Source organism: Nicotiana sylvestris, chromosome 5 (assembly GCF_000393655.2).
Source record: "Nicotiana sylvestris chromosome 5, ASM39365v2, whole genome shotgun sequence".
Lineage (NCBI taxonomy): Eukaryota > Viridiplantae > Streptophyta > Magnoliopsida > Solanales > Solanaceae > Nicotiana > Nicotiana sylvestris.
In genome coordinates this window covers 177039655-177111743 of record NC_091061.1, presented here as the reverse complement: position 1 = coordinate 177111743, position 72089 = coordinate 177039655, and the positions used below count along the sequence as shown (strand labels likewise).

The 72089-nt window shown below is 37.2% G+C and overlaps 3 protein-coding genes and 1 long non-coding RNA gene across 6 annotated transcripts; 2 read left to right on the top strand and 2 right to left on the bottom strand.

Annotated features, from left to right (window-relative positions):
- The first annotated feature begins 38593 nt into the window (after nt 1-38593).
- On the top strand, nt 38594-40201 carry LOC104248006 (protein RSI-1). Its single transcript, XM_009804177.2, has 3 exons — nt 38594-38757; nt 38938-38962; nt 39729-40201. The coding sequence occupies exons 1-3, from the start codon at nt 38674-38676 to the stop codon at nt 39908-39910; spliced, it is 291 nt and encodes a 96-aa protein (XP_009802479.1). The 5' UTR covers nt 38594-38673; the 3' UTR covers nt 39911-40201.
- Nucleotides 40202-43186: 2985 nt separating this feature from the next.
- Nucleotides 43187-48688, top strand: LOC104248007 (uncharacterized). The gene is made up of 6 exons (XM_009804178.2): nt 43187-43332; nt 43784-43878; nt 46502-46763; nt 46851-47047; nt 47231-47418; nt 47986-48688. Exons 2-6 carry the CDS (start codon nt 43784-43786, stop codon nt 48270-48272), a joined length of 1029 nt encoding a protein of 342 aa, XP_009802480.1. The 5' UTR covers nt 43187-43332; the 3' UTR covers nt 48273-48688.
- Nucleotides 48689-49780: 1092 nt separating this feature from the next.
- LOC104248009 (uncharacterized) lies at nt 49781-51316 on the bottom strand. The gene is made up of 3 exons (XR_716367.2): nt 51277-51316; nt 51009-51176; nt 49781-50076 (listed from the first exon to the last, which is right to left on the bottom strand). It is a non-coding gene; the product is annotated as an uncharacterized lncRNA (long non-coding RNA).
- Nucleotides 51317-52552: 1236 nt separating this feature from the next.
- Nucleotides 52553-55144, bottom strand: LOC104248010 (uncharacterized). 3 transcript variants are annotated; one of them, XM_009804180.2, is made up of 4 exons: nt 54407-55144; nt 54125-54298; nt 53768-53883; nt 52553-52783 (listed from the first exon to the last, which is right to left on the bottom strand). In XM_009804180.2, the coding sequence occupies exons 1-4, from the start codon at nt 54785-54787 to the stop codon at nt 52732-52734; spliced, it is 723 nt and encodes a 240-aa protein (XP_009802482.1). In that variant the 5' UTR covers nt 54788-55144; the 3' UTR covers nt 52553-52731. The 3 variants fall into 3 exon arrangements, with proteins under 3 accessions (XP_009802482.1, XP_009802483.1, XP_009802481.1); XM_009804181.2 differs by lacking the exon at nt 52553-52783 and adding an exon at nt 53995-54026 and having other exon boundaries at nt 53435-53883; XM_009804179.2 differs by lacking the exon at nt 52553-52783 and having other exon boundaries at nt 53435-53883.
- Between the last annotated feature and the right edge of the window lie 16945 nt (nt 55145-72089).

Here is a 72089-nt window from a genome sequence, read left to right as displayed (position 1 = left end):
GAACCTTCGTAGTTTGCTTTAGGCGCACTATAATAAAATTATCATAGCTACGAGTACGGTTCCCGTGACGTAGTTGTGATACATTAATTTCATTAAGCTCGGGTGCGCATTTATGTGACCCATATTCAAATCTCAACGATGCTAAAATGTGTTAAGGACCACGGGTGCATTTATGTGACGTGGTTCAAGACGTGTTTTAATAACGTTGCAATCTTCCTAAAAATGGCTAAAAGCGGTTATAAAGCTAAAATTGCATCATAGGTTAAAACGTGTATTAAAATCAGATAACATGCCAATTATAACAGTTGAGCGACCATGCTAAAACCACAAAATCCAGGAATGCCTAACACCTTCTCTCGGGTTAACATAATTCCTTATCCGAATTTTTGGATCGCGGACTGTAATACAGAGTCAATCTTTTCCTTGATTCGGGATTCAACCGGTGACTTGGGACACCATAAATCTCCCAAGTGGTGACTCTGAATTAAATAATAAATCCCGTTTCGATTATCCTTTAATTGGAAAAACTCCCATATGCCCCTGCGGGCGCAGGTAAAAGGAGGTGTGATAGCTCTGGCGATTCTGCTGGGGAACGGACCCAAAATCTCTGGTTCAGGGTTCCAGAATTCAAGCTTAGAATAATTGTTATAATTGGATTTATTTATTATATGATTTTATTACCTGTTTGGGCCTAATGTGCTAAATGTTGCTTTTACCGCTTTGATATTATTTGAACTGTATATATAAACTGCTACGTAACCCCTCTCTTCTCTCTCCTGAGGAGTGCACGCTGGTCGTGACTTCTTTCTGTTAGTGTCATATCCCAAAATAGAACGAGTATTCGGAGGAGTTGCAAAATCGGATGATCTTTTGGTTACCGGTACACAGCTCCCATCCTCGGCTCGAGTTGTCCGCTCGGGTAAGCCAGGTCTAGAACAATACACCCAGGCATTAAACTTAGTATAACAAAACCTCATCTCGGATCCCTAGTAGGAACGTTTGTGTGCATCATATGCATTTTTTGACTTAGGGGACTCAACACAAGGGTTGGGTCCGTCTAGGACAAGCAATCTGAAATGAAATGACCATCCTGCTGCATCCTATTTGTTTTACGCATTTATTTGCTTCAAATTTGCATGTTGATCGGCTTCTGAAAATACGGGAATATCGGAAATAGTGGGAAAAAGAGAAAAAGAAAAATAGCAGTGTAGAGAGATAATTACCTATTTTTAGAAAAAAACAGTGCCCAAATAGCGTCGAAACTCTGCCAAAATTTTGAGAAATTGAAAAAAAAATGTTTTTTAGTGTGATTTACTTGAAAAACAAACAAAAGAAAGAAGTCTTGTTTTCTAAATTAGTTTATTTTCTTTGCCCGAACTATGCCAGTTTGATTCTCACAGGGTGTGAGATACGTAGGCAACCTTCATCGGGTCCAACTTCCTTTTCACAAAAATAGCCAAAAGAACAAAATTTTACTTTTATTTGAAAAATAGTTAGAGTGATGCCATTCTTGTCAGAAATAGCCGAATGTCCTTAAAAGGGCGCCGGAAGGCCGTTTTTGCAAGAACAGCCACCTGTGGTCATTTTTTTGCAAGGCTTTCACCAGTGAGCCAACACGGCCTTAAAATTTTCGTTCTCGAAGTGCTGAAAGGCCGTATTTGGAAATCGGGTTTTTATTTTATTTTTGAAAAAATGTGTGTTAATTTTATTTTGAGTCAAATAAGTCTTAAATTTTAAACACCCCAATAAATATGCAGAATGAGCACGAGTCAGAATTTGCCGGTAACAGTTATGAACAAAATCCCTTTGGAGTTGCGTATGTGGTGGGAAGATCTGGGCAAGTCAGAGCAGGATAAGGTCAATCTACATTTGGGGGTCTCACCGGGTTATTAAAGATCAGACCTAGAAGAGACATCATAAAGGCTTTGGTTACGTTCTGGGACCCGGCCCATAACGTATTTCACTTCTCGGATTTTGAACTCACCCCGACCTTGGAAGAGATAGCAGGTTAAATGAAAAGTACTGCAGGTTTGAGGCATAAGTATCTGATCGCTCCAAGGGCCGTTAACTCTCACAAATTCATGGATTTGCTAAAGATAAGCAAGGGAATCCCATATTCCGAGTTGGAAGGGGGTTTTTCCACTCTACGTTTTATATACCAGAAGTATGGGCATGTAGGAGGGTTCAATGATCCAGAAAGCGGGGTTTGCAGTAAAGGGAACCGAACAAAATGGGACGAGCATAGGCGTTTCGCTTTCATGGTAGCATTCTTACGCCTTGTGGTGTTTCCCCGAAAAGACGGGAATATTGATTTGCGAGTGGCTGGAGTCGTCAAGGTCCTGGTTACCAACGCCAAGAGCACTCTCGCCCCTATGATAGTGGCTGAGATATACCGAGCTCTCACAGCTTGTAAAGCTGGGGCAGACTTCTTCGAGGGATGCAATTTGCTATTACAAATGTAGATGATCGAGCACTTGTGCCACCACCCTCAGTATATGAGTTATGGATCCGCAGAGAAAAGCTGCATTGAAGAATTCAACACAAGGGTTTCAGGGTTCAAGTTACCGGAGGGGTTTGGAGAATGGATAGCCCGCCTTCGCGCCATCACTACGGGATAAATAGAATGGACACTAGGTTGGCTTCCTGTTGAAGAAATTATGTATATACCCGCCACATGTCCTTACTTCCTCCTAATGGGTCTTCGAGGTATTCAGCCTTACACTCCCTACCGAGTGATGAGAGAATTAGGAAGGTGTCAGGTGATGCATCCAGATGAAGATCTCAGTATCCACGCGGTTGAGATTAGTTCCGACGGCCAATTTCACGAAGAAACAGTTCGTTCTGTTTGGAACGAGTGCCAGTATTTGACGGCTAGCACCCGAGTGCGGAACCTATCTAAAGGCGAGGTCTCACCCACCTACCTTGCCTGGTATAGAAAGAAGAATGCTGCAAGGGCCGAATCAGAAAGACCGGCCAAAAAACCACACATTCAGGAATTCGTCGAAGCATCGCAAGAACCGTGGGCTTGGTTGGCCAAAGAAAACGAGTACAGGGCCACAATAGGAAAGCTGGAAAAGCAAGTCAAAGACCTTCAATTCGAGAATGGCTTACAAGCAGCGGCGGATGAGGGTGAAAAGAAAAGGCTAGCCAAAGAAAATGAGGCCCTTCGAGCTCAAATTCAGAAACTGAAAGTAGCGGCAGAAAATCCAGTCCGAAGTAACAGAGATGAAAAGCTCGTAGCTAACCTAAGGCAGAAAGTGAGTAACTATAGTTTCTATTTGAACAAAGCAGAAAGTGAACTAGCCGGGGCTAAAAAACAATTGGCTAAAAATGTAGACAAACGGGTATGCCTGGTTAAGCAGTTGAGAGAAAGGTACGACAATGAGGTCGCGGGGTTGAAGAAAAGGGTTATCGCCACGAGAAACAAAATGATCAAGCAGGCAAAAGACTTCAAGGTTGAAAGGGAACACTGTTACACGATGTTGGCGCAATTAGAAATAGACTTGCAACAACTTCAGGAACAAAACTATGCAGCCAAGCAAACTTTGGAGGCCAGGGCCCAGCAGATTGGGCGTTTGTTACAAGAAAAGGGCGTCATAAGAGAGAGAATTAGAAACATCGCTGACTACATCGTTATGAAGTGCCACATTTGTGAGGATATAACTCGCACTACATTCTTTGCAGCGGTGATGACCTTTGTTAAACAAATAATGAACAACTTGGACCGACTTCAAAGGGATCTTGCACATAGGCCCGTGGCAAGACCGAATGATGTCCCACGGACACCAGGAGCATTGATGTACTCATGATTTTTCGTTTGAATTTGTATTTCCTTTTCTGTCAGAGTCTGTGAGTCATGTTAGGTTTGTATTTTCTTTCTGTTTTGAGTCTGTATTTCTTTAGAGTATGATAGCTTAATTTCGGAGTCTGTTTGTCGTCTTTGTGTCAGAGTCTGTTAGTCTTTTGAAATTTGTTGATATTGAGTCTTTGTAATCGAAACATCTGTTTTTATAAAAGCTAAAAACCCCAAAAATATTTTATTTACTTGCACGCTTATCTGACAGAACTACGCACGGTCTGATTCATGCGGGGACGTGATACGTAGGCAATATCTATAGGATTCGACCACCACTAAAAAAGAAAAAGGGGAAAATGAAAAATAAATAAAGAAGGATAGAATAAAGGAAGCTTAAAAGAAGGGGCACAATTATGAGAGGCCGGAATGACGCACGAAACCGAAGCAAATGCATGATAGAAATGGTTAATTGCCTAGGTGCATTGCATCCCAACGTGTAATTACATATGTGTTAAACTCTAAAAACTAACAAGTTTGTTGTTTTCCAGAGAATTCAAGCAATTAGTTTATTTAGAAGATACTGGCACATTATCATTACCAAACCAAATCGAAGGGACCAATACCGGGAATCATGTCTATCCCGGATGTCGACACTAGTGTTGAGGTAGAGGAGTTGGACGTCAATAAAATGAAAGAGGAGATGCTCAAGCTTAAGCAACAGATGGCCGAAATGTACCAGGCCTAGTCCAAAGGGAAATCACCGCCATCTTACCCAGCCAACCCGGCTTTTACCCAACCATTAGCTCAGTCTCAGGATCATCCCGCCACCGATCCAGGTTTTCCCATTTATCAACACTACCATGGCACTACTTCTCATATGCCACAAGCTCCACCACCAAAATCAATTCCATACCCTCCTCCGCCAATCACCCCTATCTTTGTGGCATCTCCACCAGCTGCACTTCATAAATCCCCGAGTGAACCTGTGTTCCAAGCGCAGGACAACCAGTATTATCCCCCAAAGCTTACCTTCAAAGCGCCTGAAGCCTATCCACATGATCCATATTCTGACCTACCGGGGAAAGCAGAAAAACCGGCCAGAAATCCTGAACAGGAAGAGATGTTCAGAAAAATGAAAAACATAGAACAATCCTTCAGGGATATGAGAGGGTTAGGAGGTCAGGTGAGTGTAACTTACAAAGACCTGTGTTTGTTCCCAAATGTACAACTACCGGCACGGTTCAAAATGCCCAAATTCGACTTGTACAACGGACACGGTGATCCGGTGGCTCATCTGAGAGGTTTTTGTAGCAAGATGAGGGGACAAGGTGGAAGAGATGAATTACTGATGGCGTATTTCAGCCAAAGTTTAAGTGGATTGGCGTTAGAATGGTATACTAGACAAGATCATAGCAGGTGGTACACATAGGACGATTTGGCCCAAGCATTCGCTTGTCACTTTCAATATAATCTTGAGATCATTCCGGACCGACTGTCCCTGACCAAACTGGAAAAGAAGCACAGTGAAAGCTTTAGAGAATATGGTTTCCGGTGGAGGGAGCAAGCAGCAAGGGTAGATCCCCCAATGAAAGAGAGCGAGATGGTTGATTACTTTTTTCAGGCTTTGGAGCCTACCTAATTTGGTCATCTAGTGTCCGCAATTGGCAAATCTTTTAATGAGGTTGTAAAAATGGGAGGCATGGTCGAGGAGGGGCTTAAGTCCAACAAGATCATGAGTTATTCAGTGATCAAGGCAACCACCCAGGCCATTCAAAGCGGCACTGGGGGTGTGCTTGGGAAAAAGAAGAAAGAAGATGTCACGACTATTGAGTTCGGAGCCTGGTTCGGATCTATAAGCCCGTCACCCTACTATAGCCACTCACGACCCTACCACCAAAATTACCCCCACACTTCATATAGCCCTCTACAGCACTACTACCCACCGCTAGATCCCCATTTTTCCGTCCATCATGCACAAGCCTATACCCAAACCCCGGCACACGCACAATGGCATGCACCGGCTCCACAAAATCCATACCCAGCTCCACAAAACACATACGTACCCCCAAGGGCCTACAAAAATTCCCCCGGGATAGGTTTCCGACCAAACCAAGCCCTCAAGAATGAGAGGTCACAGAAGCAAAAGACTTTCACTCCACTGGGGGAAACATATACCAGTCTTTTCCACAGGTTGAGGCAGTTGGGCATGTTGAATCCAATTGAGCCTAAAATGACAAATCCTCCCCCAGAAATCTTGACCACTCGGTGAGTTGTGAGTACTGTTCAGGGGCCCCTGGGCATGATACAGAGAAGTATTGGAAACTAAAAACAGCTATGCAAGAGCTTATTAATACTCATCGGATCGAGGTTCAAGCCCAAGAAGCACCAAATATCAATCAGAATCCACTGCCAGCTCACCATGAGACACACATGATTGAGTTGATACACAAAGAGGGGGAGCCCAGGAAGCCCTCATAGACGGTAATGATGATCCGTTCCAGTGAAACCAGCTCAAAGGAAAAAGTAACCAGTGGGAAATCAGTGGTCCAGTTGAGAGGGGTAGATGATAAGCCAGCTGTGGTAGCTGAGAGAGGGTCGTCAAGCATTGTTGCAGTGAAACCAGAGAAATTTAAAGTGGTAATACCAGGGGTCGCAAGTAAATCTGTTGTGGTCGTGAAGGATGCTCGCACAAAGCCTGTTATTATAAAACCAGTAACTCAGCTTCCAGTAATCAACAGCAAGGCTGTTCCTTGGAATTATGAATGGGTGACGATGATTTACAAGGGGAAAGAATTCAAAGAAGAAGTTTGTAAAGCGCACGGTTTGACTCGATCAGGAAGGTGTTTTACTCCCGAAGAGTTAAGAAGAGCTAAAGATAATTCAACGTCGGTAAAGAAAGCTGTAACTAAAGAAGAGGCAGAGGAATTTTTGAGGAAAATGAAAGTGCATGACTATTCTGTTGTAGAGCAGCTGAGGAAAACGCCCGCTCAGATCTCATTACTCTCGTTGCTAATCCATTCAGATGAGCACCGCCAATCCCTGATGAAAATCTTGAATGAGGCCCATGTTCCCGACAAGATCTCGGTAAACCATCTGGAAAAGATAGCCAACAAGATTTTTGAAGTAAACATAGTCACTTTTTCCAATGATGAATTGCCGGTAGAGGTTACTGAGCATAACAAAGCCCTTTACTTGACATTGAAATGCGAGGATGTCGTGGTTACCCGGGTATTGGTTGACAATAGTTCAAGTGTGAATATCTGTCCTTTCTCCACTCTAATCAAGCTGAAAGTAGAAGATGAGAGGATCCATAAGAACAGTATCTGTGTGGGGGGATTTGACGGCGGAGGCAAAGACTCAGTCGGGGACATAATATTGGAGCTGACCATAGGTCTAGTAGAATTCACAATGGAATTCCAAGTGCTGGATATAGCTGTTTCCTACAATTTGCTATTAGGGCAACCGTGGATTCACGCCGCTAAAGCAGTACCATCAACACTCCATCAGATGGTCAAGTTTGAATGGGACAGACAGGAAATAGTGGTGCACGGCGAAGATAATTTGTGCACTCACAACAACACCATTGTGCCATTCATTGAAGTGGAAGATGACAAGGGACCATGGGTCTACCAAGTTTCTGACGCAATGTCAATCGAGAAAGTTCCATAAGGGAAGTGTATCCCGAATCCGAAGATAAACGCCGCATCAGTCATAGTAGCATATGAAATGTTGAAGAATGGTTTTGTACCAGGAAAGGGTTTGGGATCAGCGTTGCAAGGCATCATACAGCCCGTGTCTCTTCCTGAAAACTTAGGAACATTTGGTCTGGGATTCAAGCCCACAGTCGCAGACATAAAAAGAGCCAGGAAATTGAAACAGAGGACATGGGTCCTTCCAAAGTCGGTCCCACGTCTTCCCAGATCATTTTTCAAGTTCGGTACAAGGAGTCGCCCAGTGACAACAATTCCCAGTTCTGTGATTAATACTGACAAGGAGTTGATTGAAAGATTTGAGAAGTTGTTCGAAAGTGTGAACATGGTGGAGATTGGAGAAGGTTCTAACAACGCAGAAGTGCAATTTGTTGGGCCAAAAACAAAGCTTAATAATTGGAAGGCTACTCCTCTCCCTACTCGGAAGGAGTCTTGGTAGTTTGCTTTGATTTTCCTTTAAGTTTGTACGGATTATTCCAGGGTTGTAATCCAGATTTCATTTTTTCAGTCTGTTTGAGTGTGCAAACCTTGTTATCTTTTATCAATCAATGAAATACAATTTCCCTTTCTTCATCATTCCTGATGGTTTTCCTTTTGTTTTGTTTTCTTTTCTATACAGTTCTTTTTACGTTGGTTCTAATGACATTGTGTGCATAAGGAATACTCAGCCCAGTCTTAAAATTCAATCTGATTCCGAAATGTTAGTTCAAGGAGTAGATTGTGATTACGAATCAGAATATGATGATAAGGATGAAGCCTTCGAAGAGATTAGTAAGGAGTTAATTCACTTCGAAGAAAAACCCAAACACAATTTGAATGACACAAAAGCCATCAATTTAGGGGACATAGACAATATCCAAGAGACTAAAATAAGTGTCCACCTCGAGCCAAAAATCCGGGAGGAGTTAATCAATGCACTCATCGAGTACAAATATGTTTTTGCGTGGTCATATGATGACATGCCAGGTTTAAGCACTGATTTAGTGGTCCACAAACTGCCCACTGATCCGGTGTTCCCTCCTGTCAAGTAAAAGTTGAGGAAATTCAAAACTGATATGAGTGTGAAGATCAAAGAAGAAGTCACCAAACAGTTGGATGCAAAGGTTATTCGGGTCACCCGATATCCTGTTTGGTTGGCTAATGTCGTGCCCGTATCGAAGAAGGATGGCAAGATCAGAGTATGCGTCGATTACCGCAATCTCAACAAAGCAAGTCTGAAGGATAACTTCCCGTTACACAATATCCACATTTTGATCGATAATTGTGCCAAGCGTGAGATTGGATCTTTTGTGGATTGTTATGCCGGGTATCATCAGATTCTAATGGATGAAGAAGATGTAGAAAAGACGACGTTCATCACGCCATGGGGAACTTATTGCTACCGGGTAATGCCATTTGGTTTGAAGAATGCTGGGGCAACTTATATGGGGGCGATGACTACTGTATTTCATGATATGATACACAAGGAGATTGAGGTATACGTAGATGATGTGATCATAAAATCAAAGCATCAGGCCGACCACGTCGGGGATTTGAGGAAATTCTTCCAGAGTCTTCGCAGGTACAACCTCAAGCTTAACCCCGCCAAGTGTGCATTTGGTGTTCCATCCATAAAACTGTTGGGATTCATAGTCAGCCGGCGAGGCATCGAGTTGGACCCATCAAAGATTAAAGCCATACAAGAATTGCCACCTCCGAGGAATAAAACTGAAGTAATGAGTCTGTTAGGAAGGTTGAACTATATCAGCAGGTTTATCACTCAGCTCACGACGACTTGCGAGCCTATTTTCAAGTTGCTGAAGAAGGACGCTGCGGTCAACTGAACTAATGAGTGTCAGGAAGTATTCGATGAGATAAAGGGATACTTGTCTAAACCGCCTGTGCTGGTACCACCAGAACCAGGGAGACCTTTGATTCTTTACTTGACTGTCCTGGAAAATTCATTTGGCTGTGTACTGGGGCAGCATAATGCCACCGGTAGAAAAAAACATGCCATCTACTATCTTAGCAAGAAGTTCACAGCTTATGAGGTCAAGTACACTCACTTGGAAAAAACATGTTGCGCCCTAACTTGGGTGGCACAAAAGTTGAAACATTATTTGTCATCCTACACTACTTACCTCATTTCACGCTTGGATCCATTGAAGTATATCTTTCAAAAGCTTATGCCGACAAGAAGACTTGCAAAATGGCAGATTTTGCTCACAGAGTTTGACATAATCTATATGACTTGGACTGCGATGAAAGCCCAAGCATTAGCCGATCATTTGGCCGAGAACCCGGTCGATGAAGAGTATGAGCCACTGAGGACTCATTTTCCTAATGAGATAGGTGATGCATATTGATAAACTAGAACAGGCCGAAAAACCAGGTTGGAAACTTTTCTTTGATGGGGCTGCTAACATGAAAGGAGTGGGAATAGGAGCCGTGCTTATTTCTGAAACAGGATATCACTATCCTGTTACAACTCAACTTCATTTTTATTGTACCAACAATATGGCTGAATACGAAGCATGCATTTTGGGTTTAAGGCTAGCTGCAGACATGGATGTCCAGGAAGTCTTGGTCTTGGGAGACTCGGACCTTCTGGTACATCAAATTCAAGGAGAATGGGAAACGCGAGATATGAAGCTCATACCATACCGACAATGCTTGCATGATCTTTTTCAACGGTTTAGATCAGTGGAGTTCAGACATATTCCAAGGGTCCATAATGAGGTCGCCGATGCTCTGGCTACCCTAGCGTCAATGTTGCACCATCCGGACAAAGCCTATGTCGATCCTTTGCATATTCAAGTACGAGATCAGCATGCTTACTGCAACATGATTGAAGAAGAATTTGATGGCGAACCATAGTTCCATGATATCAAAGAATACATTAGAATAGGGATATACCCAGTGCAAGCCACGGGGGATCAAAAGAGAACAATTCGATGGTTGGCAAGCGGATTTTTCTTGAGTGGAGGAGTTTTGTATAAAAGAACACCAGACCTGGGATTGTTAAGATGCATAGATGCTAGACAAGCTACGTCTATCATGTCCGAAGTACATTCAGGAGTCTGCAGACCACATATGAGCGGATATGTGTTGGCAAAGAAAATTCTCCGAGCAGGTTATTATTGGCTCACCATGGAGCAAGATTGTATTAGTTTTGTGCACAAATGTCATCAGTGCCAGATACACGGAGATTTGATTCATTCTCCGCCATCGGAATTACACACAATGTCAGCGCCATGGCCCTTCGTCGCTTGGGGCATGGATATTATTGGGCCAATTGAGCCAGCAGCATCCAACGGGCATAGGTTCATTCTGGTAGTCATTGATTATTTCACCAAATGGGTTGAGGCCAAAACTTTCAAGTCTGTGACCAAGAAAGCAGTGGTTGATTTTGTTCACTCAAATATCATCTATCGATTTGGAATCCCAAAGGTGATCATCACGGATAATGGTGCTAATCTTAACAGCAATTTGATGAAAGAGGCATGTCAACAGTTTAAGATTACACACCGCAATTCTACCCCATATCGTCCCAAGGCGAATGGAGCAGTTGAGGCAGCCAACAAAAACATAAAGAAGATACTTCGGAAAATGGTAGAAGGTTCTAGGCAATGGCATGAAAAATTACCATTTGCATTGCTGAGTTATCGCACTACTATCCGTACTTCAGTAGGGGCAACTCCTTATTTGTTGGTATATGGAACTGAAGCCGTAATACCTGTGGAAGTTGAAATCTCATCCCTTCAGATTGTCGCTGAGGCTAAGATTGATGATGATGAGTGGGTCAAAACCCGTCTGGAGCAGTTGAACTTGATTGATGAAAAAAGATTGGCAGATGTGTGTCATGGCCAGTTATATCAAAAGAGAATGGCAAGAGCATACAACAAAAAGGTGCATACCCAGAAATTTGAAGTGGGTCAGCAAGTGCTGAAACGCATCCTTCCACATCAGGCTGAGGCAAAAGGCAAGTTCGCCCCAAATTGGCAAGGGCCATTCATTGTAACTAGAGTATTGTCCAATGGGGCTTTATGTTTAACAGATATCGAAGGAAAACGCATAGACATGACTATAAATTCTGATGCAGTAAAAAGATATTATGTATGATTTCTTCGGTATAATTGTTGATTGTTTGTATTTGGCATTATTTCTAAGATTGAAATGACGAAGGCAATTTGTTCTACTATCTAAACACTTTACCCTTTGTTCCCCTTTTTGAGCCTTATTTCTTTCTTTCATACCCCTCTTTTGGAATCAATAACGAAAAAGAGAGAAAAAGAAAGAAAAGAAAAAGAGAAAGGAAAAGAATTGAAAAATATAACAACAAGGAAAATTCAGGTGTGAACTATGTTTGACCTGATCCCTGTTAAGGGTACGTATGCAGCTTTACGGCTCGGTCATAGTAAAATAAAAGTCAGAAGATCCCCAAGCAAGAAACTGGGGCAGAGGTTGTTTTGTAATAAGAAATGTGATTCCAAAAGTTGTAATTTTAAACCCATGTCAAATTATTTTGAGCCTTTGATACCCTTTCTTTCTAATCCCATCCAAAAGCCCACATTACGGTCCAAACAAAGACCTTCTGATCAGTTTTCGAGAGATGCCAAGTCGAGCGAATAGAGTGATTCATATCAGGGTAATACTCCGGTCCAAGTAGGGAAAATAATGAAAATGAGAGAGTCTTATTGGTGAAAACCTTCACATGCACCATAAGGCGACGGAAGTTGAGAGAAATAAAATTAGAGAGTCTTATCGGTGAAAACCTTCACAGGCACCATAAGGCGACGGGAGTTGAGAGAAAACGAGAGAGTCTTATTAGTGAAAACCCCTCGAAGGGCACTATAAGGCAACAAGGAATTAAAAGGGGGCAAACGAGATAAGCTTGATGGAAAGGATCCGTCGAGACATCAAGCAGAATAAATGTTGTTTCGGCAAAAAGAAGATGAGTTGCGGGACCTTTGAAATGCAAAGTAGGGACATCAGAAAGATTGATTGATGTAAATAGACTGGGTTGATTAATCTAAAAATGCACGACATGACCATTGGGATCGGTTATACCATTAAGATAAGTTATTTTCTCTTCAAACAATTGTTCAGAAAGATTTTTGCTTGTCCTATCTTTCGAAGTCATCATTTTCCATTTCTTTTTGATCAATAGTAGTTTGTTTTTAAGAAGGATTTTCAAAGCTAACTACTAGCTGCCAACACGGTGCAAGGTAAATAGGGATAAGACAGGCGATGATAATGTAATAGGACGAGAAAGACGTCGTTGTAAGACTAGATGATGGATTGGTCTAAGATTTCGGGACAGTGTGGAGCAAAAGTGGAAAACAACGGTTGAGAGGTTGGTGAATACAGAATCATCAAGAAGGTCAGAAGTTATCAGCCAAGTTTCAAGATGGTCGAACAACACAGAGCATGGAAAAGAGCGAAAGGGAAAACCGTCCCCAGCAGGAGCATCCTCACGTTTTAAACTAACAAATTCTCTTTGATTTTAAGCAGAGACAGGAAATGTTATTGATGACAGAAAGACATGCCATAAGAAAGATTGTCAAACTGGGGCAGAAAATTTTCTTTCATTTTAAAAATTTTCTGGAAGTCAGGTACCCACTTGGGGAAGAAGGAAGATAACACAAGTTCGGTGAAAAGCGGTATCCCCAGCAGTTTTCGGAAGAAGGCTAAACAAGTTTTAAAGAAAGCAATTTCGGGAGGAAGATAACACAAGTCTCAAGGGAAGTAGTTCCAGAGGAAGGAAAACACCAGCTTTAAGGGAAGTAGTCTTTGAAGGAGGAAAATAATATATTTTTGAATGAAACACCGGTGTTATCCCCAACAGTTTTCAGAGGAATGAAACACCAGTTTTGAGGGAAGCAGTTCTGAAAGAAGATAATTCAAGTTAGAAAGAAAATGGTTCAGGAGGCAGGAAGGAACAACGGCAATAGAACGCATTCTAAGAAGTAGTTGAAGTCAGGAGCCCTCCTGGAGAATGGAGGTTGTTATATTTTTCAAGTTGTAGTCGAAGTCAGGAGCCCGCCTGGAGAATGGAGGTATTATCTTTAAGTTGTTTATTGAAGTCAGGAGCCCGCCTGGAGAATGGAGGTATTATATTTTAAGAAGTAGTCGAAGTCAGGAGCCCGCCTGGAGAATAGAGGTATTATCTTTAAATTGTTTATTGAAGTCAGGAGCCCGCCTAGAGAATGGAGGTATAATCTTTTTAAGTCGTAGTAGAAGTCGGGAGCCCGCCCGGAGAAGCAGAGGGTTGCAACAAAGATCCCCAGCATAAATTAAAGTTCAGAAGCCGGAAGGAAGGCAACACTAGTCAAAAGAAGGCGGTTCAAGCTTCGAAAGAAAATAATTCGAAGCTCACAAGAAGGAAATAAGCAGTTCAAATTCGACAATCAAGAGAAGACTACGAGTCAAGACAGAAAGAAAGAAACATCAGAGGAAACATCACCAAGACGTCAAAGCAACAAGAGACACAAGAGCACGACTGAAGATCTAGATAAGATTTTGTAATTCATAAACTATAGTTTAGTCTATCTTCTTGTTTTCTTTTAGCATGGTGTAATAAGGAGGTTAGTAAGTAGCGGCAGCAGCAGCAATAGCAATAACAGTAAAACCACAGCTCCGTGGTAGTCCCAGCTACCAAAACTTCCCGAACTACATTGACCTGATTCCCTTTTAGCCAGGGATATGTAGGAAACCTTTGAAGCAGAGGTTTGGTCAAATCTTTCAAAAATGCTTCACACGGAGTAGCCGAACGGGCAAAAATCGCTCGTATCCGCTCACTTTATCTTTGCACGAAAACGCTTCGGGTTTCCGGACAAAGAGGGACAGCTGTGAGCACGTGATTTTTTCCCTATGAGAATTGCTCCCAAAATTTCAAAATAAAATAATTTTTCCTTTGTTTGTAATTTTGTAGATTTTGTAGTATTTTTCTGTTATTGTTTACATTTGTCTGTGCATGTTTATTTTTTGTTTAAATAAAAAAACTATATACACAAAATATAGCCTCTGCATTTATTTGTTTAAATAAAGAAAAAATATATATACAAAAAATATAGCCTCTGCATTTAGGAATTAATCTTGCATTTTTAGAATTAATTAATCATTGGTTTATATAAAATGAAAAATACAAAAAAAAGAATACATCTAGGATTCAATTTTATAATTTTTAGGGTTAAATCATAAATTATTCGGCAATAATTGAAAAATCATAATATATATATATATATATATTTTTTATTTTTATGTTTAACTGTGTGATTTTGTACTTAATCTAATATTATTTAAGTTAATTTGGTTTTTAGAATTTAATTTAGGATTTTCAGGTTTTGGAAAAATTAGTCTAAAAAGGGAAAGAAACAAAAAAAAGATGAAAAGAAACTCGGACCAGGCCAAGTTCCACAGGCCCAATACCACACCCCCAACTAGGCCCAAATCGACGCCCTTTTACCCGGTCCAATTAGGCTGGCAATACGACCGTCCAAACGACGTCATTTTTGTCACGCTCAATCTGGACCGTTGATCTCAATCCATCAACGGCCAAGATCATCTCTCCCTTACCCGTTCCTATACCCTCCCCGACCCCGTTACTACTAAACGACCCTGTTTGGTTTAAGTGAATTAATCTGGACCGTTGGTTCCCATCATCCAACGGCCTAGATTAATCAACTAATTTTTGATATACCAAACACCCCCCCCCCACTCGTCTCTTCAGAGACCAAAAACACGCCACCCCTACCGCCGTGCTCCGCCCCACCGGAAATCACCTCACGGCGGTTCCGGTGGTCCAAACAGCCCCAAAATTACACCACAGCCTCCCCACGACGTCCTCTTTCCAAATCCCGAATTAGTTTTCTTCGAATCATTACCATACGCTTCGAATCTTCAATCGAAGATTAGTCCCAAAACCCTAGTTCGTCCGTTTGACCCCAAAGTTACACCATTGAACCACCTAGCTACCCACGTCCCAAATCCCACCCCAGTTCTGTCCGAATCTTGTTAGAGCCTTTTGAATTTCAAATCGAAGGCAAACCCTAAAAGAACCAAACTTCAGACTGTGTACGGAGTTAAAAATTTGAGGTTTTAACTGACTTTAGTCGAGTGTTCTCAGTCGAGAACACTCGATTAAGGTTCGTTTTGGCTTCAAAATTTCAAGACGAAGTGTCGACTGAAACGGATTGGGTTTGGTCTGAAATTTCGAGGTATTTCTTTTGTTTTCCTTTTTCTTTTGTTGTTGTCTTATTTTGACTGATTAATTCGTCATTTTTGTCAAGTAGTTCTTCCTCCTCTTTCGGACCTTTTTCTTGGTCCAGTTTTCTTCTTTTGATTAACATATGGTATAAATAGTTTCGTCGATTAATCCGTTCATGTTTATAGTTTAGTAGTCCTCGTCAAGATATTTGATGTCGATTGAATCATTTTGTGATCCGTATATTCTCAGCTTCAGGGGTTCATTGTTAGTTTTGAGTTTTGCTACCTGAATCAGTAGGTTTTTAATTCATATTCGTTTTTGAATTGAGTTACAATCAATCGAAACTTAAGGTAGAGATTTAAGGGAGCTTTAATTTGAAAAGTTGAACTGAGGGTAACATGACAGCATGGGCTGTCAGGGCACTTTTTAATTTAGAAAACCATGTTGCCCATAAGTAGGGGAATAAAATAATGAAATTGGGATGTAATAAGGTAACTGACACTTCTGTCTTGGTTTTTTGAGTGGGAAAATCAGAGGGGGTGATGGGAGGAAATATTTTCTTAATAGTTAAGTGCTTTTAGGAGTTGGAAATCAGAGACAACATGGGCTAATGATAAAAGTTTAAAGAGGTGCACATGGGAGGGAAAAAAAGAAAAAAGAGGCTAGAGAGGAGAAAAATTGGGGGGAGAGGGAAAGAGTCTTGAAGTTTAAAAGGGCAGGACAGGCATACGCAGAGGGGACAGATCCTAAGAGATAGCAAGAGAGAATACGGGGAGGAATAGGGAGGGAGATATAGAGACTGAATTCATAGACACAGAGATATTAGGCAAATAACAATCATTGCCTCCTTGATTTTGAGTCAATTTCATCGAAAGTCGATTAAATCTGGTTTGCTGTCCGATCGAAACTGATTTCTGGGCCACTATATGCTATTTCCTGAGTTTGAAATTTGTTTGTTGGTCACCTGTTGCTGCTGAATTCTACTTCACTACTGTCACTGCTGAAACCCTCACCTTTCTGTTTCATCTTTACTTCCACGTACATGTTCTTGAATCTCATCTATGTGAAGTTCGAATGAAAGAATGAAATGAAAGATAGTAGTTCGAAGAGTGGCCTCAAATGACTTGATCATAGTTTATCTTCTGTATTGTTTGTTATTCCCTGCCTTGAATCCCTTTTGTTCTAGTTCGTCCTTGATGCGTACTGTTTTGTTGGCTGTTGATAACTTCTTTCAAAGAGTTGCATTTAATTGGTACCTAATATAGAATGTAATGTCCTATTAAAGTTTTACGAATTATCGAGCTTTCACTTTTAATTTTATTTGAATGGGTAAGCAAGCTTGATGAATAATATATGTGGTCTGATCAATAGTAAGTCATGGATTTTATTTCTTCTGCTGTCACAATGTGCTTGTTGCCTTTGAATAATGCTATTGAGTAACCGAATGATTCTCGAGTTTAGTGTGTGCAAAGTTCATGTTAAGAGAAGAGGAATTGGTCTAGGCTGTTTTAAAAATAAAGACATGCACCTGAACTTGTTTCAAGTTAGAATTGGTTTGAATCTTAAAAATGGGTAAGTTCAAGTGCTAATGGAATCAAATTATCGGATTTTGATTGATGATGAGTCTGGATGAATTTGCTTTGCTACGCGCATCTGCTCTGTTTCGTTTTGTGTTCAGATATCGTATAATCTCGGACTTGATTTCAACATGCTTGACTGAAGTCGGATTTGGTTTACAATGGTATTGATTACTGAAGTGTCGCATTACTGTTAGTTTTAAGCCGTCTAGTTCCCCTGACGTTTGCAAAGTTTTCTGTTAGTGTTGGTTGGTCTGTTAACATAAAGCTTCTCCTGCTTGTTGAAACTTGGAGGTTGAGTTATAGAGTTTACCTGATTTTGAAGATGATAGTGTAAGCATAAAAAATTGCATTTGAGCTGGTATTAGTTTCTCTTTGAATAGGCTTTCATGAGAAGAATGTAGGAGTCCTCTATTCATTAGTTGATTAGCTTGAGGTATGCTGAAGTCTATTTCGTTGGCTTAAGACTGAAACCTGTTGGAGACTCTAATTGGCTTGTAACTGTTAATAAAGTGTGAGGCCATCATGTCGCTGGTTGCCATTGTCACGGATGTTTCTGCTTGTATGATTAAGTTACTTTCTACCCTTAACACAAAAGTGTCGATAAGGTTGAGTAGTACCCGGTGACTCATTGTTCTTATATCTAAGTATGAAAATTGGTATATTTGCTTGAATTAGCTTCCAGGCAGCTTGTGGTTGCGTTGTTAAATCGTGTCTTTGTTCTCTTTGCCTTCATGATTTTTAGGAAGCAATTTGTTTGAGAACTATAGTGCTTATTGCAGCATAGGAAAAAAAAATAAAAAAGGATTTTGTGTGTAATTGAGTTCCTGTTAAGGACATGATTCCATTTGTCAATTGATAATTGTTGAAGAATCTAAATATTCTGTATAGCAGCAATACACGAAATTGGTCCGTGAGGTTAAAAGCTTTAATGATTGAGCTGGTCATGTGTATAAATTGCTATTTTTCACTTGTTTGTGTGATAAATTGGTCTATCTCGTATTCCATCATGAGTTTGGGTCTCTCCCTGTTAGTTAACCAGGTAACTATGCATTGTGATTAGTTTAAATCTTCTTTGAAAGGTTCTGGTGCTATGAGTGTGTTTGATTAGCAGGGTGCACAGACGAGATTCCAATTAGTTTGAGGAAAAATTGAATGGATATGCTAAAGTTGCAATCGGGAAGGTGGAAGTTAATTATGAAAGTCGGCAGAATAGTTTCATCCTTCTTACATTCTTTTGTGTTCTTGATGCTTTTGTTTGACATTTTTGTCCGATTGTTGGGTCGTGGGAGTGGGGAGAAACCGAAGCCCATTAGCAATTGATTTGTCGACATGCTTTAGGTATCAGGCTCAGCCTAATAAAAGAAGAAGTTAAAAAGATATGAGCATGAAATCTCTTTTAGTAAAAGTGCTCCATAATCACAGGCCTTTCACGCGTAATCTCAAAGTAGTTTAAAAAAATAATTCATGAACCTTCATAGTTTTCTTTAGGCGCACTATAATAAAATTATCATAGCTACGAGTACGGTTCCCGTGATGTAGTTGTGATACATTAATTTTCTTAAGCTCGGGTGCACATTTATGTGACCCAAATTCAAATCTCAACGATGCTGAAATGTGTCAAGGACCGCGGGTGCATTTATATGACGTGGTTCAAGACGTGTTTTAATAACGTTGCAATCTTCCTAAAAATGGCTAAAAGCGGTTATAAAGCTAAAATTGCACCATAGGTTAAAACATGTATTAAAATCAGATAATAGGTCAATTATAACAGTTGAGCGACCGTGCTAAAACCACAGAATCCGGTAATGCCTAACACCTTCTCCCGGGTTAACAGAATTCCTTATCCGGATTTCTGGATCGCGGACTGTAATACAGAGTCAATCTTTTCCTCGATTCGGGATTCAACCGGTGACTTGGGACACCATAAATTTCCCAAGTGGCGACTCTGAATTAAATAATAAATCCCGTTTCGATTGTCCTTTAATTAGAAAAACTCCCATACGCCCCTGCGGGCGCAGGTAAAAGGAGGTGTGACAACAGACTCAGAACCCAGGGTTAAGATCAAGAAATGGGGTTTTCAACATAGACGAGTTGAAAAAGGAGAAAAAACACAGAGTCAGTCGAGATATGTAAAGGAAAGAGGTTTAAACATGAAGAATCAATTTAAACAGAGTGTAGAAAAAGTTCCGAAAACCCTAACTTTTAAAAGAAAATAAAATAACTCGCAATCGATGATTTTTGCAAAAGAGGTTTGAGAATAGTGTAAAATATAGAAAGAAATAGACTCGAATCATTAAAAATAGCACAGATCTAAGAGATACAAACGAAAGTTAGGGTTTCAAAGGAAACCCAAATAGAAACGGAAGAACCTGCTATAAACTTCGAAGATCGTAACAAATGTAGCGTGATATTGCGCAAAATCACACCGGAGAAGCCATGAATAGCCAAAATAGTAACCCTAGATACAAGTCGGCGTGGCCCAGGGGCCCTTGAAGGCTTTAGAGAGGATGAGCAAGGCGATAGAGGAACCATTGGAGGCTCGGAGTTGAAAGGTGGTCACCGGAGAAGACCGGAGAGGGAGGCGGCGGTTGAAGAGGGATTAGGGTTAGGTTGAGAGAAAAGAGGAGACGAGAGCATCTGAAGGCGGTGGGCTGTGAAGAATGACTAGGGTTAGGGTGGTCTTAGGAATTAAAAAAGGAAAGGGGTCGTGTGGACCGTTGATTTGGGAGATCAATGGTCAGGATTTGACCGGGTAGATGGGTTCCGGGTTTGGGTAGCTGTATATAGGGTCTGGGTCGGGTTAATTGGGTATGAAATTGGGCTGGGGAGTGGGTTCGATTTGGACTACAATTGAAAGCCAAATCTAACTATAATTTAAATAGCCATTTTCCCTACTTAATTTATAATAAATAATAAATAGTTTTCTGAAAATAATTTTTATATACCAAAATGATTTAAAATATATAATTACCATTTTAAAAATATAGGGACCAATTTTACGCATATAAAATGTAATTATACACTAAATGGGCTAACATTGCAATTATATGCAATTTAGCTTAAAAAATACCAAATGCAATTATAAAAATGCAAAAATTATATTGCCCATATTTTGGTATAAGTATAGAAATTAGATAAATAAATCATCATAACAATAATTTGGGGAATAATTATTGGGGATTTTATGAGTAAATGGGAAAAAAATAAATCAATTTAAACTCTTAAAATTATGGGAAAATTATAAAAACCTTGTACATGCTTATATATGCATATATATGCTATTTTGAAGGTATTTATGCATATTTAAAAAATATATAGGGAAAATTTGGGTATCAACAGTGCACCCAAGGTGACACACTAGGCCTAATAAACCCCTTCTCAAAGAGTTCCTGAAGTTGCTCCTTCAACTCTTTCAACTCAGCTGGTGCCATACGGTACGGAGGAATAGAAATGGGTTGAGTGACCAGCACCAAATCAATACCGAAGTCAATATCCCTGTCCACCGGCATGGCCGACAGGTCTACAGGAAATACATTCAGAAAGTCTCGCACCACCGGAACAGAATCAATAGTAGGGGTCTCAGCACTAACATCCCTCACAAAAGCCAGATATGATAAACAACCCATCCCAACCATCCGTCGGGCCTTCAAGTACGAAATCACCCTACTGGGGACATAATCTTAAAGAGCCTCGCCACTCAATCCGAGACAACCCCGGCATTGCCAACATTACAGTCTTAGCGTGGAAGTCTAAAATAGCATGATAGGGAGACAACCAATCCATACCCAATATCACATCAAAATAAATCATACTAAGAAGCAATAAATCAACCCTAGTCTCCAATCCTCCAACAGTCACCACACACGACCTATATATACGGTCCACAACAATAGTATCGCCCACCGGAGTAGATACATGAATAGATAAAATGAGAGACTCACGGGGCATATCCAAATAATAAGCAAAATACGGTGACACTTATGAATAAGTGATCAAGATCAAATAATACAGAGGCATCCCTATGACAAACTGAGACAATACTTGTGATCACTGTGTCTGAAGCAATAGCATTTGGCCTGGCTGGGAGTTCATAAAAATGGTCCTAACCTCCACCTGATTGGCCTCCCCCTCTAGGGCGGCCCATAGCTAATTGAACTCCACCCCGAGCTAGCTGGGCGAGCCGTGAAGTAACTGGTGCTAAAGATGCAGTCTGGCTCCTCTGCTGCGCTGAACCTCCATAACGACGAGGACACTGTCTCCACACATGCCCAAACTTCCCACACTCAAAACAACTCCCTGGTGCTGGTGACGAGGACTGAAGCAATCCCCGAGCACCGGGATAACTGGTAGAAGGACCTGGCATAGAGGAACCCTAATTCGATTGAGCACGGGACGAACTCTGAGCTAGAAGAGCACTGAGAAATGAGTGGCCTGATGAGAGTTGTGTGAACTATGGATAGATGTTGCACTACAGTGAACTGGACAAACCGTCCGAGCATGCTTGTAAGGACTACCCCTGTCGTGGTGAAACTGACCTCCAGAAGGAACACCACCAAAACTACCTGATCCACGAGGCCTCTTGGCCTCCCTCTCAACCCTCTCTTGGCAGCGAACAGACTCTATCTCCCGAGCAATGTCAACAACCTCATCAAAAGTAGCACCAGACACCCTTTCTCTAGTCATAAGTATTCGCAACTGATATGTGTGGCCATCAATGAACCTTTTGATCCTCTCTTTGTCTATGGGAACCAACCAAATAGCATGATGGGCTAACTCATAGAATCACATCTCATACTGCGTCACAGTCATATCCTCCTGATGCAATTGCTCGAAGTGTCTGCGCAGCTTCTCTCTGCGAGACTGCGGCACATACTTCTCCAAGAAGAGAACGAAGAACTCCTGCCATGAAAGTGGCATTGTACTAACCGGCCTACACCGCTCATAATCCTCCCACCAAGTGAAGGCAACTCCAGTAAACTGAAAAGTAGTGAATGAGACCCCACTGGTCTCCAAAATGCCTGTTGCACGGAGAATCCTCAGACATCTGTCCAAGAAACCCTGGGCATCCTCTCCCTATACACCCCTGAAAGACGGAGGCTGGAGTCTGCTAAACCTCTCCAATCTACGTTGCTCATCATCAAGCATGACAGGAACCACATAGTCCTGAGCAGCTGCAACCGGCTGGGTTGGTGGTGCCTCCGGTGTCTGGAGTCCCTTCACCACCTGCTCGGGTGTGCAGGCGGCGGGAGTCTGAGTGCCTCCCTCGGCCTGAGAAGTAATTGTTTTAGTAGGAACAGAAACCGCCTGAGCAAGACTGGTGCACACGATCAAAATCTAAGCTAAGGCCTCCTGAAAGCCTAGGATAACAATGGGCACAGTTGGTGCCTGAGCTGGTCTCGCTGGTGATCTATAACTGAGACCTGGTCCTGAACTGGGGCAATTGGTGGATCTGCAGGTGCTGCCCTAGCTGTTGTGCGAGGTGCACCTCTGCCCCTACCACAGCCTCTACCGCGAACTCGGCCTCTCGCGGCCCTAACTGGTTGTACTGGTGGTTGTCCGTCCTGCCTAGTAACACGTATCCTCACAATCTGTAAGAGTATAGAATAACATAATTTTAGTTACTAGAATCAACATATTCACACGACAAGAATTCAAGGATGTAAATTTTCCTAAGGGTTTTGTAGTCTCTCGAAAATAAGTACAGACGTTTTCGTACCGATCCGCAAGACTCTACTAAACCCCCTCATGACTCATGAGACCTATGTAACCTAGGCTTTGATACCAACTTGTCACGACCCAAAACTGAACCCGTCGTGATTATGCCTATCGAGGTACTAGGCCACCCGACATTACCAAACGCTTTCAAATATTTAACTAGAAGTGAATTAAGACATTTAAATAACTGAAGTTTTGCCATAAAACGGGATAAACCCAAAACAAAAGTGCGGAAAGATAGCCCGATATCAGGGTGCCACTAGTCATGAGCATCTAAACAACCAATCCAGAATAGTGTCTACAAAAGTCCATATCCCAAAATACCACTACATAGAAAGGAAAGACAACAAAAAAGGAGAGACAAGGACTGCGAACGCCAGTAGCTATCCGTAAGTCTCCAATAATCAGTCACGCACGAGATCAATGTCCACTATGTCCGGGAACACCTGGATCTGCACACGAGGCACAGGGAGTAACGTGAGTACACCAACTCAGTAACTAACATAAATAAATAAGGAACTGAGAAGCAGTGATGAGCTATACAAATGCAGTCCATCTTAGAAATTTCAGTAAAGAATATGCATGCTTTTAATCCGGAAGTTTAAGTCAAATCAGTTTGTTTAAGTCAAGTTTAAGTAAAAATCAGATAAGATATCTTTCAGCAATTTTCAAAATAAGGATATAAGTCAATTGTGTGCATCAATAATGAAATCATATACTGCCTCTCAAGCAATTATCACTCAGTCATCCCAATCACTCCAACCTCACAATTACTCATTCCTCACGATCTCTTAGCACCCGGCACTCGATACTCGCACGCAGTAGATACCTGCGCTCACTGGGGGTGAGTACAGATTTCGGAGGGGCTCCTACATCCCAAGCGCTATATCAGGCCAATCATGGCAAAAATCAATGAAATATATTGCGTGCGTACAACCCGATCCCATAAATATCCTCATAATCAGGCCCTCGGCCTCACTCAGTCATCAATCTCTCCAGTCTCTCGGGCTCTTAGAAATCATGGAAATAATCACAAATAGAAATAACATGATGCATCAAATAGAATAATAGAGACTAAGATATGATATGCGAGTAAAAACTGCGATTGAGTACAAATAGCATTTAACATACAATTCAACATATAACAGGCCTCTATGGGACCCAACTGTACCAACACATAGCCTAAACATGGTTTCTAACATGGTTTACAATCAATTTCTATAACACATAAAGGGCATATAGCTAACAGTAAATTGTTCAACTTTACAGTATCCACGGGACGGACCAAGTCACAATCCCCTCGGTGCACGCCTACACGTCTGTCACCTAGCTTGTGCGTCACCTCCAAAATAATCACATGACACCAAATCCGGGATTTTATACCCTCAGGACCAGATTTATAACTGTAACTTATCTCAATCCGAGCAAATCTCTACTCCGCAATATCCGAAAACTACTAAATAGATTCCAATATCCGAAATTGGCTCAACCTGGCCCCCAGGCCCAAGTCTCAAAATCCGACAAAAGTCTCAAAACCTGAAACCCCATTCACTCACGAGTCTAACCATATCAAATTTACTCAAATCCGATAACAAAATCCTATTCAAAACCTCAAAATTCCATCTCAAGAACACTTCCTCCTTTTTCCCAATTTCCCACCCAAATCACAAATTAAATGGTGGAATTAAAGACATAATCATGGGATTTGACCAAAATTAGATAGGAATCACTTACCCCAAACACCCACGCAAGAGTCTCTCCAAAAATCGCCTTCTACTGAACTCCCAATTCAATTTTGTGATATGAACTCAAAACCCTCGTTTTTAAATCTTTTATTCTGCCCAGGTACGGCTCCTCTGCGAACTCGGAAGCACGCTCGCGTTCGCGAAGCATAAATTGCCTCTAACCAGAAATCTCTTCTATGCAAACGTGATCAACCACTCGTGAACGCGAACCTTTACTGACCCCTCTCATCGCGAATGCGATCTCACCTCTGCGAACGCGTAGACCAAATGAATGGGGTCCCCACTTGCCTCTTCTCTTCTTCGCGAACGCGTTCCCCATCTCGCATCCGCGATGCACTCTACTCCCAGACCTTCGAGAACACGTCCTCTCCTTCGCGAACGCGAAGAACAAATCTTCCTCAACCTCCAGGTACGCTTCGCGAACGCGAGACCTGCCTTGGGAACGCGTAAGAAGAAACAAACAACAGCAAAAACCAGCAGATCACCTATCTCTCAAAGGCCAAAAATAATTCGTTAACCACCCGAAACTCACACGAGGCCCTCGGGACCTCAACCAAACATACCAACATGTCCCATAACATCATACGAACTTAGTCGAATCTTCAAATCACCTCCAACAACATCAAAAACATGAATTATACAAGGATTCAAGCCTAATGAACTTTGAAATTTTCGAATTCTACAAACAACGTCAAAACCTATTAAATCAAGTCTGATTGACCTCAAATTTTGCACACAAGTCATAAATGATACCACGGACCTAGTCCACTTCCGAAAATCCAATCCGACCTAGATATCAAAAAGTTCACTTCCGGTCAAACTTTTCAATTTTCCAACTTTCGGTATTTCAAGCCAAATTCTACTACAGACCTCCAAAACACAATTCGGGCACGCTCCTAAGTCCAAAACCACGTAACGGAGCTATCGAAATTCAAATTCGTGGTCGTTTACACATAAATCAACATCCGGTCAACTTTTCCAACTTAAGCTTTCAAATAAGAGACTAAGTGTCTCAATTCATTTTGAAATCACTCCGGACCTGAGCCAACTAACCCGATAAGTCATAATACAGCTGTAGAACACAAAAGAAGCAGAAAATGGGGGAACGGGGCTACAACTTTCGAAACGACCGGCCGGATCGTTACAAGAATGAATACACAATTTTATTTTATGCGTATATATATTTTAAAACCTTTTTGTTGCATGTATACATATACACAAAACTCGAGAAAAGGATAATAACTAACCATAGGAACGTAATCGATATGCAAATATAATGAGTTTAGTTGAATCTGTAAAACCCGTTAATAGATGTGATACATTTCCAATATATATAGATATAGATTTGCAATAAATACATCAACATGGGTTTTCCTTTAGTGCAGGATGTACCAAATGTCACAAGGCATGACGTCCGTACGGTGCATGTAGTTATAAGGTACCATTGCACGTTAACGACTTTTACTCGTAATTTTCAGTCGGTGATATGCAGAATTTAGTAAATTATTATATTATTAGAAGAGAAAAAGAAAAACATATGCATATGGGCCATGTTACCTCATGTGCCCACTAGTATTCTTCTTTCATCGTCTATATAAACGTGGCACGTGATAAATAATTAAAGTCGATAAATTTAAAACTGATTTTTTTCAGACCCTTAACTCAAGGTTTAGCTTCGAGTTCTTGATCTTTGAATGTGAAGCGCTTTATCCAGTAAAAATAGCACGGTATAACCAGTTTTTGGACTGGTCATTCAAAAATAGTCAGCGTTTACGAAGTCAATGAAAAATAACCACTATTTTACTGCAACAGAGACTGGTCCAGCATAATATATTGGAGTTCGGTGCACATGTGTATGAACTCCAGCATATTATGCTGGACCGGTATACTTTGCTGAATCCAATATAATATACTGGAGAACTGTGCTCCGAACTCCAGTATATTATACTGGACAATTATACTTGCTGGAACTCCAGTATATTATGCTGGAGTTCTAGTGTACTTATGCTGGAACTCCATCATATTATGCTGGAGTTCCAGCATACTTATCCTGGAACTCCAGTATAATATGCTGGAGTTCAAGCATACTTATGCTGGAACTCCAGTATAATATACTGGCGTATTTTTCGGGTTTTGAACAGTGTTTTCGCTCAGATTTATCTTTACATGAAAAGTGGCTAAATTTCGATTACTTTTGAAACTGGGCTATTTTTGAATAATCAGTTGTAAATCTGGCTATTTTTGAATTTCTCCCCTTTATCTGACATGAATTCGACTTGGGTCCTTTCGGTGGGCTTCAGATACCGAACAAGGTTAACCGATAAATAAGATAGGGATTTTTTCATACCTATATAAAATTAGAAATTTTATTATCAAAAATGTCCATATTTACATAATTACCCGATTTACCCATGTTTAGTCTACAAAATATATACATTCCACCTTAGAAGACTCTCAATCCATTATTAATGCTTTCAATTAAGGATTTAGTTACACCATTTTCCTTTTTTATCTCTTTTCTCCCTTCTTCTCTTCAGATTGAACTTATATTTAGGGATTTAGAGAATCTAAACCCCCAAATATCAACTGATGTGTATAGCTTGAGTTGGAAATTCGAATTCAATTGTGCCTAATCTGCATTTCATCTTCCAAGAACACCGATCCGGGCTTTACTGGCCAAAGATAGCCAAAGTGATTTCACCATTAGCAAAGATATGATACAAGTGATTGTTTTGTACATATTAAAAACTTACTTGTTGTGTGGTTCTGCTACTTTCTTCAACTGTTAACCTTTAAAGAAACTAGCCTAAAGTTCATCTTTTAAAATGCAGCTGATTATCTTCTATCTATCCTTGGGACTAATTTCACCATTTGTCTAGTTTGGTATTGAAGGTCACGTCTAAATTTTCTAGCACCCCATGATATTGTTTCTTGCCTCTTATTTTCCTAAAACATACCCTCAACAACGATTGAATTGGGTCAATCTGTATGCAACAGTCGTTTTTTCTGATGAAAATCATGGCTCTCAGAAGCGTTATAACATATATCTATAGCATCACGAAGGTGTATAAAAAACCATCAATGACCAAGTATAATTATATACATAATAATTGTATTATACAACTTATCTACAATTTTTCTACAACTTTCATATATTATTTCTACCCAGTTATATACAAATGCAATATCATACTACTTAAAAATAATTTTTATACAATATGTCTTTTGTATATTTTGTATCTGATGTATACATAGTAAAAATAAATTTCATACAACTAATTATATATAATACAACTTATCTACAACTTTCATATATTATTTCTACCCAGTTATATACAACTACAATATCATACAACTTAAATACAATTTTAATACAATATTGTTCAACTTTCATACAAATATTTAAATAAAAAAAATATATATAAATAACATAATACAATTTTTCTACAATTTTACTACAACTGTACTACAATTTCTGCAGTATAATGTATGTCATGTCTTCTTCTTCTTCGAGTTTCAACCTGAAATTCAGCCAAAAACAGGTCTAACCTTCACCAAAACTCCCTCAAAATTGATATATAAACTCCAAATCGTATCCCCAATTGTTTGCAACAACACCCAATCCAAACAAATAATGATTTTTGAAAACCCAAATTCGAATTCAAAGCTTTTTATGGCTATCAATGGTGGAATTGTTGTTTTCTTTTACTTTGCTTTACATTACTGAAATTAGAGATTGAGAGATAGAGAGAGATGTAGAGAGAATTCCCAATTCTTTGCAATAACACCCAATTCAAACAAATAATATTTTTTAAAAATCCAAATTCGAATTCAAAGCTTTTTAATGGTTGTCAACTGTGGAATTGTTGTTCTCTTGTGCAAGATACGTGAGGGAGAGGGTGGGATGTAGAGAGAGAAACGTGAGGGAGTGAGATTTGTATGTTACTTTAATATAGGAATTGATTAATTATCCTTTAATCCTAAAAATGCACATAATTGGTAATTTTGTATATATGAGGTAATTAAAGTAAAATTTAAGTAGGGAAAGTAATAAAATTTCTAATAATGTATAGATATGTAAAAATACTTTTTGTATATATATGTGCATGTATATATATTTACATTCTGTATGTTATACAGAATGTGAAAAAAGTTTGTAAGGGTAAATATCATCAATGGTCAGTCAAATTAAGCTTTGTAACATAAAAATCAATTATTTTGGTAACATAAAAATCATTTTAGTGTAGCCTAATTAACACATATATAAAACAACAACAACAACAACAACAACGACCCAGTATAATCCCACAAGTGGGGTCTGGGGAGGGTAATATGTACGCAGACCTTACCTCTACCCCGAAGGGCAGAGAGGCTGTTTCCAGGAGAAAACACATATATAAAAGTAAACGAAAAATATAAATTTTAGTTGGAAATTGACGTGGCTATCCTAATCCTCTAATTAATTTATTAAAATTTTACACATAGTTATTTTCTAATTTGAAATGACAACTTGGTCGTTGCAGTTATTAAGCTGTGATCATGACAAAAACTAATGCTCATATTTGAATTTACAAACTATATGCAAAAACTACTGCTCATATTTGAATTCACTTTAAAAATTACCAATTGTTCGTAAGCAACATCAATGGTTTGCAATAACATCCAATCCTGTCACGATCCGGGTTTTTTCACCCTCGGGAATCGTAATGACACCTAATATGAGTTAGGCAAGCCAACCTTTAACTACTTACCTCATTACCCAATTATTTTTGTTTAACAATCATAAGGCGATAACGTGATAACAGCGGAATTTCAAATTTAAACGGAAGACAACAATAAAATATATGAAAAAAATGTATCTATTACAAATACTTAAGCCTTAACCACCCAAAACCTGGTGTCACAGTGTCACAGACTGTCTAAGATTGCTACATACAAAGTCTGAAGAAATAACAATACACTGTTTCTGAATAGAAGGAAAATGAAACAGGAAATAGGGATAGAGGGAGACGCCAGGGCCTGCGGACGCCTGCAGGTCTACCTTGGATCTCCGTGTGGACTGAAGGTAGCCTCCACATTACGGTCCAAAAGCTGCTCCGGGATCTGCACATAGTGCAGAGTGTAGTATCAGCATAACTGACCCCATGTGCTGGAAGTGTCTAGCATAACCTCGGCGAAGTAGTGACGAGGTTAGGACTAGACTACCAAATAACCTGTGCAGTCCAAATACATATACAGCGAAACGAAATACAGAAATAACTAGTCAATATGGGAGGGGGAGCATGCTGTGGGGGAGATAACAATTCCGAATAGAAAGACATCAAGTAATGAAAGAAACAATATAACTCGGATATCAACAAAGAATCAGAATCAATAAATGCATGGCATCACCCTTCGTGCTTTTACTCTCGTCCTTACCAAAGCAGTCATATAATAAAAATGTGCACGGCATCACCCTTCGTGCTTTTACTTTCTTTCTTCACCATAAAATCAATAAAATCGGCACGGAATGGTACATCGTGCGGCACGGCATCACCCTTCGTGCTTTACACTCTTTCCTCACAATAATACACTGCATCACTCTTCGTGTTTTACACTCCTTCCTCACAAAACAAATAATGCACGACATCACCCTTTGTACTTTAACTCTCTTCCTCACCCAAACAACAATAAAAAACAATAGGGCAAGGGAATAAATGAAATTGCAATAAATATCCCGGCAAGGGAACAACATCAATAACCTCAACATCCCGGCAAGGGAGATAGCGAATAAATCAACAGTAGCCCGGCAAGGGCGATAACATAATGATCTCTTCTCTTTCTCACCTTTACTTCACAATTCACTTCACAACTCGAGCCAATGCTCTATAGGTTCAATTATCACTTATACTTTCACAATTCGTTATACAACTTGAGCCAACGCTCTTCAATGTTCATAGGTCACAATTCCTTCCACAAACTTTACACAACAAGTAGAAACCATTACCAGGGCATGAAAGATACAACGAAGCCATGATAATCATAATATAAGACTCACGGGCATGCTAGACATCAACGTATAGATACTTGTCACCATGACTATACGTCGTACTCAACAATTACCACATAGAAAATAGGACTCGACTCCTAATCCTTCAAGCTAAGGTTAGACCAAATACTTACCTTGATGCCACAAACACAATTCACGATTCAATTATAGTTTTACCCCTTGATTCAACCACCCATTCGCTCGTATCTAGTCACAAGTTACTTAATTACATCAATAAACACTAAATGAATCAATTCGAATGCATAAAAATGAGTTTTCTAAAATTTTACCCAAAAAGTCAAAAATTGCCCCCGGGCCCACATGGTCAAAACTCGAGGTTCGAACCAAAACCCGATTACCCATTCCCCCACGAACTCAAATATATAATTTGTTTTGAAATCGGACCTCAAATCGAGGTCCAAATCCCCAATTTTTGAAAAACCTAGGTTCTACCCAAAACATCCAATTTCCCCCATGAAAATCATTGACTTTGAGTTGAAATCATGTTAAAAGATGTTAAGGAGTGAAGAAAATGAGTTAGAAATCACTTACCAACGTTTTGGAGAAGAAAGATTGTTTGAAAAATCGCCTCTTATGTTTTTGGGGTTTTGAAAAATAAAAAATAACTGAAAATCCCGTCTAAATATATCCCTCTCAGACCCCCTGTGTGGACCGCACAAAATCGACTGCGATCGCACAGCCCTTTCTGTGGACTGCAGTGACACGCTTTAGTATTTTGGCCATAACTTTCTCTACAAATGTCCAAATTATAATTTATTTACCTTTCTGGAAACTTGACACAAAAGGCTACAACTTTCATTTTTGAATCATCTCAAAATTCCTTGTAGATCAAAAGATATAGGCTTCCGAATTCGGACCAGTGAACCTGTGCGGAACGCATAAAATCAACTGCGGCCGCACAGTCACCAGTGCGGACATCACAAAAACCAGTGCGGACCGCAGTAGCAGGTTCAGAGATTTGCAATTCTCTGAACCTCCAATAGCCATGTTTTAAGCCTAAGACACCCCGGAACCTACCCGAAACTCACCGGAGCCCTCGGGACTCTAAACCAAATGTGCATACTAACTCAAAAATATCATATGGACCTACTCGTGCGATCACATCATCAAAATAACATGTAAAATCATGAATTAAACCTCAAAGCTCAACATTTTCATCAAGAACTCTCAAAGTTCATAACTTTTCAACCGAAAGTCCAACTCACGTCAAATAAACTCCGTTTTCCCCAAATTTCACGGTTATATTTCAAATACTATAACAAGTGTGAGCACATGATTTTTGCCCTATATGAGAATTACTTCCAAAAATTCAAAATAAAATGATTTTCTTTTGTATGCAATTTTTGAATTTCTTAGCATTTTTCGGATAACTATTTGTATTTTTGTCTACGCATGTTTATTTATTAGATTAATAAAAAATATAAAAATATGTCGCATTTGAGTTTAATATTTAATTAAGTTTGTTTTACAAAATGAGAAAATCATAAAAAATAATGTACGTTGCATTTTTAGCATTTAACGTCTAAATTGTGTGATTTATCTTTAATTGCTATTTAAATGTGCGATAATTGTTATTTGGAGTTAATTAGTATTTTTGATAAGTTAATTTAGTTTATAACTTAATTTAGAATTTTATTTTTATTAATTAGAAAGTAAAAGAAAAGAGAGCAAAAAATACAAAGAAAATCGGAATTGGGCCTCTTCTTCAATTTTGAACCACACGCCTAAATATATCCAACCTTCCCCTACGACCCGGTCCATTTAAAACTGGGTCTACCTAGTCCATAACCCCAAAGACCCAACCCCTTTCTTCATTTTCATTTTTTATTTTCCTAACAAAAAAAAAACTCAAACCCTAAAAGACTAAACCACCCCCCCTCTCTTTCCCTCTTCTTCTCCATCACCTTCCCCAAGCAGCCATGGTTGCTGTCCTTCTCCCTCACACGACCTCCCCCTCCCCATCGACAACACACACACACACTCATGCATACACTCACGCAGACACACACACATACACAACAAAACACACATACGCACACGCAGCAGCCCATCCATGGCTGCTTCTTCTTCTTCTTCATTGTCCTCACGACATCCCAACGACCCCGCCCTCCGTCGCGAGCTCCTCCAGTCGCCGGAAAACCAGCGACGCAGCCAAGCAACCACCAGCAGTCCACCATGGCTGTTGCGTCTTTTTTCGTCAACCACTCGTCCATCGCCATCGAACTTGAGCTCTACACCCATGGCTGCTGCTGCGTCTTGTTCTCCACCCCGTCGCCTGCTGCTGTTTCTTCTTCGTCGCGGCCAAACGACCCTCGTCGTTGCTGCTGCCCGTCGCTGCTGCTGCTCCGTCACTGCTGTTGTCCGCTGCTTCCTTCTTCAGTTCTTCGATCGTCCGTTCGTGGTCGTCTTCGGCGTCAAATTGTTTTGGTGCGATAATCGTTTCCGGACAGATTTGTTTTCATTCAAGTTCTTCGTCGTTTCGATCCGGTTAGTGGGTTTGAGTTTCATTTTGTCCGTAAATTGTTTTGATATTCTCGGATCTAAAATCGGTAAATGTTTGATTCTTGTTTTGTTCGTGTTTATCGTTTTTGTTAATTGGTTTCGGTTTGTTTCATGTGTTTTTATTTATTTTTAAAAGAAATTTTTAGTTTAATTTTAATGTTATTAGATTCAAATTGAAATTTAATTAATTAGTTTTTCAGTTTGTTTCATGTGTTTTTATTTATTTTTTAAAAGAAATTGTTAGTTTAATTTTAATGTTGTTAGATTCAAATTGAAATTTAATTAATTATTTCTGCAGTTTGTTTCATGTGTTTTTATGTATTTTTTTTTAGAAATTGTTAATGTTGTTAGATTCAAGTTGAAATTCAATTAATTATTTCTTCTTCGCTTTGTTTTTATTCGTTTAAAAGAATTTAGTTGTAATATAGAAATATGTTAGTTTGATCGCTTGAATCATCCATCTTTGTTGATTAGTTTAGATTTAATTCGTGTTCATCTTTTGTTTGAAGTTCGTTCTTAATCCGGTGATTTAATGTGAGTTTATGTTTTAATTCTTGATTTAGTTTGAATATTCATCTTGGTTGTAATGTTGTTGGATTTAATTTAAAGTTCAAATGATTATTGAATTTAGAAATTTAAATTTACTTGTTTGTTATGATTCAATTTGTTAATGTTATTGAATCTGAAAGTATATGTGTTGTTAAAAATATCGTTCAGTCAAAATAATTTCGGTTGTTGCTTTGTTTTTCATCATTTAGTTTGAATTTGTTGATTGAACTGAATTAAGAATTGGTTATAGCTGCTATATTTTGGTTAATTGATTATGTGAATTGGTTATAGCTGGTAATTTAATTTTAGTTCTTAGATAATTTTGAAGTTTGAACAGGTTTTTGAATCAGGGCAGTAACAGTAGTTTTAGGGGTAATACGGAAATTAACCAATTGCAGATTATTTAATTATAGTGGGGAACAAGACATAATGATAAAAAATAAAAAGAAAAAGGTTAATAATGATGTCTTCTTTTGACCATTCAAAAATAGGAAACATGGGGGGGGGGGGCATGTTGACTACTTTTACTAAAGTAAAAATTAGAAATAGTGTAGGTAATAATAAAAGTTTAAAAGTTATACATAGTAGAAGAATATTGGGGTAAAAGTAAAAAGAGGTAAAAAGGGGTAATAAGAATAGTTTAAAGTAAAAAGGTAAAAAGAAAAAAGGGGGTCTTGCTTTGGATATAAGGGGACTCATTTGACACTTAAAGGGGACTGAATTTTGGAGATAGAAATTTAAGAACAAAAGAAGAGAAGAATAAATAGACTTTTAATCTTGAGAGTGTTCTACTTCGAATCTTAAAAGAACAAAAATCAGAATTACCCCATGGCCTCTTCTGTCTTTTTGGGTTCATTCTGTCTTGTCTGTGAGAGTTATTGAGAATTTTTGGGTCTTTGCTTGGTTTTCCTAAGTCTGGTTGGGTTTTTTGGTTTATTGCTCCACCGGTTTGCAAACTCTGTTCTTGGGCTATTACTGTTGCTGGACTGTTGTTGATGTGCTGTATTGTTACTACTGCTGCTGATTCTCATCTTCATCTTCTCTTGTTTCCAATACCAGGTACACGACTGTAATACTAGTTATTGCAAGTTAATAATGTGGAAGCATAAATACATATGAAGAATGGAATTTTGAAGTTTTAATTTCGCTTTTTCTTTGTTCCTTTTATTGATTGTATTTAAGTTATTTCATGTATTACTGAATAATAACTGGAATAAGAGAAAATAACATAAGTTAGTCTTTAATAAATCGGCTTGGCAAAACGGGTTAATTCACTAGTTATGAAGGTTTTAAGATTATGAACAGTAGGTTAATCGTGAATAAGTAGCTAAATTTAGCTAAGGCATGAATTTGAACTAAATTTCGTGAATTAGGCATTAAGGCATGATTTGAGTTCAAACAAGATTAGAAAAACGTTTAAGTTTAATAAATTTTCTAATAAGCTTTAGTAATTATGGTTAAATTTAGTTCAAATGGTTGTGAATAATTAATTTCAATGGTTTTTTTTATAACAATGCGAGCTTCAATCTAACTATATTTGATTCTTTTGAATATCAGTTGTCGAATTTCTTATATTTTAATTTCGAAATTTTTTAGTAAAATTCCTTTCCATTTATATTTGTATTAATCTAGCAATTAGTATGCTATGATTTCTTAATTAAAAAAAAACTCGTAATTAATTAGGATTCTCTTTCTTTATTTTAGAGACTAATTTTAATAGAAAAATATAGTCACTTTAGGATTTGTCCATAAAAAATAAATGAGATGAGCCTCGCCTAGTAAAACGTACAGATTGCGGGGCCCTCACGAATGTATGTATTAATTACTTAGAACTCAGGATCGGCCGCTTAGCGAACTTCACGGCCTTTTCCCAAAATAACCCCGCGCTAGTCGCTTTAGGCACGCATTTTAATAATCTTACCTTCTTAAACTCGGGTGTGCATTTCATGCGACCCAAATCCAAATCCCAAATATTGAATAAAATGTGTTCCGGATTGCGGGTGCATTTCATGTGACGCAATCCAAAGACATGTTTCAAACGATGTTCACATTCTAAAATAAAAAAAATAATAATAATAAAAGCGGCTAAAAGTTAAAATTTGCACATAAGTTCCTAATTGTATAAAATCAGATATTTAAGCCAAATATGACAGTTGAGCGACCGTGCTAGAACCACGGAACTTGGGAATGCCTAACACCTTCTCCCAGGTTAACAGAATTCCTTATCCGGATTTCTGGTTCGCGGACTGTTAACAGAGTCATTCTTTTCCTCGATTCGGGATTAAACCGGTGACTTGGGACACCATAAATCTCCCAAGTGCCGACTCTGAATTAAATAAACAAATCCCGTTTCGATTGTCCTTTAATTGGAAAAACTCCATCTGCGCCCCTGAGGCACGGGTAAAAAGGAGGTGTGAAAATAAGTTTGTACCGGGTTACGAAACTAAAATACGGCCCCGATAACAATGGTTTCAAACATTAATTTTTTTCTTTATTTCTTAGATAATTCAGTAAAATAATTTCTTTCAAAAATTGATTTCTAAAGCTTGGGACCTCGGAATTCAATTCCGGGCATACGCCCAAGTCCCATATTTTACTGCGGACCTCCCGGGATTGTCGGAACACGGATCCGGATCCGTTTGCTCAAAATATTGACCAAAGTCAATCATAATCAATTTTTTAACTCTAAAGATTTCTATTTCTCATATTTTCACATATAAGGCTTTTCAGATATGTCCGGACCACGCACGTAAATCAAGGTGGGGTAAAAAAGGAGGTTTTTAGGCCTCGGAACACTGAATTCACTTACAACACAAGTGATGACCCAAATCCAAACAAACAAACAAACAAATTCGTCAAACCCGAATATTGAATTCAAAACTTCGAACATTTTTAATGGTTGTCAATAAAGTTTACATCTTTATCATTGTTCTTTTTTATTATTATTGAAAAAAAAATAGACAATTGCTAAAAACTTTTCAATCATGCCAACATCTCCAATTAATTAATGTGTATTTGTGTTATTGCATTTTCATAAGCTCATCAATATGGTAATTCATTGAAATGTTTAAAATGATTCTACTATAGTTGTGCCATTTAAATTGTACATTTACAACAAAAATCCAAAAATCCCTTTAGATACTTTGTTCTTAAAAACTCTAGACTTCTTTTTAAATGCTGTAGTTTAGTCATGATTCTTCTTAGAAACACCAACAACATCATGCCAATTTTTCGATCAAAATTTATATTTTTTTTATTTCAATTCAAAGTAGTTAATCCATTTTACTATTAATTAGAGGATTATGATAGCTTCATCAGTTTTTCCGCCAAAATTTATATTGGTCATTTTTATATTTCTGTTAATTAGGATGTGCTAAAATGACTTTTATAATACAATAAAAATAAGAAAAGTAACTTTTGTATTACAAACCTTAACTTGAATGATCATTAGTGAAATTTTCTCTTAATTTGGACAAATATCATCCATTTTTTGGTAAAGTTAATTTTATCCATGGTCATTGAACTTGTGTGTTTGTTACCCAAAAGTCATTTTTTTATTACGTAAAAATCATTCAACTTTGTATTCACTACACAAAAGTCATTTTTCTTTTTTTTTGTTACACAAAAATCATTTTACTTTGCTCTAGTTATCACAAAAGTCACATATTTACTTGAAAAGTCTATTATGCCGTTGATATTATCAGCTTATTTGGATGGTTGTTACATATCGTTTCATAATGTATCGTATTGTATTGTATTGTATTGTATTGTACTGTATCGTTTGATGAATACAATGTTTGGATGGATTGTGTCGTTTTGTCGTCGTTTCATGGTATCATGCACCAGTAATATGATGAATAAACTTGCAATATTATAAAGAAAAATTATGAGATGATGTATAAAAAGGTAGGGTAAATGATAAAATAAAATTATTTAATAATAATAAAGGGTGAGATTGAGAGAAAAACACAAGGAAACGACGCGACCACACCAAATCGGTCGTTACATAAAGTGGCACATTTCATCGTTACGTAACGATGGATTTAACGATACGATACAATAAAATTTAAGTAACAATCAAAACAAACATTGTATATATTTAAAGTAACAATATGATACGATACAACTGGTAACAACCATCCAAACAAGCTGTATATAAACCTTCATTTTTATGTAATACCTTCTATATTATATACTATATAATATATTTTTAACTATGTATTTTATTTAAATAAATAACTTAATATTATTTTATTTATTATTTTTATAATATATTCGTATATTTCATTTTTCCTAACGTTAATTTCAAAATATATGAGTATCCTAGAAAATAGACTTTTGTGTAATGAATACAAAGCTAAATAATTTATACGTAACAAAAAAAAGTGACTTTTAAATAATAAACAAATAAGCTCAATGACCATGGATAAAATTATATATAACCCAGGAACGAAAGCAACATAAAAAATTAATGGAATTCTATTTGTCTTTAATATTTCAAGATCCACGAAAACGACTAAACTAACAAATTGCTAGAAAAAGTTTGACAAAATTATAACACAGCAAACACGGCGCCTTCAACGCTTAACCTTTTTCATAATTATCAATCAATTATAACATGGACTTTTCTTGTGGTTTGGTCCCATTTTCACGCCCTAATATTCGCCACTATGTTTAATTTTTTTTTTGCCCCTGGAAATTAAAACCCTCTATAAATATTCTCACTTCACTTCTTCTACTTCCAATATTTTCATTATTCTCTTCTTATTATATCTTTTTTGTTATCTTCATTACTAAAGCAAAATACTCAGTTTAGTTCCCTTTGAAGAGAAGAAGAATATGGCAAAAAGTGGATACAATGTTAGCTTCTTGTTGCTTCTGTCAATGTTCTTGATATTGCTCACTTTCACCAATATGGTTGAGGTAAATACATACATATATATATATATACATACATATATATATATATACATATATATATATATATATACATGTTTTATGTTTATATCACTACTAATTAGTCATTAGAAGAAAAAAAAAACAATGTAGATTTTGTTTAGAAAACCCTTTTAATTTTATGTGTGTTTTTCTTCATTTTGGCAGGGTTACAACAATCTCCAGCCTAGAGGTATATATACAATTTGGCTATTTCCTTTGGACCCCTATGTATAGGAAAATGTTGTTATTTGTGATGGCGAATATAGAGCATAGTTACTGGTTACTGGGAAGCAAGTAACTTTTGCATAGATCTTGTATTTTTATTAAAAAAAAATCATTAAATATCAATAAATATATAAATGTGAATCCAGTTATTAGCGTAAATTAATTTGATACTACAATAGGAACCCATTTACTTACAATTCTGGATTTGCCTATGGGGTCGGGGGCTAACTCATTTTATGAGCTCCATACATTGGTTCAAACTCAATCCGTAGCGTAGCATCTCTTTCTCTTTCCAGCTAAAACCGACATCAAGTCAAGGAGTAAGAGCCTGTTTGGATTGGTTTAAAAAAAGTTTCAGAAATAACTTTTAAGCTAAAAAATAACAAGTTGTTGACCAACTTATTGCTTTTGGTTTGTTTTAAGAAGTTTTTAACTTATTTCATGAACTTTTTAATTTTGTCAACACTAAAAAAAGCTAAAAAGAACTTAAAAGCTGATTTGATTAGCTTAAAAACTGATCCAAACACCCTATAAGTCTTTGCTACATATATATATATATATATATATATATATATATGTATGTATATGTATGTATATTAACCTATGTACCACAGATTTTAAGAATTTGACATTGGTGACCGAGATGTTTAATAAATTAATAATTGTAATGATTCTTAATATTTGATGTAAATTTCCTTTAGTTTTTAATTTTTTTTATGTGGTGTTAATAGATTGCAAGCCAAGATGCACATATCGATGCTCAGCAACATCACACAAGAAGCCATGTATGTTCTTTTGTCAAAAGTGTTGTGCTACTTGCTTGTGTGTGCCTCGTGGGGTTTATGGCCACAAACAAACATGCCCTTGCTACAACAATTGGAAGACTCAAGAAGGAAAATCAAAATGCCCTTAAATATTAATTAGGGCGAAATTCTTTCAATATAATTAATAGTCGAAAAAAAGATTATTGTTATTGTGTTTTTGTATCGATGTAACTTAATTTCTTTTGCAGTTTTAAGTATGTTTACTTGTTGCTACTGATGTTTAAGATGAGTTGTAGTTCTAGAGCAATATGATCCGTGAGGATTTATAAGCCGACTGTAACTTGCTTGGAATTGAGCTGTTGTTGTAGTGTGTTTTTACCATCACGAGAATATAATGTAATAAATTATTTATTGAATCAAGTCTATTTATTGATTTTTAATTGTACTGTTCTGATATTTTTCTTTTTTGAGCTTTGAATTGGGACTTTTCTAGCATTTCCTTCTAACTTTTTTTGATGACTATTGTCACGTATTTATTAATTAATTAAGTACTAGAAAAAATATAAAAGAATTATTAAAGGAAACTTTTTATTAGAGAATTTGAATTGCTTTCTTGATATAGCAAGAATGTGTACTTAATTAATTACTAAGAACGTGACACTATGGTCTTTAATAGTCTTACTTATAATAGGGTCAAATAAAGAAACTAGACGAATTTTATTTTACTAAAAGGTCAATAATGATTTTTGGCATATATAGTTGTAGAAGGTGGTCAGGGGTAAATATGGCCCAAGGCAACTGTCTTTGACAACTAATTTTCTATAACCTAATATTTCAAGCGAGCTCTGAACAGGGGCGTCTAAAATATATGTTTGGCCTAAAATCAAAGTTTAACGTGGTGCCTAAATTTTTTTTTAAAAAATTATTAATAATTTTTTATAATCGATTTCCCTAATAATTCTTTTTCAATTGATAATATAGCCAACAAATTTAATCTATCTTGAAACATTGTTAATCTTAGGTAAGATTTTAATGGGGCTCCAAATTTTGGGGGCCTGAGTCAAAAGCCTTGCTTGAATCTACATTAGAGCCGGCCTGGCTCTGAATAGAAAATCTTGATAGAAAATACTCTTAAATATGTTTTACACCATGCATATTAGATTAATTGATTCCCTAATGTGAGTACGGACTCATCTGAGTGAGAAATAATAATTTATCGAGACATTAAATGCCACTAAATTTATAATTAATGCTATTGGACCTGTTATCCATAAAACTATGTACCCAATCATATCTACAAGAAATTTACTCTCAAGAATATTGAGCTTTGCATGGGTTCAATTGAATCTAACACATCATAAATATGTTACCTAAAAATCAATAAAAATTCAACGTATAATAAGTATGAACCTATAATTTCAAAAGTTAAATGTGTAAATTTCATCTGATTAGTTTTCACTACCACGTCTTTGCAATTTTTTATTTTTTTTGTGTGTGTGGGGGTGGGGGTGGGTGGGTGGATCCATTGCTTGACTTGGTTGTCTAACTTTGATTGCTTAAATGTATACTCAGTTTTGAACTTTATCTGCTCTAGTTTTTATTTTTTAATTTTAAAAACCCCTCGAATTAGGAGATCTATAGTTTTTTCGCACTTTACCTTGGCGTGGATGAACGTGCTTTTACCAACCGAGCAAGCTTGGCTTGTCTATCTACTCTAGCTTTGATCATATCATAATCCCTTTGCATATAACAGAAATAAACAGGTGGAAAGGTTGTCTCTCTGTCTCTTATCATTGAGGAAAAAAAAAGTGCTAGATACAATGGAAGTAATTTTCCGAAAAATAATTTAATTTTTCTTTTATTTATATGTTGACCTATCTTTTTCTCGCCCAAATAGCACCAAGTAATTGCATTTAGATATGCTATTTAATCTTTAGCCAGTTTTAAACTATTTAAAGTTTAGTTAAATTTGGCAAACTCCAAACCGCTCCTCCTCCGGCTCATCTTCTTCTCTCGAGTATGAAATTTTGAACTAACACATCTTAAGTTCTTAACTTTAGACTCGAAGGGCTGAAGTTTAAATGCCAAAATTAAAATTTCAAACCTTTGAAGTCTGAAGTTCCTATCTATCTGCCAGAGTCTAATTTAAAGGATCGTTTGGTACGATGGATATGTAAAAATAATCTTGGGATAGAAATTTAGTACCACTTTATCCTTTTTTTGGTTACTAATCTTGGGATAAGTTAGCCCATGATTAAAAATAGTATCGAGATAACTTATACCCTGTGGCGGAGCTACATTATAGGAAGGGATGTCAGATGACACTTCTTCGTGGAAAAAATACACTGTGTAGATAGGTAAAAAAATAAATTATATTTATACATACTATGTATTGACTCCCCTTTCCTGGTATGTTTACTTTTATATATTTTGACACTCCTCAACTTTTATAGAAAAAAGAATTTAGGAGATAAAATCCCGATTACATTACTGCTGGCCAAAATTTTATTTGAAAGAGCAAGCCAGAGAAGCTTTGAGGGAGGTTTAGCCTAGCCTTAAGCCTTTTCGGAATAGAATGCTTCTTTGACAGAGCTTCATGCTAGAAAGAAGAAGGCGCTCTTTTCGCCAATGGATCACTTAGTCGGAATAAACGGGCTTAGGTTGATGCGGAATAAGCCATTTTTTTCCCTGTATCCATGGAAAGGTGTCGAAGAAAGCGCCGAAGCTTATCTACCTGAAGCACTCACTTCAACTCCTGTCCCGCAGTGGAAGCTGTAGCTGGAAGCTTCACTGTGGAGGCTGGCGGTCAAATGGAGCTGATTAGATCCACAGCTGAGATGAGGCCATCCCTGGAGTCAAATAGTTATCACCCGATGTATCATTGACGCGGACGAGGCTTCCTCGCATCATACCGTCGTTTCGTCGAAAGATGATTCGACGTCGTAATGCAAAGGCTGACCGGTTCTGCTTTATCTCTCATGGTTTTCAGATATTCCCCCTTCCAAGGGCGCTTTCTCGAGCCTTTTTCCCTCATCCCTTTTGGTTTGGGGACGACAAGTACTTCGTCTTGAATAGGACACCGGTGATCTCTACATTCACCTATGTAATGAAAATTTTGACTCCGCAGCTGCTTATACCTGTCAGAGGATGGATAATAATCCCATAACAAGTTATCCCAGGGTAAAACAGTAACATTGACAATCACATAATTAATACAATATACCAAACAATCAATAAAAAATAATACCAGGACAACTAATTCAATATAACTAATGTGTTCAAACCAAACAACTCCTAAAGATTTAAAGTGTAATCCGAGTCTAAAAGACTCAAACTAATTGTGAGAAGGCTAAACTTTAAATACTTTGTAAAGTGGTTATATGTGCACTTCTCCCCTTTCCTTTTCTTTTTTAAATCTTTTTTATTTTTTATTTTTCTCTTCAGTTTTCCAACTCCCATTCCTCTCTTCTACGTTCTCATGAATATCAAAATGCCGCTGATGAATTAAAGAATGTTCTATTTATTTACTGTCCGATACGCGAATTAAGTACGCAATTGTCAATCCAACCAGGTAATTTCCTTTTCTAATCCCTTAAATTCCTTCCAAAATTTTAATTTCAACTGTAAAAATAAAATCTTTTTTGAATATTTGGACCCTTTCTTCTATCTGAGTTTTGGAGCCAGAATTCAGTTACTAAATTTGTTACACTATATATAACATGTGACATTAAAGGATTTGATTTTTACTAATTTAAACTTAAAAATGAAGTCTTGTTGGAGAATTTAGACCCTTTTTCCTATCTGGGTATTGGAGCTAGATACATGTAACATCAGAAGATTTGATTTTTCCCAATTTAAACTGTAAAAATAAGATCTTGTTTGAAAAATTGGAACTTTTCTATCCGGGTATTGGAGCTAGAACGCCCCCCCCCCCCCCCCAACAAGTTTGCTAAATTGGTTAGATTATATATAACTTGTGACATTAACAGATTTCATTTTTACCCAATTTTGTGTGAGATCAGATGGCAGATCTTTATTGGATCACTTTCTTGGTAGTTCTATTTTGTCTTTTTGGAACATTTGATGCTAGTGCTGGAGATGCTGATCCTTTGTACAGGTAATGTTTCAATTTTTTTACCTTATGTTTCATATATTGTGTGAGCTTTTCCAATTTTTACTTCTGCTTTTGCAAAGATACAATGAACTGATGAAGATTGATTTTAACTGATTTGGGTTTCATTTCTTGTCTTAATCACAATTCCAATGTGTTGTAAAAGTTTTTTTTTTTTTTTTTTGAACTATGGTTCGTCGTGGAAAAGGTTTATTTTTCGCCTAAGAGGCCCTCAAACTTCTAAGTGGATTATGTAGTAGGTTATAAAACATGCAACAATAATTGAGGTATTAAATGAGTGTTCTTTAATCGTTAAATGAGGACGACTTTAAGAATGATATGCATTATTATACTCAGGAGATTGAGTCTAGTCGGTCTCGAGTTAAGAGTGGTTTAAGGTTTCAGCATATCAATCAACATGCTGGGATCGTCCATATGAATCCTACGTATCTCTTCCTTCCTATTCGGGCTCATTTCTTTCCAATACCAAATAAATTGTATTTAATAAAACTAGGAGTTCACTAAAACTAGAGTTTCTTTAATCATGCGAGTCTTCAATCCATGGATATATTAACTAGAATAAAATGACTCATGACAAGCCGACAAACAACAAACAAAATGTGAGTCTATCAACAACTACTAAGATTTCAATTCCACTTAATTGGTATAGGTTATATGGATCCTTTCCTTCAACTGTGTTTTGTTCTTAGTTAAATCCGTATTGATTTTGAGAGATTGTAGGTCTCTTTAGATAGCTTTGATCATGTAACCTTTGATTTCTCTCGACCCTTTATACCACATTCAATCTCATAAAAGGAAGTGTACGCATTCATACCATAATAAAATGAATCTTCTTATAGAAATAGAACTAAAAATCAAGAGCTTCGAGCCAATAAAGACTGAGAAGATTGACTCAAGAACCAATTTCATTCTGAGCTCCATTGTAGAATTCAGACCTAACCATTAAGTAGGAAGTGATGGGAGCGACGGATTCTGTAAACAACATAGAGGAAGAATGAAGGAAATATCTCATCGAGGTAATCATATTTCTTTCGATAAATATGCTCTTCAGGCACTTGACCCAATAACGAAAGTTTCGTAAGGGGACTGCACTGCGTCCCACCTACGGACCGGTTCTTATGGAGGTGAACAAAAACATGGCCGAACCATCTCAGGCGACCTTATCTCATTTCTCAAAATGTGGGGTTTGCAAGTTGACTAGTGGCAACTATCTCAACAGTTGGCTAGTTGGTGGTTGGTGGGAAATAGAGAGTAAAGTTGCAAGCATTAGGTAGACCTGAATAGTGAAAGTAATGAAAACCCTAGTTGTTGGAGGAGGCGGGAGATATTTGGCCTGGGAAATTAAGGAAAATATTAAGGTCGGAAAAGAGACAAGGAAGAGCTTAAACACATATCTGTCAAGTTCGTGATGTTAAAGGTTGAAAGACATTGGATTAAGCTTTCACTGTCTCGAGATATTGCATGGATTACCACTGATAGTTTGCAATGTATTTGAAAATATTGTGAAGGAATTCCTGTGCTAATTTCAGAATATAATCATGGAATATATTTCTAATTTAGGGAAGCTAGGAAGTTTAGAATGGTAACAGTAGCTCTAACTTAAATCCTGAAATACCAGCTTTTTTGTTGAACCATCTTATGTGAGAAGCTAATTTACTTTGGGGATAGCTCAACACAAACTAGTAAAGCTAATCTAAGTTGCTCGGACTCGGGTGCGGGTATCCGATACGGGCTCGAATCCGAGTGTCGGATTCGGCAAAATCTAAATTTTGAGATTCGGAGGTGCGGATCCAAGAGTGGATACGGGTGCGGGGATTTGGCTAAAAAATTCAAAATTATAAAAAAATAGAGCTATAAAGAGAAAAAAAAAAAAAAGCCATTCAAGGCCTTCCACCATCTCTACATCTATATCGCTGCTACTGTCTACCAGAAGTCCGAACTTAGAACACGACCCCTTGAATTCTTGGTTTTTCTGAAACACAAAGCAGCAAATATGAGACAAAAGTACTACAATATTGAAGGTATGCCATTTCCCAGGTCTTAAATCTGTTTTTATTTTAAATTTTGAAAAATCAAAATCTCAATTTCCCCCCAAATTTGTCGATGGACTCAAGTCAAAGTATCCGAAGTTAGTTGACCGAATCCGGGACATATCCCGCTCCCGCACCCGCTCCCGCACCCGCACCCGCTCCCGCTCCCGTGTCGAGACGGGTGCTGCACCAAAGACGAAACTTAGAAGCTAATACCAAAAAGGGACCAACTATTTACTATTGTTTCCCTTATATAAGCTGAAAACGACTCTTTTGTAAATTGGTTGTATGTTTGGTTATAGCCCTTTTTGTCAATCCAAGAAAATTTTGGTCGAAGAACATTATTTTTTTTGATAAGCAAATGCAGTTCATCACTTAGGTGATTCTTGTAGCGGATGTGCAACATGATTGTGGCTCACTGGTCTGTTTTGTTTCCAAATCAGTTTGAAAAAAATCTACTTCCTTTCCTCCCAAATAAAGTCTAAACCCAATACAATCACAATTTATGAATTTTCGCTGTAGTCTAGCACTTAAGAATCAGACAAGTTATTTATGAAGTATCAAATTCTATCATTTAGGGATTGTTTTGACCAATGTAAAAAGACTGGATGTGCTGGAGAAACATGTTTCCCGCATTGCAAAATTCCTTTAAATGGTTCTTCTTCTGATGACAACTGGTACTTGAAAGAGTCTCTATACCTGTGGTTGAAACAAGCGAATTGCCAAAGTGATTGCCAGTATCACTGCATGCTTCAAAGAGAAAAAGACCGAGCCACTCATGGATTTGGGCCTGTGAAATATCATGGGAAATGGCCATTCAAACGAGTGTTTGGGCTTCAGGTATGTTAATAAATGGCCTCTTGTCCTAAGTTCCAACAGCTTCAAGAAAGGTCCTCTTATTTCTGTAGTAACATTTTAATCTCTCAGGAGCCTGTGTCTGTTGCATTCTCCGCGCTTAACCTTGCAATGCATTTCCATGGATGGCTGTCCTTTTTCATGCTTATTTGCTACAAGTTACGATCAAAAGCTGATGAGAAGACCGGCTACAATTACACTTGTTTGTGGCACATTTACGCGTTCTTGTCTATGAACTCATGGCTATGGAGTGCTGTCTTCCACAGCCGGTAAGTTTATACTTTAGCAGTTTCGATAATGCCGATTTTGATTTCCTAACTTTACCAATGTAGAGTTTAGGCTTTTTTAAAATCGTATGTTGTTGGGATTTGTTGGCAGTGCCTACGACTTGAAGTTTATCTATTTTCTTGCAATATTACTTCAGTGTACCAATTTTCATTTATTTATTGCAGAGACATGGATTTTACAGAAAAGCTGGACTACTCATCTGCTGTGGCATTACTTGGATTTTCACTGATTATATCAATACTAAGAAGTTTCAGTGTAAAGAATGAGGCTGCGAGAGTTCTGGTTGCGGCTCCACTGCTTGCCTTTACAGTCACTCATATACTGTACCTGAACAACTATCAAATGGATTATGGTAATCTCGCAGTCTCTCTAGTTAAATACGTCAAAATGTGCATGCATTGCCAATAGGTATGTCGAGTGTATTTACGTAAAACAAGCATAAACTAGCTTTAACTCAAGTAAGAAAGGATAGAATGTAGTATTGATTTTGGGTCGAGTTATTTGCGTTTTGGTATTATGTGCGGTAGCAATACCAAATCAAATACGACGAGTAGCGGGGTCCTGAGCTAAGCCTTGGAATTTTAATGCCATAATGCTTTTTAAGTCCTCTTAGCCATTATCCTACTGCAATAATTCTTGGTAAAAATAATGCCGTGTTGTGGCAATTCCACCCGGAATGTAACGGGTTACTCTTACAACAAGGTCATTGTATAATGCTCAAGGCTCTCGGCTGAGTAGGGGGAGCAACTTTTAATTTATTATGAGCCCAAATGATTGATTCAGTAAGTTCTACTTCAGCAATTGTTGTTTGACACGATTTAGGTCTCAATAAAGGGTTGGAAAGCATAGGAAGCTTCTATTTTTTTTACTTACTTTCTGGTGTTTATATCTGATGATAATTATTGTGATAAATTCTCAGGATGGAATATGAAAGTTTGTGTAGTGATAGCTGTTTCTCAACTTCTAATTTGGGCATTCTGGGCTGGAATTAGCCGTCATCCTTCCCGATGGAAGTTATGGACGGTGGTTGGGGGAGGTGGCCTCGCTATGCTCCTCGAGATCTATGACTTCCCTCCATATCAAGGACTAGTAGATGCCCATGCACTTTGGCACGCCACCACAATCCCTTTGACCTATATCTGGTGGAGTTTCATCAAGGATGACGCAAAATTTGGAACTTCAAACTTGAGTAAGAAAGTGAAGTAGTGTTTTCGACTGGTTTATTTCAACCTGCTTGATCAGTTTTGACATCCACAGCTATATCAAGTACCCAATAGTAAATCCTTTTAGCTTCTTCTTTTGCTATGTTATTTTCTGTTGCAATTTCTTTTACCACTGGCCCGGTGTTATAGATTCGAGCCACATAGGGCCCATTTAAGGGGAAAGCACCCTACCGGTAATTTCTCCTTAGAGCTCGAAAAGATCTCTGGTTAAGGGTAGAGATTTTCGATCTTGTTGCTACTTCTGAGTAGAAGATTCTTGCTTGTGCAAGAAAGTCGACGTTTTGAGTTGATAGAATAGTATTTATATGCCCAATGAATTCAAAATTTGTTACAAAAATGTCCATTTACTTTGGATTAGATTGTAATGTTTTATTTGCAGAGATGACATTCATTTCTTCACATGATTTGCAGCATTTTTTGCTCTGTACTTCTGTCTTGCCAGGAAAAAATATTGTTTGTCTAAAAGGTTTTGCTTTGTTGTAGCATTGAATTGTGACTTTCTCTGATGCAATGGGTTTGAAACACTTAAAAAGCAAACTTAGTGCCTTGTATATACTTGTGACGTTAGGGGTGGCAAATGCGGGAGAAATTCAAAAATAGCCAGATTTACAACTAGTCGTTCAAAAATAGTCCAGTTTCAAAAGTAATCGAAATTTAGCCACTTTTCATGTAAAGATAAATTTGAGCGAAAACACTGGTCAAAACCCGGAAAATACGCCAGTATATTATACTGGAGTTCCAGCATAAGTATGCTTGAACTCCAGCATATTATACTGGAGTTCCAGGATAAGTATGCTGGAACTCCAGCATAATATGATGGAGTTCCAGCAAGTATAATTGTCCAGTATAATATACTGGAGTTTAGAGCACCGTTGCTCCAGCCTCCGGTATATTATACTAGGTCAGCAAAGTATACCGGTCCAGCATAATATGCTGGAGTTCATACACAGGTGCACCGAACTCACCGAACTCTAGTATATTATGCTAGACCGGTCTCTGTTGCAGCAAAATAGTGGCTATTTTTCATTGACTTCGTAAACGCTGGTTATTTTTGAATGACCAGTCCGAAAACTGGCTATACCGTCCTATTTTTACGGCAAATGCGCGCCCAAAACAACCCATTTTCAAAATCCTTCTAGCCCAAGCCCATTATAACTTGGGTGGGTTGGGTGGGTCAAATGGATTTGGGTTAGTTTTACCACCCCTACTTGTGTATTCGATTTCCACATGGCCGCGACTCACAATTCTTGAAATTCTAATAAATTAACACCAACAGAGGGGGTAGAGAGTCTGTTTCCGAAAGACCCTCGGCTCAAGAAGACGAAAAAAGACAATATCAGTACCACCAACAGAGACCATATGAATATTAACAGCATCATAAAGACCAGAAAATATATGAAATGCAAAAGTGATAGCCAGTAAAAAGACCCGGCACTATGAAAATGAAGGAGTAGAGAGACATAACATTAACCACTAGTAGTCTAAGACAAAAATCCTGTCAGACTAGCCTCACATAGGTATGAAGTAGAAATAGATTCAGCTACCTCCTAACATATAACCTTAATACTCGACCTCCGCAGCTTAGAGTGAATGATGGACTTGTCCTCCCATTTGAACATGAAAGTAGTTGCTTGATCAAACAGAGACGGGGACTTTAACCACCAATAGCAAACGCTTTTCATTTCCTTCTCAATTGTGTACGTACTGACTTCTTTTAATTGACGTTGCCACGAGTAGAAACACTTGGTTTTGGTATTATCTGAGCATCCTATTAATGTAGACAGCACCTGTACTTCAAATGAAGAATGGACTAATGATTATAGGGCAAATGGTTATTGCATGTTTACGTCTTAGATTTAACTTAACACATTTCACTGACAACGTATTTCTACTTGTTGTAATGTGTTACCTAATTTTTTTTAGGCCACAAATGCACTTAATGAACGATATATTTTTTAATGATCTGATTGTATAAATTTATTTTACGCTATCAATATACAAAAGTTAAATTCTTATGGAGTATATCTGGAAATTTACTGCTAGCTTAGCTGTTTGTTTTGATTTTCTTATCATATTTAGTTTTCTTATCTCTTGAAGGAATGAACAACATATTTACCATAATTGAGTTTTCCTTTTTCTTGTAAGGAAATTACAAATCTTTCATATTTGGCTAGTCACTTTTCTTGGAAGAAAAGGTCTGGACTTCTATAAATTGAGGATCCTTCCTTCTCATTCAGTAGCATCCACAATTAGTGGCGGATCAAGAATTTTTATCACGGGGTGTCAAAATATAAATAATTAGATATGAAAAATCAAGGGGAGTCAACGTATAGTAAATATACGTAAAATAAAAAAATTATCTAGCAAAGTGGTGTAATTTTCCGGCGAAGGGGTGTCGCTTGACACCCCTTGTTTCAATGTGGCTCCGCCAATGTCCACAATGTAGCCATATGGGATTTTCGGTACGAGTGTTAGCCTACAACTTGTGTTTGACTCTTTGCGAGGTTGTTCTCTCAATATTTTCTACTCTCTTTTATATAGCAGATTGCTTATCTTCATCCGTAGACGTAAGTCAATTAACTGAACCATGTTAAATGTTTGTGTCTCATTTGATATATTTCTCTTTTATTGTCTAATTTATCGTTGTTCAATGTTTGCTTTACTAGCTTCCGCAAACTAGCTACGTTTGAAAGGATATCCAAATAAAGCAAGAAATTACCTGGAGTACTTTGCTATGCAGTATTGACATGGTCTTGGGATACATGTCCATTAAATCATCTATGAATGATTCAAGATGCAATATAGGTCTAATGAGTATCCTGACTTCATCTTCACTTTGCGGAATGACAATTTCTTTTGGATCTTCATATATAAAGATGGCTTTACTCTGCAATATTGTCAATGACATAACTTAATTCAAATTCAAGAAGTAATGCATCAATTATTCAAGTAATACAAAGAACTGAAAAAGGATTGAAAACTCTTACCTTCTTGCAAAATATTGCTAATATAAGACCTTTAGAATAGTCGAACTTTTGAACAAAGTGAAGACGTTGAAGGGCATTTTGTCACCCTCAAAAACAAATTCCGTCAAATTTGGAGCTTGAATCTTGACTTGTTCTAGATTCCTCAACTTTGATAAGGTCAACTTCTTAAGTTTTTCATTCACAATCTCTATATTTTTCAGCTCATAGCAACTTGTTAGATCCAATTCTGAAATATTTGAGTGCTTAGAGAATATGTCTTGAAACTGTTGATCTGTGATGCTGGTACAATTCAGTTCGAGTATTTCTAAAGTATTGTAAGCATCTAAAATTGCAATATTGCGAGGAACAAGACTGTCATCGATGTATTTGCTCAATCCAAATAGTCGAAGCTTTGGAGCCTGAACTATCACACTTTCGAGTTCGCACCTTGATACAACCAAATTTTGCAGATGTACTAGGCCAAAAACATGCAACTTGTTTATACCCTCGCAATCAACTAGTATTATATTCCCAATGAAAGAAGATTTTTAAGATTACATAAGTTTTGTTAAACATGTGGTTTTAAGGATTGGTCAACCAACTTTACAAAATCTCCAGGGGACTTATAGGTATAGGTTTTGCAGCCTTCTTGACTGAGTACCAGTTTAGGTCGTGAAGTCCAAAAATTGTACCATCTCTTAGACAAGACACAAGTTTGAGCCGCCTCTTTCGGGGTAATTTCAGTCTGGCATAAGATGTGATGAATGATATGCACATGCAACTCTGATATTCTATCCTTGCAACCAACTCTTTTTGCCTCCATCTTTGATTATGCTAGTCAGGGGCGAAGCCACATGCTTGAAAGGGTGGTCAACTGATCACCCTTCGTCGGAAAATTATACTGAGTATATAAGTAAAATATTAGGTTTTATAGGTATATAACATATATTGAATACTCTTTGTCGGAATTTTTTTCATTTGAACACCCTTGAAAAAGTTTCTGGCATCGCCACTGATGCTAGCATACGTTCTTGAAACAGGGAAACTACGATATCATATGGAAAGTTTTTCCTATCCGTACTTGAAAATTTTGAAAATTTTGGAAAGACATATACTCTTTATATGTCTCATCCTGTCAAATTTGATTTTTCTGTTGCATTATTATGTGTAATAACATGTATTGAGCAATTTAGGGAAACGCTACTTACCAATTTTTAGGTTTTAAATAGAAGAAAAACACTAAAAATCTACATTCAGTCTCCAAAGAATCTTTGCAAATAAACTGCAATTTCTTAACTTTTATTCATATAATGCTGAGAAAACTTGAGGGGCATTGCAGCATCTTTTTTCTTTGTTGAATTGGCAGGGTCGCGTTATTTGAACAGTTTCTTGGCTGATGATCATAACAAAGGAAGATTGTACTGCCTTTTTACCTCATTGCAATTTGCAGCACCTATTGACCCGCCCATTATTGACTCAATCCATTTTGACCAGCCCAAAATCGGCCCAACCCGCCGATTTGACACCCCTATTCAAGTATATGGAAGAAGAACATTAATGGAATTCCCATGTGGACTTTCTAGCAAAAAGTTAAGCTCTTGGTCCAGGAAACTTTTAATTATGTGGATAAAATGGAGAGAAAAGTTCAAACAACAGGACAAGATTGAATATAGATAAAATGCTGAATTTCTTCAAGTCTAAAAAAAAACATGAAGCTACACTGTAGCAAAAATGCTAGACTTAGATGACGTGGACGCAAACACTGCATTTTTTCATAGTGTTATTAAAGATAAAAGAGAGAAACTCAACAAAAAAAAGAAAGGGCAGCCTGGTGCACAGAGCATCATACATTCACGCAGTACCGCATCCAAAGGAGAGTGATGTAGACTGTCTACCGTAATGTTAAGCATTAGTGGCTGTTTCCCTGGCTTGACCCCTGACCTATATAGGTCACACAGAGACAACTTTACCGTTGTTCTAATGCTCCGCTCCAAAAGAAGGAAACTCAACATTGAGAAATTCTTAAAAAATGAGCAGGGAGTCTGGCTTGGACAAAAGAGATGATATCTCAAATGCTGCTGCTCAATTTTTTCAGAAGATGTTCTCACACAGAAAGCTAGCTACACAGATCTTGATTTGATGACAATCATAAAACATTCTAGCAAGATATTATTTTTAATTCAGTCACTTTGCAATATACAATAATTTGAACACGATAATTAATGTATGAGAGAAACTGAAGGAGGAGAGGGAACATGAAAGGAAATAATTAAAACAAAGGGGGAGATCTTAGCCAGAACCACATAGGCAGATTATTCTAGACTGAGTTTAATAAGTTCAACTGAATTTATCATGAATATTTATAATAGACCATATTTATTCAGAACATACTAAGACTAAATGTTGGATGTATCTATGGCCCTTCAGACAATCATACCAAGCTTGTTATTACCATTTGAACATGAAAGTAGTCAGTTGATCAAACAGAGTCGCGTAATTTAACCAACTATACCGAAGGGCGTCCATTTCGTTCTCAATTGTGTACATATTGACTTCTTTCAATCGATGCTGCGAGTAGGAGCGCTTGGTTTTGGCATCATCTGGGCATCCTATTAAGGTAGGCAACACCTGTGTATTTGAAACAAAACCATATGATACAGAGAATAGACTAATGATTATAGGACAATCAATCAACATTAAGCAAATGCCTATTCTGACATGTTATAATAAGTTATGTACCTTATGTTTTAGGTCACTAATTCCACTTTTACCTGCACATATTTTTTTGTATGATTTAAAAATAAAGTCTTATATCCAACATTAGCTAGCTACGCGTTTGAAAGGATATCCAAAATAAGCAAGAAATTACCTGGAGTAGTTTGCTATTTGTAATTGGAAGTATTGACTGTGTCTTGGAATAAATTTTCATGAACTCATTTATGAATGATTCAAGATGCTTCACAGGTCTAAATAGTATCGTGACTTTATCAAATGGAGGAACAACAGTTTCTTTTGGATCTTCATATAGAAAGATCGTTTCACTCTGCAATATTGTCAATGACTAAAATTTTAACCAAATTCAAGATGTAATACAAACAACTAAACTTTTATTTTGAGACTCATGGAGCAAAAAAAGATTGAAAACTCTTACCTTCTCACAAAGTATTTCTAATATGAAACCATTAGAGTAGTTGAGCTTTTGAACAAAGTGAGAAAGGTTGAAGGGCATTTTGTGACCCTCAAAAACAAATTCTGTCAAATTTGGAGCTTGAATCTTGACTTGTTCCAAATTCCTCCACTTCGATAAGGTCAACTTCTTGAGTTTTTCGCTCACAATCTCTATATTTTTAAGCTCATAGCATCTTTCTAGATCCAATTCTGAAATGTTTGAGTGCTTAGAGAACATGTCTTGAAACTGTTGCTCTGTGATCGCACCCCAGAGTTTGAGTGTTTCTATAGTATTGTAAGCATCCACATTTGCAATTTTGCAAGGAACAAGATTATCCTCACTTCCCTTGTTTAACTGTGCCATCTCTCCACATCCAAAGTATCGAAGATTTGGAGCCTGGACTATCAAGCTTCTGAGTCTGTCCAATATACCCAATACAACCACCAAATTCTCCAGATGTACTAGGCCAAAAATATGTAATTTGTTTATTTCCTTGCAATTAATTAGTTGTAGAGTCCTGATGAATGGGCATCTGGCGAAAACTGTCTGCAATTGGTCGTCTAATATATAGACATTCCGCAAATCAAGGATTTTTAGATTACAGAATGTTATGATGTTAGTTGTGCTAAGATCAAATTCAAACTTGCACCTCTTTAGTTTCAATGTTTTCAGCTCTCTAGCTGCATAAATAGCATTAGGTAAACTATAGTAGTACGTATCAAAATTCCTAGGGCGAAGATCTAACACTTTGACGTTAAGTTTAACCACCAAATAAATCCAACGATCTATATGAGAAGCCAATTTTTTGTGATGATATTCACATTTAATGCTGAATTGCTCAAGACATAACTTGTTTTCAACATGGGGTCGTAGGGACCGATCAACATACTTGACAAAATTTTCCCAAGACTTTCGTTCATGATTGAGTACCAGATTAGGCCGTGAAATCCAAAAATTGTACCATCTCTTGGACAAGACACATGTTTGAGCCACCTCTTTCAGGGTAATTTCAGTCTGGTATAACATCTGATGAATGATTTGCACAGGCAACTCTGATATTCTATCATCATCACAAACACTTTTTGCCATTCGGATGACAATTATTTAAAGGATAACCAGGTATTATAAAGTATTTATTGTTTAGTCATTTACGAATCAAATACACATCTACGTGATCAAAGTTGAAAATCACAGGTTTTAAAGTTCCAACTACCAGGCCTATTTTAAACCCAAACATTCTTCCAAGTGATAAAAAATTACAGTTTCCCCACATATCCTTTTATTATTATTTTTTTCTTAAACTAAATGACTGAAGGTAATAAGTTGAGAAAATTACTGGAGAGGATATATACAAGTAGTACGGACACAAAAAATTTCCATAAGATATCCTACTTTTTTGTGAACAATTTCCACTAGGAATCTGAAATATTGTACTCTTTAATAGAGGTATAGCAGAGAGGGTAAGTAGCATTATTAATTCTGTGTAAATTATGGAGGCAAAAAGAATTTGCGGCGAGGATAGAATATCATAGTTGCCTCTACAAATCATTCATCAGATCTTATGCCAGACCGAAATGACCCCAAAAGACAGCGGCTAGAATTTGTGTCTTGTCTAAGGGATGGTACAATCTTTTGACTTCACGACCTAATCTGGCCTTTCTAAAAGAAAAGAGAAGAGAGGTAGTCGCAGCAGTAGAAGGAGCCCTAAACCCTGAGGATCACTCGGCCCCGACCGGTCAATCTCCTGTTGTCATTGCTATCTCGTGCGCGAAGGGTTGCCCATGCTCCTAATTAAGTCCATCCGGGTCTTCCTTCCATCTTTAAATTAAGGTTCAGACTCAATCGGCTGACCTCAGTCAAGAACTAGATTACACCAATGATAGCTATATGTCCCCCAACGAGTTTTTCAAGTTGGTTGATCAATCCCTGCGGCCCCATCTTGAACAAAACATACGTCTTAAACAATTCAGTCTTACATGTGAAAATAATCATCAAGAATTGGCTTCTCATATAGATTGTTGGATTGATTTGGTGGTAAAACATAACGTCAAAGTGTTGGAGCTTCACTCTTGGAATTTTGATACGTACTATAATTTACCTAAGACTATTTATGCAGCTAGAGAGATGACAACATTTGGAATTTGATATTAGCACAACTAAAATCATAACATTTTGTAATCTTAAAATCCTCGACTTGCAGAGTGTCCATGTCTTAGAAGACCAATTGCAAAGAGTTATCGTTAGATGCCCATTCTTCAACTATTTAGTTGCGAGGGTATGAATAAATTACATGTTTTTGGTTAAATATTTGGTCATACTTGTCTACAATATACAAAAACAATTAATTATTAAAAAATTTCCAAATTTCCAACCGATTTCAGTCGGAAATATATCAAATATTTATATAATGTATAAAAATAATTATTTATTAAAATTTTCCAAATTCCCGACCGAAATCAGTTGGAAAGTTTGAAATAATTATTTCATGCACAAGACAAAAATTATATATATTTATTAACCAACCGAGATAAGTTATAATTAAATATTTCCGACCGATTTCGGTCGGAAAAATGATTTTAAAATAATTAAAATACAAATTTATTAATATTTGTGTGTGAGTGCGAGTAATATATATTATTTCACACCGGACAAAATAGTCATTTAATTATTTCCCTAATATTTAACATTTTGAAGTCAACTAAAACTTCACTTATTTAAAAGTTTCCTTATTTGAACGACTACACAAAAAAATCTAATATTTAGGATATCAAAATCAATTACATTTACCATACACAATATTATAAGATTATAATACTAAAAATATAAATGTTTACGTGTTATATTTCCTAAAAGGATGTGCATATAATCAATGGAAGGAAACGACCAAACTTATAATAGAATATCCCGACCATAATTTGAAAACTAACAAAGGCAGCAAATTTTTGATATTAAAATAGCTATTTTAAAATTATGGTCTTAATTAACTGATTAAAAAAAATTCAATTCAATTATTTTTTAACTTTATCATATTATGTTTCAAATTTACTGAAAGAAAACTTGAAATTGTTCTTCAGGTTCAAATAATCTAATTTAAGAGGAGATAAAGAGATATATCAATACGGCCTTATCAATTCACTTATTTATATTAAGCATATGCTAATTAATCCAAAAATTAAGAAGATAATTAAATAACTTCGATAAGTGAAAAGCGAGAAATCATAATAAAGCATCTGAGAATTTATGTAGGACATGATTTTTTTAAGCTAGCTAAATAGGATTAACATTCGTCATTTTTAGGACCTTATATTATTTTCTATAATTTTTTTAATAACTCATATACATTGGTTAATATGGATATACAAATATTTAACAGTTATATATTTATGATTATAGAGTACACGTGCAAAGCGCGTACCCTAAGACTAGTTATATTAAAAGCGCGAATGTCTTTAGTGAAATGTTGTTCGCCTTTTTTACCCTTAAAAATTGATTTTATATTGGACAAAACTGTCATATGATTATTTTTTAATATTTGGATCTTGAAAGCAATTTTGAAAGCTACTATATATTTTATTATTAAAAATGTTCCTTATTTAAACGAAATGCGTTGGAAGTCTTAAATATTTGGACAGTACAATCTATTAAGCGGAAATGGGAAACAGGTAAGGGGAAAAAACACAGTCTATTTAGATTTTTCTTTATTATTTTTTGAGCCAAGAGTATTATTTTTATTCTATAATATACAAATATTATTAATTCTTCCGATATATTGCTTTGGACTAACACCTTTATTATATTTTCATACTTCTAATACAAATAAGTGCAACAAACTATGAAGCTTTTAGACAGTTTTAATATGCATACTAAGAAGCCTTTAGACAATTTCAGTATGTTCTACACAAAAAGTTTAAGTAAAAAAGATACCGTTACTGATTCAAACTAAGGACAAAATATCCAACATTCAATATGACTTTGGGATTTTATCTTGTAGAGCTTCGAATATTTTTTCCAGAGTACTACATGAATTTCTTATCTTCTAAAGCTAACAAATCTGTGACTCGTGATTCAGGCAATCCAACCTTCCGTGTGTAAGGCGGAAGCCCCCAAAAATAGTTTTCAAAAAATGGGTGATCAAAAGATCGAATTACTATGCCTATCTTGGTGGTCGTTACTTTTAGTGGTCTATCTTTTTGGTCCTCTTCTTGTTCTATTGATCAGAAGCATCCAGCAGCACCACGCCGGTTTAGAATTCGATTCTAAGGAATCTCGCTTTAGTATATCTATTGTAAAAGCCTATGGTGTTTTCAACTAAAACAGTAAGTTGTTATTCATATTCTTATTGCATGTATGCTTATATATTTGTATATTTTATTATCTTTAATCATGCGATTATTATGTATTTCATTAAATTTTGATTTTTTTTTTATGGAATTAGATTCCTGACAAACACGGTGATGATTGATGCATTTTTAGTACTATTCCATTTATTCTTGGTATTTTTTATCTTCGAAATTAGAATCAATATTCTTTTCAAATGAGCTTTTTTGGGTTGAGGGGATGTGTTGAGGATTTCATATCACTTTGATTGTCCATTGTAAGGGTTTAATATTATGACGCGGTTACTCATTTATCATACAGATAATCGCCCCAAAATTTGACCTCATAAAGTGAGTCTTTTCAGGACAATAAATACTAATGTTATATTTATATGTATTTTTTTCAAATAAAATTGTAATGTTGGGCTCTTATCAAATAGTGAGAAAACGAAAAGAGATGCATAACCAGCGACTTTGAGCTTGTGATTTTTGTACATACTGGCTTCTTGATTCTTGATTTTATGTCGTTTAATTATTTAGTTATTTAATCATGTATAGTTTAAGACCAGAATTTCTTTTATGGTGCTTGATTTGGACCTTATAATTAAGTAGTTCTACTTCATTCTTTTTGCTTAAGTTATTGCACGTGTTCCCTATATCAATAAGTATAAACTTTTTAAACTATCACACATATAAATAAACATTGTTGTATCAAATATGTATGAATTATAAAATAAAATTTTGTAAACATTATATTTCTTAAACATAAATTATATATTTTTTGTTTCATAGAACAATGTAAACCACCTCTACACCAAACCTATCATCAGTCTGAAAATTACTATTGTTATCTATAAAACAAGAGACAATAAATATTATATAACTATTTGAAATATACTTTAAAAAGATGTTTTGAAATTTTTTGTACGATGGTTGTAGGAAAGGAAGAAAAGTAGAAAATTGTTATTCTTATTGGCGTTTTTGTTCTAAAAAAAATGAAAATTGAGTACAAAAACTTTGATTACTCACATATAAAATAGTTTCTTCACGAAACTTATCAATATGTTTGAATAATCAAGTAAAAGGAATTTTGGCACTTAATCCATCAGAAGACTTATGTGAGACAAAGGTTCTTCATTTATTAGTAAATGAAAAGAATATTCAACGCTTTCGACTCACACTTTTTTCCTTTGATTTTTAGTTTACAACTCAAAGATATTATGCGTGATGTTTTAAAGTTTTATTTTTATTGATAAGGTACACGTGCAACGTGTTGCGGAAGCCAAATGTATATAGTGTCAATGAGTCACAACTACTATACCAAAAATTATGAAAGCCACCAAATAATAAATAAGACAATAAAGCAACAATAAAAGGAACACCAGAATGTATGAGGTTCGGCCAATTTAGCCTACTTCTTCGGACAACCAATATTTTATTCCACTCCAAAATACAAGTGAAATAATACTAAAGAGAGAAGATACAAATGCCTTAAGAAGATAAGAAGGCAAATGAGATATGTGTTTAAATCCTAAACATTAGGCCTTCTTTTATATGGAAAATAATCCATTCAAAATCGTCACCCACCGATGTGGGACTTTTGACAATTTCAATAAATCTCCACCTTTGGCAAAATTCCACATCTTCAATTTTCTCTCAATAACAAATTTTTATTATGTCTTCATCTTCAATCTTTAGTGTTCAACAATGTTGATAAAATCCAAACAATATTGAAACTTGACCACAGTCACCACTTTTGTCAGCATATCAGCAGGATTCTCCGTAGTATGAATTTTCTTCGCCGTGACTCCACCTTCTTCTATGATTCTGATGAAGGGATTGTATTTCATCATTCATGGCAATCCTCCACTTATCTTCTTCTGAACTTTGGACTGCGTCTTTATAAGTGGTAGGAACATCATCAGCTACAATTGAGGCGGCACAAGCAACCGTCTCTATAAGACGAACAGGTTTTGTTATTGTCCTTTTTGGCCTGCTGGTTGCTATTGATTCAAGTTGTTGTTAAGGTTCCTGAGTTTGAATCTCCCTCTCTACTGGCTCTTCTTCCAGAGGATAATCTTCATTTATTTCCTCTTTTGCTTCTTGTGTAGGAAAAATAAATTTTCTCTCAAACTCCACCTGCTTAGAAGCACCCTCATTTTGTTTGGTATCTTCTGTTACCTTATTTACCATAGCAGATTTATCAAAGGTAACATCCTTACTGAATATTACTTTCTTTGTCATTGGACACCATAAGCGATATCCTTTGACTCCAGAAGTAATTCCCATGAAAATAGCCTTCTTTGCCCTTGGATCCAATTTTGACTCTATCACATGATAATATGCAGTTGAGCCAAATACGTGCAAAGAGTTATAATCTACAACAGGCTTTCCATACCATTTTTCAAATGGCGTCTTGCCATCAATAGCAGTAGATAGTAAGCGATTAATGAGGTGGCATGCATATGTAATTGCCTCAGTCCAAAATTCTTTGTCCAAGCCAGCATTGGACAACATACACCGTACCTTCTCCAGCAAGGTCCGGTTCATACGTTCTGCCACTCCATTCTGTTGTGGTGTATGTCTGACAGTGAATTGTCGGACGATGCCATCATTTTCACAGACCTTATTGAAATGATCATTTTTGTATTCACCTTCATTGTCTGTGCGAATACACTTGATCCTCCTGCCTGTTTGATTCTCCATCATTATCTTCCATTTGAGAAAAATTCCCAACACTTCATCTTTGCTCTTCATTGTATATACCCACACTCTTTGGGAAAAATCATCAACAAAGGTTACAAAATAGTGCTTCCCACCCAATGAAGGTGTTTTGGAAGGACCCCAAACATCAGAGTGTACACAATCCAAAATGCCTTTAGTATTATGGACCGTTGTACAAAATTTAACCCTTGTCTGTTTCCCTTTGACACAATGCTCGCAAAACTCCAAGTTGTAAGCCTTTACTCCTTTTAACAATCCTTGATCTGATAGAGTTTTCAAGGATTTTCCTCCAGCATGTCCCAAGCGCATGTGCCATAGCCTGGTTGCTTCTGCCTCTTTATCGTCACTGGATGTCACTGTCGCTGCCCCAATAATTGTACTGCCATGATAGCGGTACATATTATTGTTCTTCCGCTTAGCCTTCATTACCACTAGTGCACCGGAGTATACTCTCATCACTCCATTTTCTGCAATGATTTTGAACCCTTTTGATTCTAGGGCTCCCACAGAGATGAGATTCTTCTTCAAATCCGGTACATATCGAACATCTATCAATGTTCTGATCATTCCATCATGGTTCCTTAATCGTATTGAACCAATGCCATATGAGGTAAGAGGGCTGTTATCCGCTGTGTGGATGACTCCATATTCTCCTTCTTGAAATTCCACGAACCAGTCCCTGTTGGGACACATATGATAGCTACAAGCCGAGTCCATCAACCATATGTCTGATGATGTTGATGACTCTGTTGTAACTAATGAGAAGTCTGAATCATCACAATCAGCTACATTTGAATCCATAATGGCCTTTCCATTGTTATGTTTGGCCTTATTCTTCAACTTCGGACAGTCTTTCTTCCAGTGCCCTTTTTCTCGACAAAAGGCACATTCATCTTTGCTGGGTCTGGATCTTGACTTGGATCTTCCCTTCTTTGTCCTCGTTTGATTTTGAGGACGACCCCTCACAAACAGTGCTTCTCCTTCTCCGCCCTTCTGTTTTTCTCGCTTTCTTTGTTCATAGCTGTACAAAGCTGAACAAACTTCTCTGAGAGAAATTTCGTCATTTCCATGGAGTAGAGTAGTTTCAAGGTGCTCGTACTCATCAGGAAGTGACGCCAACAACATTAAGGCCAAGTCACCATCATCATAAGTTGTATCCATATTTTGCAAATCTGTGACCAACTTATTGAAACTGGTGATATGTTCATTCATCGTGGTACCAGGAACATAGGTGAAGTGAAACAGTCTCTTCTTCATGTACAATTTATTTTGACTGTTTTTCTTCAAAAATTTATCCTCCAGTGCTTTCCATAATTTACTTGCAGAAGTTTCCTTTGTGTATGGATATTTCTGCTCTCTAGCAAGGTAGGATCGAATGGTACCGCAAGCAACACGGTTGATAATTCTCCAATCTTCTTCTCCAATAACATCTGGTTTCTTTTCTTCAATGGCCAGATCTAGCCCTTGTTGAAAAAGGACATCTAGAACCTCGCCTTGCCACATCCCAAAATGTCCGGACCCGTCAAAAATTTCTACCGCAAATTTCGCATTTGACACAATTCTTGTCATAAGCGAAGATGCCAATGATGACGTATTTCTCCAAACAGTCTTTTTCAACAAGGGCTAGATCTTGCCTTTTTCTGCTCTCCAATCTTCTTCTCCAATAACATCTGGTCTTTTTTCTTCAATGGCAAGATCTAGCCCTTGTTGAAAAAGGACATATAGAACCTCGCCTTGCCACATCCCAAAATGTCCTGACCCGTCAAAAATTTCTACCGCAAATTTCGCATTTGACACAATTCTCGCCATAAGCGAAAATGCCAATGATGACGTATTGTTGACACTTGATGTAGATTCTTCTTGTTTATTGTCTCTCATCTTTGACACAAATATTATTTAATAGCTGACGACACAAATCAAGATTATTTCCTTTCTGGTGTGGAAGATCAGACTAAGATGCAACCACAGAGCATACTCAGACAGAACCTTGACTCAATTACCAAGATAAATCTTTTCTGATGTGGAAGATCAGACTATGTTGCAACCACAAAGCATACTTAGACAGTACCTTGGCTCTGATACCAATTATTGCGGAAGCCAAATGTATATAGTGTGAATGAGTCACGACTATTATACCAAAAATTATGACAGCCACCAAATAATAAATAAGACACTAAAGCTACAATAAAAGGAATACCAGAATTTCCGAGGTTTGGCCAATTTAGCCTACTTTCTCGGACACAACCAATATTTTATTCCACTCTAAAATACAAGTGAAATAATACTAAAGAGAGAAGATACAAATGTCTTAAGAAGATAAGAAGGCAAATGAGAGTGGTGTTTAAATCCTAAATATTAGGCCTTCTTTTATAGGTAAAATAATCCATTCAAAATTGTCACCCACCGATGTGGGACTTTTGACAATTTCATCACAACGCACGTACCCTAAGACTAGTCCTTTTAAAAGTAGATATCCAGATGTAGGAGTTTAACTTTGAATGTTAGACAATCCGATCATACAAAAAATACATGCAGGTAAAATTGGAATTAGTGACCTAAACATAAGGTAGGTAATTTGTTAATACATGTTAAATTAATGTTGATTGACTGTCTATAATCGTTAACCTATTCTCTATATCTTATGGTTTTGTTTCAAATACACAGGTGCTGCCTACCTTAATAGGATGCCAAGATAATACCAAAACCAAGTGTTCCTATTGGCAGCGTCAACTGAAAGAAGTCAGTACGTACACAACTGAGAAGGAAATGGATGTCGTTTGGTATAGTTGGTTAAAGTCCACGTCTTTGTTTGATCATGTGACTACTTTCATGTTCAAATGGTAATAACAAGCTCGGTATGATAGTCTGGAGAGTCACAGATAAATCCAGCATTTAGTCTAAGTTTGTATATACAATGATCTATTATATATAAACATGATTCTGAAAGCAGTAAATTCAGTTGAACTTATTAAACTCAACATAGATTTGCCTACGTGGTTCTTGCTAAGACCTCCCTCTTTGTTTAAAATAATTCCTTTCATGTTCCCTCTTCTTCAATTTCTTTTCTGTATATTGAATCTGATTTTGTTGTACAAGGACTGTGTATAAATACAAAATGAAAAGAATCTGTGCATAACTAACTATCCTATGTATCCTTATTATATTGGCTAGTCTATAACAAACAAAGAATAAAATATACAGCTGTTGTCTTTCTTCTATTCCCTTCTATTCTCTTCTATTGGGCTGGATATTTGGCAGACGGATAAGGAGGCCCAAAAGACTAAAGAGGCCCAATGTTGAGCAGCCCATATTTGGATCCTTAGGCGAACAAAACAAGACAAACTATTGTCATTTACAGACAACCTAAATTGTACCAAACCTTATACTCAAACCAAACCCTTTTCTCTATCAAACACCATAGACGAATCTGAGATGCCTTCATCTCCAACACCCCTCCTCAAGTTGGAAGGGGATGAAAGAACACCCAACTTGCCCAAAAATCTATGATGAAGCGGCCCTGTGAGAGACTTGGTGAAGAGATCTGCCAACTGAAAAGAGGATCGAACAAAAGACAGAGAAATTAGACCTGCGAGAAATTTTTGACGAACAAAGTGGCAGTCGATCTCCACATGTTTCATTCTCTCATGAAACACAGGGTTCTTCGCGATACGGATAGCTGCTTGTCTATCGGAGTGCAAAGGAACAGGGAGAGAAATTGGAACAGCCAGGTCCTCAAAAAGACGTACTAGCCATGTGAGCTCGGCAACTACTCGCCTCATTGAGCAATACTCAGCTTCAGTAGAGCTTAGGGCGATGGAAGTCTGTTTCTTGGACTTCCAGGAGACGAGAGAACCTCCAAGTGAAATATAAAAGACACTAATAGATTTACGGGATTCAGGACAAGTACCCCAGTCGGAATCACAAAAAGTGAGCAGCTGAAAGGAGGGTGATGAAAACATAAACAACCCAAGACCAGGGTCCTTGAGCAAATATCGAAGGGCAATAAATGATGATACAAGGTTGGATCTGGTATAGGATCACTAGTGTTGGCCAAAAGTTTGATAGTTGGATCAAGTGGGCAGGAAGCAGGAGTTTTGTGTAAGACATCAAACTTAGTGAGGAGGTCCAGGGCAAATTTACGCTGGGACAGGATCAGACCGGCAGATTCTCGCAGTACTTCCATGCCCAAAAAATAATGTAAGGTCCATAAGTCTTTGATTTTGAACTCTTGGTTTAAGAATATCTTTAAAGCATGTAGTTCTTCAACATTATTTCTTGTGAGTAGAATGTCATCCATGTAGACTGAAACTATGGATACTGAGGAATCCATCTTCTTAAAAATAGGGAGTAGTCATTCAATGGGTGTGAATACCCTTTAAAATTTAGAGCTGTCGTTAACTTAGCATACAATTGACGCGAAGCTTGACGTAAACCATAAAGTGATTTCTTCAAACGGCGAACTTGAGGTGGAGAAGCTGGTGAAAAACCAATAAGAAACTTCATATAAACCTCTTCATTAAGATCACCATGTAAAAAAGCATTGTTCGCATCTAATTGATAGATTCCCCAACCCATCTTCACAGCTGTAGCAAGAATGCATCTAATTGTAGTCATTTTCACCACAGGTGAAAATGTTTCAGTAAAATCTACTCCTTCCCTTTGAATATCACCTCTTACTACTAGCCGAGCCTTTAGTCTTTCCACACTACCATCAGAATGTTGTTTCACCTTATACACCCATTTGCAAGGTAGTGCTTTTCTACTAGGGGTAGTTCCACTACTTCCCAGGTTTGATTCTGTTCAAGGGCTTCAATTTCCTTAGCCATGGCTTCCTGCCAACCTGGGTGATGTGCTGCTTGACTATAACTGATAGGTTATTGAATACTAGACATGGAATTGAGTAAAGTCTAATTTGAGGTAGAGAGACCAGAGAAAGGAAAACTAGGAGGTGTAACATGGGAGAGAAAATAGGCAGTGCTAACATCTATAAGTTGAATAGCATTACAAATGTAATCTTTGAGATAAACTGGAGGGTTATGGGGTCTAGATGACTTTCTGATCAAATTGTCTATCATAGATTCAGATGTAGAAGGTGAGGCAGTGGGAACAGGAGAATGTTGAAGTTGGGAAGGTGTGAGTGAGGGAGCAGTAATAGGAGAGAAAGGTATGGGAGTAGGAGATGTAGGGTGAGAGATGGAGGTAGGAGAAGGGGGGATGCATTATCGTTAGCTGGTGATAGGGACTGTAATTTTGGGATTAAGTCAAGAATACCACTGGTGGAATTAGGTAAAGGTGAGAGAGGCATGAAAGAATCTGGAGAATGTTGAGGTAGTTTAGAAGAGAAAGGATAAACTTCCTCATGAAAAATAACATCTCTGGAGATAAAAGGCTTCAAAGTTTTGAGATTTAGGACTTTGTAACCTCTTTTACCATGTGGATAGCCCAGAAATACACATGGTATGGCCCTAGGTTGAAACTTTGTTCTGTGGATGGAAGGAGTAGAGACAAAACACAAACATCCAAAACATTTTAACTTTGTGTAATCTGGTCTAGAATGAAAAAGAACCTCATAAGGTGTTTTAAAATGAAGAACCCTTGAGGGAAACCTATTAATGAGATAAGTTGTTGTTAAAAGACAATCACCAAGTAAGAAATGGGTAAATTGGACTGAAAGAGTAGAGCTCTAGAAGTCTCCAACAAATGCGTGTATTTTCTCTCCACAAATCCATTTGTTGTGGAGAGGCAATACAGGTAGTCTGATGTATAATTCCTTGGGAAAGAAAAAAAATCTGACTGGGCAGTCCCACTTCCTAACTCAAAGGCATTATCTGATCTAATGGCCATAACCTTTGTATGAAACTGTCTTTCTATCATAGCCAAGAATGATTTTAAAACTGAAAAGGCATTTGATTTGTTGCTCAATAAGTAGGTCCATGTACCTCTACTATAGTCATCCACAATAGTTAGGAAATACTTAAAGCCATCATAAGTAGGTTTATTATAAGGGCCATATGTATCAATATGAATTAATTCAAAAATATGCTTTGTAGTAATGCTGCTTGTGGGAAATGGGAGTCTTGATTGTCTTGCCATAGGACAAACAACACAAGGAATATAAGACTTGGATGAAACAAATATAGGAATATCAAAAATGTTTTTCATATTATTGAAAGGCATATGGACTAGCCTATAATGCCATAGCTTATCTTTTACATTCGAAATAGAACTAAAACAGGAATGTAAAATAGGTACATATTGTCCTAGATTAAGCTTACTGCTAGAAAGAAAACTATTGCTAGACTTGGATGGAATACTGGGAATGGCTGCTGTTGGACTTGATTGAAGGATGTAGAGTCTGCCTTCTCCTTACCAATCTCCAGAGGGCTTTTCAGTGAAGGGCCCTGCAGAAAACATGAAGAATAAGTAAGAAAAGAGTGGATGATTTAACTATTTACATAACTTGTGAACAGATAAAAGATTATATTTGAAAGATGGGATATAGAGGACATTTTGAAGTATTAGATTAGAAAACAGAATAACTGAACCATAGTGAGTTGCTAAAACCTTTTGAGAACTTGGCAAGTTAACAATTCTAGGCTTGATTAAAGGTTTAAGGACATAGAAAAGTTTTATGTTGTAGGTCATATGTTCTGAGGCTCCATTGTCTAATATCCAAGACTGACTATTGATTTCAATGAAACAAGCAGGAGAATTAAAGAAGGAAGGTATACCAGCACAATTAGCATTTGCAAAAACATCAGAAGAAGTTCCTGCCACCTGTTGTCCAAGCTTAACCTGCTGAAGGAGCTGGAGTAGCTGAGCTACATTTTCTTGGGTGAGTGATTTTGTCTCTGAAACACTAATTGCCTGTTCACTTTCATCAACTGCATTAAGAGCATTGTTAGCTTGTATTGGAACTTATTCTGTCTTGTAAACTTAAAATCTGTTGGAAAATCATGGATCCTATAACACTTGTCTATGGTATGTCCTGGCTTCTTACAGTAGGCACAAATGGTTGAAACCTTTTTAGAATCAAGCATACCTTTTTGACCTCTATGTTCATTGTGTCTCTTCCCCTCCTAGCAGATTAGCAGCAATGAAAGAAGCAGATTCTCCTGGATAAGCTCTGCTTTTATCTTGGATCACTAAGGAGTATGCTTGTCCAATAGTAGGCTGAGGAGAAGATAAAATTATGTTACTTCTTACTCCTATGAAGCACTCATTTAACCCCATAAGAAATTGCAACAACCTTTAATCTTGATGAGCTTTATGGTTCTTTATTTTAGCTCCACAATCACAATCACAGACACAAGCTGAAAAAGTGTTAAGAGCATCAAGCGCATCCCACAAGCTCTTCATCTTAGTAAAATAAGTTGTAACACTAGAATTTCCCTGCACCACAACACTTAGCTCCTTTTGCATCTGAAAGAGTTTAGCACCATTTACCTGACCAAATCTATTTTTCAGGTCAGCCCAAAGGTCTTTAACACTTTGTGAATACAACACACTTTATGCTATTTCTTTGGAGAGTGAGTTGAGAAGCCAAGGAAGGACCATATCATTGCAATGTGCCCAGGCTCTTTGAAGACCTGAATCAGCAGCAGGAACAACTAGGGTTCAATCAATGAACCCTAGCTTGTTCTTAGCAGACAGAGCTATCACTATTGCTCTTCTCCATCCTCCATAACCTCTTCCATCAAGTGTAGAAGAAACGAGGCTCATACCAGGATAATCTTAAGGATGAAGGTAATAAGGATGTGCTGAATCAATAGCACCAGAAAGAGTAGATCCTGCAGCTATAGAAACTCCAGTAGCAGGAGTAAATGAATTCAACAAATCGTTGGGCTGACTTTCAGTTGCCATTATAGTGAGAAAGAAAGAAAAGGAAAATGATGTAGTGTGAATCTATAGCAGATCAAACCTGCTCTGATACCATGATGAAATAGAAGAACAATTTTAGAGAATTTTCCTTTTCTGTATATTGAATCTAATTTTGTTGTACAAGGACCGTGTATAAATACAAAATAAAAAGAATTTGTGCATAACTAACTATCCTATGTGTCCTTATTGTATTGGCTAGTCTATAACAAACAAAGAATAAAATTTACAGTTGTTGTCTTTCTTCTATTCCCTTCTATTCTCTTCTATTGGGCTGGATATTTGGCAGACGGATAAGGAGGCCCAAAAGACTAAAGAGGCCCAATGTTGAGCAGCCCATATCTGGATCCTTAGGCGAACAAAAAAAGACAAATTGTTGTCATTTACAGACAACCTAAATTGTACCAAACCTTATACTCAAACCAAACCCTTTTCTTTATCAAACACCATAGACTAATCTGAAATGCCTTCATCTCCAACACTTTCATTCACTCATTTGCCACAATTTCCAGAAACAGTATGTCTACCTTCACAAGGTAGGGGTAAGGACATTTAATCCTTTTTGCTCTATTGAAGAACGTCGTTTTAAACAACTATGATGTTTGGATTTCTGAACCTTTCTCTATTGAAGAACGTCGTTTTCGTCTTTTTCGTCAAATGGGTCTTAGTATCAGATCGGTTTCATCACTTCATTTGAAGTGTCAAACTAGTAGTAGTAGTAGTAGTAGCAAATGTAGTGTTTTTGGGATCGTTCGATCAAAATTAGATGGCGATTCCAATTCCTCTAGTTTTCCTTCTTGTTCTTCAGTTCATAAAAATAGTGAAATTCTTTGTGCTAATACCGATGATAATATAGTTGTACATAATAATGGAAATGTGGATCATTTACATAATGGCAATGGATCTGCAGTGGTGACGATTAGAGCTGATTCGAGGGACAATGACAGCTGTAATTTGTTGGAATCTACATTACATAGCTCCTACATTACACATTCGCAAGGTAGGTGTAACGATTGCGTATGTACTACCCTCCCCAGGCCTCACTTGTGGGAATACACGGAGTATCTTTTTGTTGTACTCATTTGCCATAACTCCAGTAATCCTTTTTGTTTTACATATTTATAATTGTGTGTTGCTCATACTTTGATCCAGTTGGATATGAATAATGGTGATTTTTTAATACCTACCTAACATCCCAAGTAATACTATGCTTTACTCCTCTTTGACATGGGATTTTTTACTGCTCTCTATCTGCTGTAAGCCTGTTACAACATATTTTTTGCTAATTTTCTCTTTAACAAATATTAGCTCGTGTCCCCTCTCTGTAATTAAGGATTTGTGTCTCTTAAATTTTTTTTGTGGTGATGGAGAATCTCATCTCTTGTATACACATTAAATCGGGTAATATTCTCCCCTTTTATTGTTTGAAAGATATCTTACTTTTAATGGAATCATTTCAATTTATTGAAAATGGATATTAGCAGAAGAATGATTGGCTAGATCATTTGCTTCATTGCAGAATAACCCATTCTATGTTACGTTTCCAAGAAAAAGCTGTCATCCTTCGAATTCTATAGCTTGTTGTCACACCAGCCCCCGCCCCCAACCCTCGCACAAAAAAAAATCAACCAATATTTAATCGCAACTTTTGTAGCCTCGCTTCCACTTTCTTTCTCTAAAGCTTGCAGACATTAAAACAAGAAAAATATAAAACTAAAGAAGCTTATATATGAGAAAGAGAACAAAATTTTTATCCATTTGGAAGTGCCCTTGGTCTCTCTTGACCCTTGGCAGTGCAATAGAATTCAAAGAAACGTCAGCCAAGGTACTCTTAACATGACATAATATTCATCCTGTTGTTGAATCATAGATTCTGATATCAGTTATTGGGATAACATGACATAATATTATCTATTTTGGACCAAACCAACATGGTATTCCGCAAAACAGCTCAAGGCATTTAAGAGTATATCTCTACACCTTATATATGTAGTTTCCTTATATTCATAATCTCTGGTTTCGTCTAAATCAGAATTTGAATCTGAACCTTCTAATGGAAAACAAAAAGTTGCTAAGGGTTCAATGCAAGGCAATGGTTAGAAGGATTGCGATGAAGACTTTATTTAAAGAGACAGTTCAAACCTATAAAAAATATGCAGCTTTGTCCCAAACTTTCTTCTCCCTGTGTCACTGTTTATTTCTTTGGTGGGCGAGTGAAAATCAAAGGGCCATTGTTAGCGAGATAGTAAAAACTAAAAACCAACCTTGTACATGTTAGTGGCGAATGCAGAAAATCACAAAGGTTAATGTGAACACAAATTACAAAGAGATCTAGAAGATATCATTACAAACTAAAGGGACTATATTAGGCACCGCTTTGGTGATCCAAACCAATATAAAAATTGTTGGTGTCATTTACTTATTGTATTTTAAGTCTCTCATTTACAATAAATCTTTATCTAACGAATTGAGTATTTCTCTACGTACTCAGCAGATTAAGTACTAGCACAGTCGACTAAATTTTAAAGGCTCACAATTTAGCCCTCATCTTGTATTTACAACGTTATTATAAATGATTATAAGGAAGCTACCAAAATAAGAATTTACAGAAAATTTCGCGAAAGTCACAACAGTGGGACGACATGACACCACTGCTAATGTCATGCATTTTACTAGTATTTTTGTGGAATTTGGATGTGGAATGTAATGAATTATTCTAGTTCACGGTATTTTGATGTGTAGGAGTC

Bases quoted from the DNA above. Each gene is read 5' to 3' on its own strand.
- LOC104248006 (XM_009804177.2), top strand. From the start codon at position 38,674: ATGGCAAAAAGTGGATACAATGTTAGCTTCTTGTTGCTTCTGTCAATG. The intron at 38,758-38,937 runs GTAAATACATAC...TCATTTTGGCAG, and splicing joins CTTTCACCAATATGGTTGAG to GGTTACAACAATCTCCAGCC. The intron at 38,963-39,728 runs GTATATATACAA...TGGTGTTAATAG, and splicing joins CAACAATCTCCAGCCTAGAG to ATTGCAAGCCAAGATGCACA.
- LOC104248007 (XM_009804178.2), top strand. From the start codon at position 43,784: ATGGCAGATCTTTATTGGATCACTTTCTTGGTAGTTCTATTTTGTCTT. The intron at 43,879-46,501 runs GTAATGTTTCAA...TCTATCATTTAG, and splicing joins GATGCTGATCCTTTGTACAG to GGATTGTTTTGACCAATGTA. The intron at 47,048-47,230 runs GTAAGTTTATAC...TATTTATTGCAG, and splicing joins AGTGCTGTCTTCCACAGCCG to AGACATGGATTTTACAGAAA.
- LOC104248010 (XM_009804179.2), bottom strand. From the start codon at position 54,787: ATGGCACAGTTAAACAAGGGAAGTGAGGATAATCTTGTTCCTTGCAAA. The intron at 54,299-54,406 runs GTAAGAGTTTTC...ACAATATTGCAG, and splicing joins TAGAAATACTTTGTGAGAAG to AGTGAAACGATCTTTCTATA. The intron at 53,884-54,124 runs GTAATTTCTTGC...TCAAATACACAG, and splicing joins CAAATAGCAAACTACTCCAG to GTGTTGCCTACCTTAATAGG.